The 72,089-nt window shown below is 32.6% G+C and overlaps 3 protein-coding genes across 6 annotated transcripts; 1 reads left to right on the top strand and 2 right to left on the bottom strand.

The window, feature by feature from the left end:
- The first annotated feature begins 12,230 nt into the window (after positions 1 to 12,230).
- LOC132753757 (methylosome subunit pICln-like) lies at positions 12,231 to 18,812 on the top strand. Its single transcript, XM_060744281.1, has 5 exons — positions 12,231 to 12,424; positions 15,973 to 16,109; positions 16,389 to 16,487; positions 18,041 to 18,199; positions 18,674 to 18,812. Exons 1-5 carry the CDS (start codon positions 12,309 to 12,311, stop codon positions 18,724 to 18,726), a joined length of 564 nt encoding a protein of 187 aa, XP_060600264.1. The 5' UTR covers positions 12,231 to 12,308; the 3' UTR covers positions 18,727 to 18,812.
- Positions 18,813 to 23,323: 4,511 nt separating this feature from the next.
- Positions 23,324 to 59,589, bottom strand: LOC132753739 (serine/threonine-protein phosphatase 6 regulatory ankyrin repeat subunit C-like). 4 transcript variants are annotated; one of them, XM_060744250.1, is made up of 7 exons: positions 59,419 to 59,589; positions 30,849 to 31,025; positions 27,948 to 28,148; positions 26,965 to 27,147; positions 26,474 to 26,656; positions 25,807 to 25,930; positions 23,324 to 25,553 (listed from the first exon to the last, which is right to left on the bottom strand). In XM_060744250.1, the coding sequence occupies exons 2-7, from the start codon at positions 31,014 to 31,016 to the stop codon at positions 25,111 to 25,113; spliced, it is 1,302 nt and encodes a 433-aa protein (XP_060600233.1). In that variant the 5' UTR covers positions 31,017 to 31,025; positions 59,419 to 59,589; the 3' UTR covers positions 23,324 to 25,110. The 4 variants fall into 4 exon arrangements, with proteins under 4 accessions (XP_060600233.1, XP_060600232.1, XP_060600230.1 ...); XM_060744249.1 differs by lacking the exon at positions 59,419 to 59,589 and adding an exon at positions 32,853 to 33,084; XM_060744247.1 differs by lacking the exons at positions 23,324 to 25,553; positions 25,807 to 25,930; positions 26,474 to 26,656; ... (1 more) ...; positions 27,948 to 28,148; positions 30,849 to 31,025 and adding exons at positions 50,097 to 51,046; positions 51,287 to 51,410; positions 53,251 to 53,433; ... (1 more) ...; positions 54,865 to 55,065; positions 57,401 to 57,577 and having other exon boundaries at positions 59,419 to 59,576.
- Positions 35,598 to 70,800, bottom strand: LOC132753756 (uncharacterized). The gene is made up of 7 exons (XM_060744280.1): positions 70,617 to 70,800; positions 69,954 to 70,017; positions 69,348 to 69,419; positions 68,275 to 68,391; positions 38,964 to 40,953; positions 38,382 to 38,880; positions 35,598 to 37,976 (listed from the first exon to the last, which is right to left on the bottom strand). The coding sequence occupies exons 2-7, from the start codon at positions 69,988 to 69,990 to the stop codon at positions 37,179 to 37,181; spliced, it is 3,513 nt and encodes a 1,170-aa protein (XP_060600263.1). The 5' UTR covers positions 69,991 to 70,017; positions 70,617 to 70,800; the 3' UTR covers positions 35,598 to 37,178.
- Between the last annotated feature and the right edge of the window lie 1,289 nt (positions 70,801 to 72,089).

Genomic DNA, 72,089 nt, shown 5'->3' with positions numbered 1-72,089 from the left:
CCTGAGCATATTGTAGGCAGCAAACTGAATCGAGCTTCATGCATATCATCAATATATTATCAGTATTATAAGTATTTATTTAGACTACTTCAACTTCCAGTGTTTTCCTACTCTATAATTACATCCAATTTTTCATTATTGATAATATCTTTTTGTATTTCTACGGCTTTAAGTAATTGAACCGAGGTCTAAATAAAGAAGAATGAAGAGCCAAGTTGACTGCGTTAAAGCAGCATGCCTCCAGATTCATACAAATTTTCATGTAAATTTTGAAAATGTATTAAAAGTTAAAAGAATTGTGAAGCAAATAAACAAACAAAGAAATTTACACATTGACAATCCATGTAAATTACCAAAAAGAGATAAAAATATACAAAAACAGCCCTTACTGTGTAAGTATCGCAGTAGAATTATAGCAGTAAAAAACTGCAAAATAAGTCATAAATCGCACATAACATGTAAATTATTACTTGAATTGTGAATCTTTTTACTTTTCTTAATGTTTTTTGTACATTTTTTCTTTTGAAATATGTTGGCTCGTCAAACTCATCGTGAGACATTCAGCTTTATTACGTACATTTGTATCATGCTAAAGGTTCATTCTATAACGATGTCTATAACTTTAAAGATACAAAATATTTCAAACCTTGATACAAATTTAACACCACCACAATTATCTCCTCTTATAAATTATCACAATAATTTAAAATTATCACAATAATTGCGAAGTTAAAATGTGTACCCTAAAAACAACAGAATTTAATTAATATTCGCTCAAAACCCCGGGAAATACATGTAATGCATCAAACACAAAAAGTTGTACAAAAAAGAACCTTGGACTTTGTACAGACTTGATCTACATTTCAGTTTGACATAAGGTTACATAACTATAGATTTTGAGATTGTTTAAACAATGCGACATTTTATTATAGGTATTATCTTAACGTATAAATGTAGATTATGCGGTTATCAATTAACCTACTACAATGTATCACATTAATGAGCATATATCCATCTGATTTATACAGATCAAGTTGTCTCAACCATAGCATAGCCATTATACTTAAAATGATTAATATTACGATATATACATATTATGTAAATATGATATCCGACAAATACGACATAAAATATAAAATTAATACACCTGCATAATCAGGAGGGCGACTCTTTTTCCAATTCCTTTAAACAATTTGCAGAGCTCTAGGAGTGAATTATTAATTACATGTACTGTTTATTTAAACGCATACACTGGAACGCCAAGTATTGACACCAATAATTAACTTTATTATTTATTCATCCCCACCTGAAAAAAAGGCAACTGGGCCTGAGGTTAATTGGTAAATTTCTAGCTTTGCTGGTGGAAGAAGGTCATCAATCCAGCTCAGACAAATATTTCAGTAACTAGCAGGGTAACTGATCAATCCACTGAAGGTCAAATGAAGAGTTGTCTGTAAGAAAGTGTACTGCTTGACTATTCTCAGTGCTTGATAGTAAAACAAGAGCCTGAATAATGTAGAACTTTTTAAGTTCAAAAAGGGCCACAACCCTGTCAAAGTCTGTGTTAGAGTTATGGTCAGTGACTCAAAAAAGTGTGTGAAGTTTCAAACCATTCTCTTCAGTCCTTTCTGAGATACATGTACCAGCCTGCATACCAAAGTATGAGACTGAGACTCCCTATTCTTTGAATAGTTGAGCAAATTAAAGTTCAAACTCCAAAGCAGTTAGGGGCAAGTGACTCTTGGTCAGCAATCTGTATCATTTGGCTAATATGGCTTCAGGTCTTATTCCTTAAAATAATTCTTGGAGATTAGCACAGGTCTTTGAAATTCATGTAATTGAACTTGTTGGATTAATATGAAAAAGTTTGACAGAGCCTGGCTATACAATGTAAACATGCATACTGTCCTTGTACATGTACATTAACTTATCATATTTCTTCTGTACACCTTAATATACATAGCACAGACAGACTTTTCACGTATCACTCAAATTTATGCAGAAAAGTTTTAACGGTGGCAATGAAAAACTGTAACCTGGTACACTTTTTGTATCACATTAATTGAACCTTTGACACGAAAAACATTGATACCTACACACTTTAATACCAGCAAATCCCAAGATGATAGTTTACAACTAAATCACTTGTTCCCTATAGCTTACAGTAAACATGTCAATCTATGTAAATGCAAAATTTTAGATATACCACTGCGGGGACAGATTAAGTCTTCATAAACTAATGGCAGTTTGTGTACATGTACAAGTGTTGGCTCCCTATAGAGATAGATAGATCTCTTAAACATTAATACTATCAGATAAGAAATATCTACCATACTAATTTTACTTCCTGAAATTCAATTTGTAGACAAAAGTCTCTTTCAAATCAAATGAAAATCAATTTAGAAAACGAAGCAAAATCAATTAATGCAACATGTACATTGTATTTATGTGATATGTCAATGTGTATATACAAATACATGTATGTACTTCACTTCCTGAATTGTTTTGTAAAAAGTCAAAATCTAATTCCCTAACATATTTTTAGTAAAGACAAATGAAGAAACATGGTTGTGACCTAAATAGGGCTCGAACGCATGATCCCTAGGTTGAGAGACAAGACACCTTTACTACTAGGCCTTCAAGCATCTCTGGTGCCCATAGCAAATGCCTAGTGGCTTCAGAAAATTGAAGGGCAACTGATTCAAATTTGACCTAATTATGTATTTTTTTCACAAGTTTATTATAGCTTGTACCCTAGTTCTATTTGAAAAGACTTCAACAAAATCTGAAATATTAAAATGAATGCAGTGAGGTCTCACTCTGTCTGCAGGACCTACATTTATAAATCACAAGTCCATTCAAGTATAATTTAACATTAAGGGCTGTAACTCCAGCTATCTAATATTAGCTGACACTTAAACTGTATTGCTACTACAGTTATTGAACCTACAAGACTGTATAAAGATGAAATAAATAATTAATACAAAAATAAAAAATATCTGCATATGAGTCTTTTTATTCCCTCATCTTAAAACATGCCCAGTACAGGCCTGTTCCTAATAGCTAAAAAATTCCATTTTCTCAAGAAATGCAATGTACTGATACTATTTATTCCACCAGTTGTGAAAAATATCTTGAATAGATAAACCTTGATCCATTCCCAAGAGGCAAGAAGGATGGGGAAAATACAATTTTTTTTTATTTTTGATGGTTTACATCTGTCTTTCCTTGAAATGAATAACCTTTGTTCACTTTAAATTCCAGCTTAAAGATCAGTTGACAGTTATGACAGTCTATCAAAATGAACTTTAAATTGTTTAAAAAAAACCAACAGAATTAACAATAGTTAGTTCACTAGCACTACTACAATGTTCTATACATTATACATTTACTCTTAAAAAGGTACAAACATGTTTGTTTCTGGCTCTTCCATCAAAAAGGTCAATAGGTCAATCAATAGCCTGTTTCTTCTCATTTCTTAATGGATAATGGAACCACTTGCCCCTCACCACTGTGGGTTCCAATCCTGACAGGGACTTTGGATTGTTTCGTGTGAGGAAGCTATCCAGCTAGCTTAAGGAACGTCGGTGGTTCTACTCAGGTGCCTATTCGTGCCTGAAATAATGCACAGAAGGGCACCTGAGGTCTTCCTCCACCACTAAAGCTGGAACATCGTCATATGACCTAGATGTAAAATCCAATCAAACAAACAAACAAAACTTGGATAAAACTCAAAATTTGATAACTTTGCATTATCATCTATCAGGACAAGCTTTATTTTCACCATTCCCCTCCCCAAGATAATTAGACAGTGGACTAATCTATATGCCCATTAACAGGTTAAATATGGGACAGTGTATGACAATATGACAAGAAATTTCCCATTTAAATGTACCAGAGGGCCCTTTTTCTCAGTTCCTCTAGGAAAGGGCCCACAATAATGTGGCAAAAACTTTTGGCCCAACCCTTTCGTACATGTATATTGTGTAATTATAAATGTTGATGTAAAAGAATTGATGTATAAATTAGTCATATATAATATGCAAGACGATATTATTAAACTTAAATTCCCTATAAAGTAATTAGGACCCTATCTATTTTTGAAAATTATACTTCTCAATTAACATAAGTCTAGATTTTGTTAACTAAAGGGCAATAAAGCTATTAATCTTTTAATGGTTGGTAGTTTGTTTTGTAAACTATACTATAGAACATTTGTAATGCCAATTAAAACAAAGCTGTTTGTAATTTATACTAAATTTTCATGACGATAAAGGTAAATTTGCTGAATCATCTAAGTTATCATTAAAAAGACCAGCGATGAAATATATTATTTTCTATAAATTTGAAGCATTAAAATCAAATGAAGTATAAGAGACAAAGTCACAAACTCTGTTAAAAAACAACAGTAAGTATAGAAAACAGAGTCCATTGTTAAAGAAAGAAATTTGAAAAAACAGCATTTTCATCCATTGAGAAGAAGGAAGAAACAATACTTATACACTGTTAAAATTTTATAATTGCCATTTCTAGCTTTTAAACACTTTAGCCTTGACCCTCCTAGAATAAAAAATAATCAACCTCTGCTACCAGTATAGAACCAGGCCAGCCTGGCAATCTGTACATCCCTCCAGGCTCTATACTCTTGGTTACTCATATTATGTATTTTGATATTGAAATCGCTTAAAAATTGAATGGACTGTCCCAAATTCTAGCTATACAACCTTTCACCGATATAAAATCCAGATACTTCCCTGCTTAACTTGATTGCATGTAATAAGATTTTATTATTGCACTACATATTGTATCACATTAATTATTAATATTAATATAATTAAAGGCACATTATGCCTCAGACTTCAATAGTTTTTTCTTTACTTCTTTATACCTGTCAAACATAATAATAATGTTTTGATTATAGATAATAAGCGCATGTAAGACGTTTAACAACTGAAGGAAAAAACGCTGCACAAGTAGTAATGAATCATTATAAAAGGTAGCAAACTGTTAACAAAGTAGTATTTTAACTTCTATACAAAATACCAATTTCCAACATACATGTAACAAAATCAGCAAAACTTTTAAAAGACAGATCATGTATATGGCAAACCAGTATTTTTTTGAAACTGTAACAAGATACGAAAAAAAATGTTTTGAAAAACAAAAATGATAACATTTTCTGAGGCATAATGGGGCTTAACTAATTGGCAAGGGCATATTATAACATGCAGAGCTCTATAAATAATTAACAGTGATAAATAAGGTTCTGTCCGATCTTAAATTATTAAATGTCAATGATAGAGTTAGACAGTTAAGACTCAACCACATTCATAAAGTTTATTACAACAAAAGCCCTTCTTATTTAAAGGAATTGTTTAAGGTTTGTAGAATATCCAATTTAAGATCCAGTAATTTTAATTTTGTTTTACCTCAAAATGATTCTTATGTTAAAAATACATTTTTCTACAATGCCATTAAAGACTGGAATTCTTTACCAGACAACATTAGATCAAGTGACAATATCCAAACATTTAAAACGAAAGTAAAACTTTTTTTAAGTAATGAAAATGATAAACAAGTGAATAATATGTTTATTTATTATTAAATTGATGTGTATCTTATGATAAGGTTTTGAAACATGTTTATGTGTACTTGATATGTTTTAGTTTAAAAGAAACTTTTTTCATTTTGTTTGTGTACAATGTACTTGTCTTATTATATTGAAAAATGTGTTTTGATTATTGAAAATTGTCATTAAGTTTAACTTCTTTATAATTCATTTATCATTATGTAAGTTAGTGTAATAATTTTACAGAAAATGGACCCCATCGGAAATAAGCTTTTAGCTTAATGGGCAATCCTAGGGTTACATAGAACATACTTATTGATTAATCGTATAATTATTTTTGTGCATTTATGTGTGTGTTTTTATTTATATTCAAGTTGATATCTGTGATAAAATTGTATGTGTATACATGTATGTCTATTCCCTAAATAAATCGATACGAACAATAATATCAGGCATTTGGAGCCTGAGGGTGTTCACTTTGGACTGGTGTCAGCCAGTACAGGTGTTCATTAAACATTCAATAATTCAAAGATATATTGACTTAACCCATTAACCATCATGAAATATGAATATCAAATTAATGGCCGTTTACAGGCGTCTTCCTCCCAGGAATAATTCATTAACATCATGCAGTATTCCCCTACATTTAAATTTACATCAATTTAATCTCCCTATTTTCTGTGTAATTTTCCCCAAAATATAAAGGGAGTCCCCATTCTCTTACATGTAATGCACATAATATGTGAAAAAATGCCCTGATGTACATAATTATACATGAATTTACATCAATTTTGTCTCCCTATTTTCTGTGTAATTTTCCCTAAAATATAAAGGAAGTCCCCATTCTCTTACATGTAATGTACATAATATGTGAAAAAAATGCCTTGATGTACATATACATGTAGTACAAATGTACATGTATAACAAAATCTCCACACCAATTATGTTAACTATTTTAAGTTCAGTAACCTGTGCCTACAAAATGCTTACTACATGTACAATGTATCTTAAAAATAAATATTGCAACATTTGTGCTTGTTTTCTGTATAATGTGTATACTTAATTTATTTTACAAAATTTGATTTTAATGCATTAAACATATACTTTAGTTAAATCACCTACAATGTACTTTAAATTAATGCTTTTAAGTTAAATGTCATGCATTAGTACATGGAAAAATGTGTTTAACTCCAGTACTCTAAACGCAGAGCTAAGTAATATGGGTCAAAACAAACCCTACAAAGCTCATTACTAGATTAACTACATATAATACAAACGAGCAAAATCATATCTTGATGTAAATTAAATATTCTGATGAAATCTTTCTACTTACAAGCTTAATATGACTACTTCATAGATTAAATACTTTGTCAAGAACAAAATATTTCCAATGTGGTTTGAGAATTATGTGCATTCTAGTGATCAGTTGCTAACAATAAGAACATAGATTTGCAAACTAATTTAAAATTTGTTTTTAAATATTTAATGTATATGCACAGAGAACAATGTAAACTGACCTCCAGCTATAGATTACAAAATACTAGTAATATCCCCTAAACACCTTAATTTTATGTTATTGGGTGAGAAAAATGTCCAGCATATGTCTGAGACTTATACACAGGACCCTCAGGTCAGGCAATTGGTGCCTCAGCAATGTAGGGGAAAGCAAAGGAAAGTAGCAAAGTTTTAATGCCTGTCTATCTGCCAGGTACATGCAGTAGTTATGTACTGGCACCAAAAATATAGTAATTTAAAAATTCTGATAATTGAACAGGTTTTCATCACATTCCCTTCTTATCTGTACAAAGGTGTATTTACACAAGTTGAAAACCGTTTAACAGGCCTCACATGTAAGTATTTTTGAGCATGCATGCATGGCCAGAATCCCCTACAGTTAACAAGGTCATGTTTTGACAACGCACAGGTGAAAATGATTCAAGATGAAAACTTTTTATACATACTGGAGGACTGACACTTAAGATTTTGTCTCGTTTATGCATCTGCTTGATTTGATATCAATTTTTGAAGAATGCAGGTAAAAATCAAGCTTTTAAATGAGTAAATACGGGTAGGGCCTACTAATTCTGTACTGAAACTGTTCGCATGCCAGTATGTCAAGTGGAGTAATTTCAGTACAATATTTTTGTATTCCACCAAAATACCTATGCTATTAAATAGGATTTTGAGAAGTCAGGTTCTTGTAAAGAATAAAATTATGATACAATATTCTTGTATAATTCGCTTGAAATTATCTAGAACAAATTTGTATGCCAAAACCTAAGGCTAAAGGTCAAATTATGTACTGTTAAATGTGCGCACAATAAAATCTCAAATTATTGGTGCTAGATTAAAAGTTACTCACCTTGAAAAAATTCTGATAGTAATTTTTTACAAAGATCAAGCTGATGCTGTTAAGCGTTTAACATGATCATGATATTTTTTTCAGATTCGGCCCTTTTTCGGGATCAATAAATTCGATAACGACACGACAAAAATGCCTCTCGGAATACGTAAGATGAAATGCAACTCTTAGATTAATTCAAAGTTAGCATTTAAATAATGACAATAAAACTTTTCTGATGCAGTTCCTGTGTTTTTTAATACGATATGTCAATTATTAATCCAAAAATTCTTTCTTTGGCGACCAGCCTTACTTCCCGTAACGGAACCGCAATCGGACCATACCGTACAAAAAGAGGCGTGCTAAATTCTGGCATGACGTACGTTACGGAATTGACTTGATCACGCGACCTTGCTCATGGACCGTTCTGTCTATCAAATACCTAAATCTACATCATACTGCTTAACAATCAATATTGATAGTGACTTGCAGGCGCGTTGTCAGAGAGCTGTTAATAAAAGAAATTATTTATATGCAAATTTAAAAAGTTAAAAGAATAAAAGTTCTACAAGACTATTAATTAAAAGACATAGCATGCGATTTAGAGTTTATAGAATGGGTCTAGCCTCTCAGTAAAGATGTTTAAACTGGGGCTAGACTGAACAGTTAAAGGAAGTCTATTCCAAAGACGTATGCTCCTAGGAAAGAAATAATTTTGATGGTATTGTGTCCTCGAGTAGGGTATCAGGTAGTTCAGATTTCTTGTTTGAGTAAGGTGTTGGTGGTCAACAAAAACAATGTTGTATTGGATTTTATACAAGTAGGTTACAGCACTGATGTTTCGACGCTGTTCAAGGGTTTGCCAATTAAGATCATTTATCATTTTTGAGACACTACTTCAGTACTTGTATAGTCATAATCATTAAAAATATATCTAGCAGCTGATATTTGGACTTGCTCTACAGTATCTTATAAATTAAGTAGGCCTATTTCTGCCAAGGATGCCAAACTATGGAGCAATCCTGAGGTCAAACATAGGTCTTATATGCAGTTTCCTTTATCTTTTTATTTGAGGTTTTAACATTTTTTCTAATGAATCTAAGGGAGTATTTGCTTTAGATGTAATATTGTTTATGTATATGTTTGGTCCATTAAAGGTCTTGACTAATAGTGACTCCCAAGAATGTTTCAACAGAGGCTTATATTAAATATAGCTCTCTGGTTCCAAGAACATTGTTTTCAAATGAAACCCATTATAATATCTCCTTATTCGTGTAGCTGGTGTTATTGTTCCACCATATGAGAAAAAATTGATTATAATACCTTAAAAGCCCGTGATTGGAAATTCTATTCCATTCCATTCTATTCTATTCTGTTCTATTCTATTCTTAGAGAAACTATCAAAAACAGGTCGTATTTTCTGAAATCTATATGTAATAATATTTATTCACGTTATTATATGTTTTTTTTAAAGCGTGATATTTTTATAATTGTATTACATCAACAAAAATATCACGCTTTTGTAAATGTTACTATCATAAAAAACTCTCTTGATATAAAAACGATTTTTTGTGTACCAAGTTTCATAATGTCAAAGATGGTCGAGAGGCTTACTATATGGACGATGGGAGAAAAAGATAACTATTTTCTCTAGAGAGTTGTACAGCCACACAGGAAATATGATAAACAAGATCAACAAGGAAAGGCGGCGTTCAATGAACACAACCCCCACATGACCCAGCGGTAAGGAGCCCAGACGTACACCAAACAAAAAACAGGACAGGGCACAAGGCAGAGCACGGACAGGCTATTCATTAAAATGATAAATGATTTGTAACTGAAATTCAAAGAAAACAAATAAATGATTGAATAATAGGAAATAATTGGTAACTGACAAGGAATTCAAAGAAAACAAATAAATGACTGAATAATAGGCCCAAAAAGTCAAAGGGCATAGGGGAAGGGGACAGGAGACCCGGGGAAAGGGGGGGGGGGCTAAATTAAAGAAATAAGAACAGGGGCAAAGGGGAAGATACTTAGAAGACCTCCTAGGTTGGCGTTCCCTTGAACATCGCAGACCAGACTGTAGGGTTATCACAATTTATAAGATATATCATAACCTAATGGCAGTTAATGTCCGGCCATATGTCCAAGACCCACATGAATAGGAAAATCTGACGTATGCACACCTTTTCTCTTCCACAGGTTTCCTCTTGCTGCCATAAGTGCTCATTCTTTCTCACAGCATTGTACTTGGATAGAACCTCTGACGACCTAGGTCAGTGTGATAGGATTGCACATTGCCTTAGAACTACATGATGTTTTATTTTATTATTCTATCTTTTTAGTCTAGATATCAACATTTTAACCATGGCTATGTATAATGTTTTTTCCTAATTCTCAACTTTCCTTACTTATTTATTAGCATAATGGATACAGAACTTCGATGTCAAATGTATCTATGATACTTCCTGAGGCTGTGTAAGTACTCATTTTTTGCGTTATATACATTTCAAACTATTACTTGTGTAACATATTTTGTATGTTTCGGATGATCAGAGTTTTACCAGCTTAATCTATTGTTTCATTGCTATTGAAAATGTGTTTGGCATGTTTAGCCTATACAGTGCTTACTGGGTCTATGGGTTTTATTGCCAAGTTGTCCAATACGAGTTGAGTTTGGAGTTCAATGACAATAAAAGCACTGCAAGAGTTTATTGTGTGTTTATAGTATCCTGCAATGGTTCTACCATGTTGAGAAGATGTTGGCGACATTTTGATCTCTGTATTATATGTTGTATTTGTAAATTTATATAATATGGTGATGCGCTTGTTATACTTAAACCAAATAATAAAACTTCTGTTCTGTTCTGTATCAGGATTAAATCGGTATTTTGGAAATGACAAATTATGATTGGACGGCCTGCAATGCATCTTGAAACTTTCGACATTCCAAGTAACGTTTCATCCAAGAATCTTTAAGTTTGACCATATTTTAAATGTAGTTGTCTTAAACAGTATTCGCGTTGGTTAAATGAAAAATTTCGATAGAGAAATGATATGATTAGAGCTCCGGAGTTTCTTTACTTTTTGAAAAGGATAGGCACGGAAGAGTGTCTCAAAGACAAAATATAGACATGCAGTATGGTAAATTGTAGCGAATTTTACTATGAATGCTTTAAATTACACTTCATATTTAATATTAAGAGATCTTAAGAACACAGAACTGTGTTAGGTACTGTTAATTCCTTTGCATTGGTCACTTGATGAATTTATACCAGTATGATGCTGCATCCTATCCCATATATATGCAATAATTACCTATATAGACTTTGATTTCAGGACAAGACATCATAATGTTCCAAACTTGGTCCGTGAAATGGTTAAACTGAAATATCATAGTCTTATAGTTTGTGTGTATGCATGCAGAGGAGTTGACATTCAAATACTATAGAACTGTGATGTAACATGACTAGATAGGATACTGCTGTTATAGGTAAAGCTTTGCATTTCTTCCCTGAACAGTAATTTAGATATAAGCATAAAACAGAGCTTGATCGTTTATATACCTTAATAAGTCTTCTTCCTGCACAAGTTTATGATGACTAAAGGACGAATTACCTCCTGTGCCGTGCTTCTTTTGATGTAATGTTACAGGTTTAGTTTCCTTACTTTAGATGAAATAGTGATACATTTTTGTCATAGATTTTTTGACGTTTCATTTCCAAGCTTACACTTTAGATGCTTAGCATTTGATGATAGCTATTTCTTCAATTTCAGAAAAAAAATCTGAAGAGATATAAAAGAAATTAGATTTTTCTTTCTTTTAAGAAATGTTTTTGCTATGCGTCATTTGCAATTCTGAAGGATGCCTAAACTTAAGATTATAGGAAAAATTAAGCTGAATGCATTAACATGGAATAAATCCAAATATGGTAACAATAGCTGATGAAACTTAACAAACCGCATAAACTATATGAACATGTGCAGCAGTAAGAAAAATCCCCATGATTGAGTTCAATGATTTGTAAGAACCGTCCAATGATTTGATTTTATATGATAAAATGCACAGGCTACATACCTGTTGGAATTATATATATTAGAAGTTGGAAAAATTATTAAATTATCAACATTTTGAAAAAAGAATAAAATTAATATCAATAAAGAAAAATTCTCGAACATTCACATATCGACAGCTTTTTTATTATTCCAAATGTTGGGGGGGGGGGGGATATAATTAAAAAAATATAATAAAATGCTCAAATCGTACGGAATCGGCACGGACTTTAGAGTCGCAGTCACGAATACTTTCTCTCCATTTTGATTGGTCGATCACAAATCGTAAATAAAACGAAAGAATAAAACGTGCTATAAACATTATCTATATTTTTGTGCATTATGTTACTTACAGATTTTCCCGTACCCAATGTTGGGATTAAGCACAAAGAAGACAATACTACTGTATTCATAGATGGAGCTGACAAAGGCAAAGGAGCCCTGTACATAGCTGAAAGGTGTGATTGTGTATTGGTAAAATGGTGGGTGGGGTGCTAACAATGAATCGAATGGAGGTTTTTACTCATTTATGCTTTATGTGATTACTGGACATATATTATGTATAACTATTGTCAGCGATTCATATCTGTTTATTTAATTATCATTTGGAATAAAATTTATTTAAAGTCAACTTTGGCACTTTTTCCAGCAGATTATCTGTCTTGCCTTTTTAGCTCACCTGAGCATGCTCAGGGTGAGCTTTTAGGATCGATGATTGTCCGTCGTCCGTCGTCCGTCCGTCCGTCGTCCGTTCACATTTAGTTGTTAACACTCTAGCGGTCACATTTTTGCCTCAATCATCATCAAACTTGGTCAGGATGCTTATCTAGTTGATAGCTCGGATGAGTTCGAACATGGGTCATCTCGGATGAGAAACTAGGTCACAAGAGCTAAAAATAGAAAAACCTTGTTAACACTCTAGAGGTCACATTTTTGCCTCAATCATCATCAAACTTGGTCAGGATGTTTGTCTAGGTGATAGCTCGGATGAGTTCGAACATGGGTCATCTCGGATGAAAAAGTAGGTCACCGGAGCTAAAAATAGAAAAACCTTGTTAACACTCTAGCGGTCACATTTTTTGCATCAATCATCATCAAACTTGGTCAGGATGCTTATCTAGTTGATAGCTCGGATGAGTTCGAACTTGGGTCATCTCGGATGAAAAAGTAGGTCACCGGAGCTAAAAATAGAAAAACCTTGTTAACACTCTAGCGGTCACATTTTTTGCATCAATCATCATCAAACTTGGTCAGGATGCTTATCTAGTTGATAGCTCGGATGAGTTCGAACTTGGGTCATCTCGGATGAAAAAGTAGGTCACCGAAGCTAAAAATAGAAAAACCTTGTTAACACTCTAGCGGTCACATTTTTGCATCAATCATCATCAAACTTGGTCAGGATGCTTTTCCAGTTGATAGCTTGGATGAGTTCGAACATGGGTCATCTCGGATGAAAAAGTAGGTCACCGGAGCTAAAAATAGAAAAACCTTGTTAACACTCTAGCGGTCACATTTTTGCATCAATCATCATCAAACTTGGTCAGGATGCTTATCTAGTTGATAGCTCGGATGAGTGTGAACATGGGTCATCTCGGATGAAAAAGTAGGTCACCGGAGCTAAAAATAGAAAAACGTTGTTAACACTCTAGTGGTCACATTTTTGCATCAATCATCATCAAACTTGATCAAGATGCTTGTCTAGGTGATAGCTCGGATGAGTTCGAACATGGGTCATCTCGGATGAAAAACTAGGTCACAGGAGCTAAAAATAGAAAAACCTTGTTAACACTCTAGTGGCTACTGTTGTGATCCAAATATTCTGTTAATTGGTCTGAAAGTTTGTTTTGATGATTTCTAAGTCAAGTTCGAACATTGGTCATCTTGGATGAAAAAAACTAGGTCACACCGCCCAAATATGGAAAAACCTTGTTAACATTCTAGTGGTCACATTTTCAACTCAATTATCATCAAACTTGGTCAGGATGCTTGTATAGGTAATTGCTTGGATGAGTTCAAAATCGCATGTGGAACTAGGTCACCGGAGCTAAAAATAGAAAAATCTTGTTAACACTCTAGTTGCTACTGTTTTGATCCAAGTATCCTTGAAATTGGTCTAAAAGTTTGTTTTGATGATTTCTAGGTCAAGTTTGAATATGTGTCACCTGGGTAAAAAACTAGGTCGCACTGCTCAAATATGGATAATCCTTGTTAACACTGTAGTGGTCACATTTTTGACTCACCTGTCATGAGACTTGGTCAGAATGCTTGTCTAGGTAATTGTTTGGATGAGTTTGATAAATCAGGTGAGCGATCTAGGGCCATCATGGCCCTCTTGTTTTTAAAACCTTTCTGTTAATTATTACTGGGACATGACATGACAGAACAAGCAAATACAGATAAGTGCCGCCTTATCTTTGCATCAATTCAAAATCTGAAATAGATTATATCTTTGCGTCCTTTCAGAATCTGAAATACATGTAGATGCACCTGCTGCCATTTATTTTCCTGATCCTTGTGATTTTAATAATTTGTAAGTTCAAGTGTAAATTGGAGAAATATATACCAACTTAATTGCGTTAGGTTTGTAACACAGGTAAACGTTGCGTGGCCATGACTTACACTATACCCCCGTCCCCCCTCTACAACCCAAAACCCTAAAAAAAATTATGAAAAAAAAAATTTTATGACTAAAATATTATAAAGGTATTGTACTCTACTTTCATTTTGCATAGAAATATCACTAGCATCTCAATTATCAGCGCATATATTCATCAATTTTTCACCAATCTTAACAATCTTGGTCTCAAATCTTAGATAAATAAATACTCTTTAAGAAAACAACACTGGCACCTTCGCTGATTATACGTAGCAAGAAATATCCAAGCCCAAACTGTCAACAAATGAAACTCGGAAGAGATCTGATTGCACCGTTTCGGTAAAACTCTCACGAGTAAAACACACTAAATTCACCGTGAAAGAATATTTCTTTGTATTGCGTATTTAAATATGATAAAATTAAGTTATTATTTGTAATAATTGTTCAATCAAAGCATCATATGAAACTATAACGCACCTTTTTTCCTATATTTCAAATTCTCAATCCAAAATGAAAGTAAATTGGCACAGCAGAGTTGTTTCCCTTTAAGTATTTTCATTGGTCCGAGGTTTTCCTGTGACCAATGAAAATACTCCATTTGAAAACAATCTGCAGGCCCATTTTACTTTCATTTTGGAATGAGAATTTGACATATAGGAAAAAAAAGGTGCGTTATAGTTTCATAAGATGCTTTGATTGAACAATTATTATAAAATAATAACTTAATTTTATCATATTTAAATACGCAATACAAAGAAATATTCTTTCACGGTGAATTTAGTGTGTTTTACTCGTGAGAGTTTTACCGAAACGGTGCAATCAGATCTCTTCCGAGTTTCATTTGTTGATAGTTTGGGCTTGGATATTTCTTGCTACGTATAATCAGCGAAGGTGCCAGTGTTGTTTTCTTAAAGAGTATTTATTTATCTAAGATTTGAGACCAAGATTGTTAAGATTGGTGAAAAATTGATGAATATATGCGCTGATAATTGAGATGCTAGTGATATTTCTATGCAAAATGAAAGTAGAGTAAAATACCTTTATAATATTTTAGTCATAAAAAAAAATTTTTTTTTTCATAATTTTTTTTAGGGTTTTGGGTTGTAGAGGGGGAACAGAGGTATAGTGTAAGTCATGGCCACGCAACGTTTACCTGTGGTTTGTAATGGACCTTAAATATTAAATTGGTCTTTACATGATTTTGTGAAAATTTATTGTTCTCATTTACATAACAATTGGGAAAATAAATGAATTGAAAACTGTTTGTTAATCAGCAGTCAACTGGAGACCATCATAAGACTGCTTATCTAGTGTGTAGTTGCTTGTCCTGTTATATTATGCCCCAGGTTATTATGACATAAATTTGTAAATGATATGGTTTTTAAGTGATATATGTTTCTTTTATGTCAGTCAGGTGACATGGTTAAGCCCAGCTGGTTCAGGATTCTGTCTAGAATACCCAAAGATCTGTCTACATGCCACATCTAGAGATCTGACTTCATTTCCACATGAATGTCTCTACCTACAAGTTGAAGGAAAGTTAATTGGTAAGATTACTAGTATACTTAGTAAAATGGGCCAGCTTCAAAGCTGTCACTGCTTTTACAATATACCTGTACATCATGCTTAATACGTTAAGCTGTTTGTTTAATCAAAACTACCTTTTAAAATCTGGCATTGTTATTTGTAATATTTTATGAATATTATTTGTTCAAGGAACAACTTAGGATTGACTGCCTTGTTAATGAATTAATCAAAATAGAATTATTATTTTTGTGATCATACATGAAATAACTCTTATTAATTGACTGCATTTTTTATTACAGAAGATGACAGGGGGAGTAACTCATCATCAGAAGGTGATGATGATGACATGCCAACTACAGAAGTCAGATTTGTACCTGATGACAAAAGGGCACGTAAGTGTTCATTCATTTAACATTTATTATTTTGTTTTAAGGCAAGCCATCACTGTTGTAGTAATATTTTATGGTGCATGGCCATGTTGGTACATTATTTTAAGCTCAAGTAATCATATTGGTACAACCACAAACCAAATCTGAAGTTGGTGAGTCTGCTGTTCTTAAGGAAGCAAGTGTTTTTAATTTAACAGTATAATTTGTTAGATTAGTGTACAAGTATTTGTTATGTTTTCGTCCAATAATGTTCTACAGTGCAATGGAAACTATATTTAAAATGCTATTTTAATGCCTGGAAAATACAAAATAAACAGTTTAATGTTTATTTTGGTGTTAATTATTACTCTCTATATATACATGTAGATTGTTACAAAAGTAACCACATTTTTAACATTTTAAAATATATACTTATCTTAATTAACACATAGGAACATACTTAATGTTAACTCAACATTTATATGATGTCATGTTGCTATAACAATAATGTCTAAGTGTAGAAACACCCATGTTCTTAGAATTACTTTCTGTATTGAATGGGGATTATAGCTGATAATAAGTTATTTTGGAAAAAGTTTAATACATGTCAAAGGCACATGTATAGGTATTTTTTGCCATGCTTACAAGTTACACTGAGAATGTCTCAGATTGTCCTAAACTTTACCATATTGAGCCCTAACTTTAATATCTAAAATTTATTATTAAAATTTTTAAACTCAAAAAAAAGTTTTGTAAACATGGGATTAATGTTTTTTTAATTTTTATTTTTTCAGAAGAGCAATGTAACAGCCTTTAAACAGTCCAACATTACCCCCGGGATCCAAAAGTTTTCCCTGACTCAGATAACAATATGTGGAAAAGGTTTTATGTTTCTGTTGATCTTTTTTGTTTAAAAATTTATGTTTATACATTTTATTTAAATTTTTGCCTTTTCATGTAGTAAATTTAAAAAAGTTTTGGGAAATAAAATTTCCTGTGGAAATTTAAATGGGTAAAAATTTTTTTATTTTTGTAGAAAATTTTTCCAAAAAATTTAAAATCAAATAATCACTTTTTTTAAAGCTATTTTTACCTAATTTTTTATTGGGGTTGGGTTAAAACTTGCATTTTTATACATTTAAAAATCCCTCTGAGGTGATAAAGAAAATGTTCACCTGAACCTTTGTTGAGGGTGAACATTTCAATTGCATGTGATATTTATTTCATTATACTGAACAGCTCTTAAGTGTTAAAGCAACCTGTCGATTGAGGGCTGTTTGATAATGACAGCGACCGTATATGATGCTACCATGTGACCTTACAGATTGTTACCCTCTAATGTCACATAACTTAAGGCTATAAAGTAAATAAATCATGAAGGTTATGATGTTAAGAAATACACAATGGTCATCTATTTCATTGAAAACAGGTACCTCATTTGATTGAAAGATTTTCTAAAGCATATATCTTTGGTTCTGTTATGATTTAAGAAAAAGCAATCTGAATAGAAATGCTATTTTAGGAAACACAGTGTGATCAGTAGTAAAATCAGTTGTAATGTGTTAAGGAAATGTTAGAATGATTATTGTATTTTTCAGAAGGTTATTATGAAGGTGAAGAAGGTGTTGAGGAGCTCACAGAACAAGGGCAGGCAACTCTACAAAGATTAGAAAATATGTTACGAGGAGGGCAAGGAGATGGGCCTCCTGCGGAGCATACAAATGGTCACCAAGATGAAGAAGGTAATGCAGTATTAGTAAATGTTTTTATTCATATCTTACATGTTAAGGGGTCTCTTTGGTTGAATGGTTATGGTTGCTGACTTCACTTGCACCATACCACTGTGGTCTAAAACCTGCTAGGGACTTCGTATTTGATAATGTTCAGAAGCTATCCAGCTCAGGGCTGGCAAAATCTTAATTTGACTTACTAGTACTTGTCAGTTTTATTTGAGTATTTTATTTCACCTGTCCGTATGACTATGAAACTTAATGTAGAAACTGCTTGAAAAAAATCCACTTTGTCTTCTTCTTCTAGCAGTAACTTGACAAATTATTACATGACCTTTATTTAAAGTGCCATGATTTAATTAACTTAAAGCCTGGGTAATTACTGGTTAGTTATGGATCTACCACCAAGATAATGATTTGAAACGTGTTTAAAAACCCCAACTGTCTAGCATTGTTCTTGAATCAACGCTTTTATTTCCTATTCAGATATGGAGAATGAAAATGCAGGCCAGTTTGAAGATGCAGATATGGAACATTAAACTCAGATTGACTAAAAGAAACATACATTGTGTAATTAAACATTAAACATACATGGGAATGTGTAATTAGGAAGTGAACATGTGTGTAAAATGTAGGACTTACATATAAAAACTGGAGGCAGCAAACTGTCTAAGTTGTAGGTAATATGTGAATATTGACATAGTGCTGGGAAGCGACATGAACAATGTCTAGTGTACAGAATAAATTGAAGTGTACAGAACATTCACAGATGTGTACATAGATCTCTTTTATTTGTACATACATCTTTGAAATGTGTACATTTGCTGTTTGTGAAATGTGTAACAAATGGTAGAAAATATCTGGCACGTATGATTTTACATGCATGAAGATAAAGACTAAAAGAGTAAAAAATGTGCAGACTTAAAATGGAGCATCAGTAAAGTAAAACAATTTGAAATGTTTAACAAGTATTATGGATAACATAGCGTTTACTCTATGCATCTACTTTTATGTTAGATTTAATGTTGCAGTATATTTGTGTTTCTTTTAGAACAACAATTCACTTTGTCACCTATGAAAATATAAAACTTGGTGACAATTTCTGTTGAAGTTTGAAAAAAATAAACTTCTTTTTGACAAGTTTTTGTTAAAAAAAAAAATCCCGGAAAATATGGTTTATATAGCTAGTACAGCAACATTAGAATCAAAGAGTAATAAACTTATGAATTTTCCTCTTTCATTTAACATTTTGTTTAAATGTTGAAGTTTGAGACATGGGAACAAATTCTTGGAATTTCATGTATACATGTGCAAAGTAACATTGTTGTATATTTTTTTGTTTTTATTAATGAAATACAAACAATTTGCAAGATGTAAGAAAGTGTTGATTTTTTTCTTTTTGTTGAAATAATGAAGACACCTGATAGAAAATTGTTTATAAGACTTTGGGAACCAGCCATGAAATCAATGGAATCTTTTCTGAGCCTGTTTGAAAAAGATACAAAACATATCTTCACATGTTAAATAAAATGTACATATACACAATAGGTAAGGAAGAAGAAAATACACCTACCTCAAAATTACCTTTGGGTCGTTGGCTTTCCTTATATGTGTATTGTAAAAAAATTCTTCTCAGAATTGACAGAGGGTAGAGGTTAGATATTTGGCAGAAAACATTGTGTAGTAGACCTCTACCAACATTATTCAAATTATAGTCCTGGGATCAAAATTGGACGCGCCCCGGGAGTCATTTATTTATAATAAAAAAAAACTTCTTGTCTGAGTCAAGGTACATGGTTTGGAGATTTGATATTTGGTATATAATAATAATTATCATGTAAAGGTCCTCTACCAAAGTTATTCAAATATTGTCCTTGGTGTCAAAATTGGCCCTGCCATGGGGGTCATAGGTTTTCCTTATAAAGTAAAAAGTTAAGAAAATCTTTCTCTCTGAATTAACAAAGATTAGGTAAGATATTTTGCAAGAAACATTGTGTAGTGGACTTATACCAAGATTGTCCAAATCACAGTCCCTGGGTCAAAATTTGTCCAGCCCCTGGGGTCACTGATTATGATTATGTATATATACTACTCAAACTTTGCTAAGCACCAAGTTTTCCACATAGCATCGTGCATTCTACATCACATGTTATGTGATATTTACATTGTAAATCGTGTAGTAATGTATCAAGAATATACCCTGTGTACACATAACCTTTGAATGACAGGCCATTTTCACGTGCAAGTACAGCAAACAAGTTCGATAGTCTTCATTAGACACAGCATACACTTACCGAGACGTGTAGGGTGTACATCCTTCATTTTCTATTGAAATATTGAACATTAAAGTTTGAATAATGGCGAATGCAAATATTAGAAGGCATTTATCAGAAGCAGAGTTGTGGCGGTGGAGCAGGGGGCTCGACATCGTGAGGTTGGTTTGGTGTGGACCATACAGTTATCTACCGAGTCTGGGCGAGGTTCCAACAGCATGGTACACCTGTTAGACGACATGGTTGTGGCAGAACAATGATGACTCTTGAGGCCTAGTATCGTTTTCTTGTCATCCAGGCAATCCGTTTTGCAACTGCAACCCAACTTTGTTCTGACATTCAAAATGCTTCAGGGGTATTGTGTGTCAACATAAACCATACGTACAAGTTTGCATGAAAGTGGTCTGCGATAATGATACACACCTTTGTTTGTGTCGCTTGTTAAGTATCTCCCCTTTTGCCTCTAGTTTTATTTCTGATTTTTGTTGCTGGGTCGTATTTTTTGCTTTCATTGAACGCCGCCTTTCCTTGTTGATCTTGTTAACATATTGTAACACATTTCACTGTGTAAGTTCCGTTAACGTTGCTGACCGTTATATCTCTTTTATCCGTGTTAGTCATTCATTGGTGTTTTTATTGTCTGTTTAGCTTTATTTTCTGTTCTGTCTGCTTCGGTAAAGTGTCTTGTAATGTATTGGTTTCTGTTTACTGATTCTGTGATCTGATGTGTTTTTATTGTTCTTTTGCGGTACATGTTATCCGTAGATGGTGTTGCGTATTCCGTAATCGGTCACAGAGTGCGTTTTTGTGTAAGTAGTTCCCGTTTTCTGTGCCTTTGTCTTGTTATCGTCAGGTTTTTATTGGCTGTACTGTTAAATCTTCTCTTGTCTGTATCCGTGATATTACTTGTTCCTTTAAGTCACTTCTGTTCTGTTCCGTGCCTTGACGTCTGTTTCATTCAGTTTCTTGTAGATTTCACCGCTGTTTTTATCTGCCGTCTTTTGCTGACTGTCATGCTATATATTACTTTTTCTCTTTTCCTTTAGGCCTTTTGAACTCTGATCGATTTAGTCTGTATGTTTATCACTGTTTGTCTCTGTGTTCTATGTTCTGGCTTTGTCAGTCTCATAGTCATGTCATTCTTTTAGTGGAGTAGCGGGGGATCGAGCTCACGACCCCATGATTGGTAGGCAGACAGTGTTACCACTGCACCATAGCGCCCGCTCTGAATAATAACTGTTTTTGAAAGTCCTTTATACATAATTACTTCAATGGCTAACAAAAAAACATGTATTGCAATTAAATTTTAACACCTCTACTTAGGTAGCCAACCCACGTGACTTTATACGTCAAAGAGAATATTACTCGATTTCAGTATAACTTTGCTGTTACTTTAAGATACATTTTCTAAGGTAAATCAGATGGTGTGATAGTCTTGAAGAATTTTCCTTAGACCAGACTGAATTCCGAAATTTTCAAGAGCTGCTATAGCAAGTGCATGAACCAATCTCCCGATTTCAGACATTTAAAACAAATAAACGGGCTATTTTGTATAATGAAACGTTTGAGATTCCATGAGAAACTTGTCTCGTGATAAAAGAAAATGATATACGGTAATCGTTGATATACGGTAATCGTTTACACTGCAATATAGATCAAAGCGCTGAAAGCACTGGAAGCGACTAGGCTATTATAACACAAATAAAAGAATGTAACACGTCATTGCGTCATATTTGATTAGTGTCTTGTACATCAATGCAGTAAAGTAATTTAACTGCGACCTGAAGGTGCTATATTTTATGCTGTAAAGTTAGAACAGAATTAACCTTTTCATACACAAATTTGCATTTTAACTGCAAAATCTGTTTAACATGAATGTTACCATTTCCTGTTATTTAAATACTTTGCTCGTTGATATGCTACTAGCCATAAAAAATGGCGCATGCCACTAAACTTTCAGTAAAATTTACCTTATTACAAACTATTTTATACACCGCAGATTTCGTCTGTGACGTAAAAAACTTAATTGCTTATAAATCGGTTCCTGGCAGAACAATTAAAAACTTTGTAGGTGGTTAGGTCTTATTAAAGAGGCATGCCTACCGAAGCAGTTCACCACTTTCACCTTTTTTGCCATATTTGCATGATTAAACTTATTATAATTATTATAGTATTTGCGCGCGATTACTAACATCAGTTTTTTTTGTAGTTTTCTTTGTCACGAAAAGTTATAATTGCCCAAGCATTGCGCCAAAATTAGAAGTGTAATATATTGTATCCCGTCGGAGCTGAGCATTTTTGATATTATTGGATAGACTTTATATATTAATGGACACAAATCAAACAGCTACAGAAATATGTAATGCAAATTAGACATTAGCAAATAACGGGTTATTGTTTTGTTTATTAAATTGTACATGTCCGTCGAACGCTGAACATTACGTCTTCCTTTCATTTACTATTTATAGAGTTTTGTTAGTTGCATCTAAATATTTGCTTGTTTGTGATATATCATAGTGTTATGTTATGTTATAAAGTTTACTTTTATACACACAGATGTCGTAGAAGAATAAATTTTAGTCTTGTAGAGTTCCCCAATAGCTACAGGCTTGGAATACTATTTGATATCCATTTCTTTCTCCCACTTAAAATATATTATTCTGAGCGATTGAATGGATGGTATAAGTTGTTATTTACACAAGCACAATAAATTTCAAACTGAAAAAAGCAGACTGAAAGTGTTCTGTGAATTCACTTAACTTCGTTGGCATGAATTTTCATGGTTTTGTCTGACAAAACTTTTTTTTGTAAGAATTTACATTCTTATAGATAAATAAATAGAAACAACAACAATGAAACAGTGAAATTAAACTAACTGAAAGCCCTTTATTATCAGTATAAAAATGTTTTGAGTATTATTCAAATGGTTAAAAACGATGCATGATGTAATGAAAGCCTGTTCACAATATAGAAATAAAAATGAGCCAATGTTCATCACTTAATTTTCTTAACTTATCATTTAATTTTCTTGAACTAAAATGCTATCATAGATCAAGCTAGTAGTTATAAATTCATTATGTAATATACCTGAGTATCCCAGATAATGTCGTAAAGGGACATAGCACATATGTTAATGAGTATTTAAAATGATTGATATATTTAAATAATATATTGATTAATATTTTTTATTACCGCAAAAATACTTTTATATTTCTCTGATATGTTATAATTTCTGATACTTAAAAAAATCACACTTTGCTTTATGAAATACCATGTTCTTTATCATTCGATGGTGGAACTTAAAATGAACCGTGGTAGTTTATGTCCCAGTTCGTGGGCAGCAGCTCTATTTATTCTACTGTATAAACAAGCAATTATCATAGTATTGCAAGCAATCCATAAGTCCCCTACCGGTAAGAGCCCAAGCAACATTTTGAAGGGCCATTCACTTAGGTTCCTATTTTAAGTAAATTTGTTGAAAAAGTTCTTTAAAAGTGATCACAGGAAACAGTTTTTATGTACAGACAGACGGACTGAAAGACACTCTAAAGTTATTTTTTAAACATCCCTGTTATCAAAATATAACATTTTTAAAATCCTATCATGATTGAAGAAGTTGGAGTAAAAATTACCAATTTCTCAAAAAAAAGTCTAAGTTCAAAAGGGGCATAATTCTAGAAATAGTCTTGCTAGAGTATTGAACACTCACAAAATTTAATGTTGAGTGATAATATGAAACATTTATATGAAGTTTGAAGTAGATACATTCAGAAAAAGAAGTTATTAAAAAAAAAAAGAGTTTTTTTCATGAAAATTTTAAGTTCAAGGGAGGTAATTCTGATAAACTTTGTGCTAGAGTTGTAAACCTTGTCACATATGATGTGGTTGATGACAAGCAACTTATATTTAAAGTTTGAAGAAAATACCTTAAGAAATAAAGAACTTATAGTGAAAAAACTTAAAAACTAGAATCAGAAATCTTGAAATTCAGTCTATTTGTTGCCATAGCAACCAGAATTTTCAACATAGGAAGATAAGAAAAGGATGTGCATAATTTCCATACTGCCATCTACCCATATGTCAAGTTTCATAAACATATTTTCAGTACTTTTTGTGTTATCACTGGATCCAGGTTATGTGTAAAATTTGCCATATTTTCAGTCTATTTGTTGCCATAGCAACCAGAATATTCAACATAGGAAGAAAAGAAAAAGACGTGCATAATCTCCATAATGCCATCTATCCATACAACAAATTCATAAAAATATTTTCAGTACTTTTTGCGTTATCGCGGGATCCAGGTTATGTGTAAAATTTGCCATATTTTCAGTCTATTTGTTGCCATAGCAACCAGAATTTTCAACATAGGACGAAAAGAAAAAGACGTGCATAATCTCCATACTGCCATCTATCCATATATCAAGTTTCATTAAAATATTTTCAGTACTTTTTGCGTTATCGCGGGATCCAGTTTTGTGGACGGACGGACTGACGGACGGACAGACGGACGGACTGACGGACGGACAGACGGACAGACGGACGGAGGGTAAACCTAAAGTCCCCTCCGGTAAACCGGTAGGGGACTAAAAAGACAATTAGCATTAACAAGAAGATAAAAATTGGTATCTCCCAATTTCACAGCACATTCTGCTATGTAAGTTCATCTTCTAGCTGAACTGCTTTTATCAATTGCTTAGGGAGAGGTAATAATGTCGCCTTCTCTGTTGTGTGTCCGCTCAAAGTGTCCCTAATTGCAAAAATTGCCAACCGAAACAAGCTCTGAACCAACATGGCGCCTTGGCGGAAATACTCTAACATAGACTGGTTTCCGACTAACGTATCCGGTGGACAAATAGACCAGTCTGTTAAATAGTCTACTCGTGACAAATCGTATCCGATTTCAACTAACAACATGGCAATTTCAAAAGCGCCAATGTCTATGGCAAGATGGAACACATCCGTTTGATAATCAAGTTCTCCCCGTTTCACACGTCCTTTTCTGTACAAGTCACTTTTCCAGTTTAACAAAACCTTTGCCGTATTCAGATCTTTTTTCCTTGTCGCTATTTGAAGAGGTGTCACACCGCAATAGACTGCAGTAAAAGGATATTGATCAGGTGGTATGTAATTCTAAACACGGCAAAACTATGAAGAGACGAACTTTAATAAAATTTCCTCTAATTCATTAATTATCGGTAATATGTGATAGAAAAAATGTATGTACAAACACAGAGCTATAGTTATAGATGTAATATACATTGTTAGTCTCTGGTATAAATGATATCTTTTGGATTTAAATGGACATGTAGAATTATTTCAAAATTTGTTTTTTTTTACTAAACTTACATTGAACGTTTTGATCAGCACCATTATAGAGTAAATATTGAACGAGGTTCGTGCACTGGTACATTGTGGCCATACATAAAGCATTACTATGCTCACATTTGCTGATATTGAGATCTGCCCCTGCCTGAAAATATGACAAAAACATAACCATACTGTTTGGAATTTAACATCAACTTCTTGCTAACATTGAAATCAAACAGCCCCCTTCAAGCTTGTCTTGGTATCATACTAGGTTACTTCCTTGGAATGGTTCAGCCTTTTTCTGCTTCTCACTTTTAATGATTATGCTTTCCAGTAGTGCACACAGATGTAGTTGGGGATATTAAAAAGGGTGTTATAACATATATATGATAGCAATCGAAATGAAAATATGCAAACGACTTCTTGCAATTACTTTTGTCTCATGCAAATGCATCGGCAACAACCTCACTCAAACTTACGACCACCCGCTCACAAAAAATAAATGAATAATAAAAGAACAACACTCTAGGCCACTGAGGTTACATATATCTGTAGAAAAAGTATCAAACATGTTGGGTGTTTGAAATAAGCATAAAATTGACTTAAATTACTTTAAAACAATTAAACATAAATACATACGTATAATTTTGAAGTTTTCTATTATCTAACCAGCTAATCAGTGAAATGGAAATTTGTTTTTTGTTACCTGTATCAACATTATAATGATAATCATGACGTCGTCAGCAACGTCAACGGAATCACCTGGTCTCCTATGATACAACAATATATTGGTTACAGGACAGCGTCCACAACTATCTAACGTATTAACTTGAGAACCAGCGGCCAGGAGCATCTCGACGACTTCTACATTACCTGTAATCATCGCCCTCTTTGAAAATAAAGATTGGATTAACTAGTATATAAATGTACCTATAACTTTACATGGATAGCTGCACCTTTTTTACTTCTTTACTTCATACGGCAATTATGACACAAGCCGAGTGGACTAGCATGGCTTTTGAATATCTAAATGAGCCAAACAGGAAACAAATGTAGAGGCCTACATGTTTAAATAAGTATGCCATAGGCAAGTAATACGATTTACTGGCCTCTTCGACCAATTCTAAATGTTTTCTAACTTGTTTGATGATAAACAATTAATACATGGGATTATTTGCCAAAGGCAACTGTTTGTACCTGAAGCGCCGTTCTACCTTCCATAAAGTCTCTACAATTGGGATTAGCCCCGGCTTCGATTAGAATCCGTACTATTTCCGTACGATCCTCTGCCGATACTTCTTTATCACCACAAACATAATTTAGTGGTGTGATACCTTTCTCATCTACGTTATCTATATCCGCGCCGTATTTCAACAGTATCTGCAATAAATGAAAATTTGATTTTGATATAGAATCAACAATGTAATGCCATTTGAATTTTTAAAAGGTCCGCTTTGCATGATCAAAACTATAAAGCATAATAAATTCATGAGAAAATTTTAAAAGAAACAAGTTTTCAGATATTGTTAGGGTTAATGTAGAAATGTTGAGTACGATGTATTACTTATTTGTGCCTAAATAATACTATCACCATTAATTATATTATTGCAAAACTACTTCTTCTATTTTCACTGGTTGTGGTTCAGGTTTGTCGCTTACTTATTACAGTACAATTCTGATATTGCGCGAAATAATCATATCTTTTTAAAACGAAACACAAGCTCGTAAAATTCCGGAATATTTCGTCATTTTTCGTGTCGTGAAAGTACGAAAAGTGACGAAGTTAACCGAACTCTTATGCCTCCAGATGAATAAAATCCAAACTTGAGAAAAAATGAACTAAGATGTCAGGAAAAATAAAAAGTTTCAAGATTCAAGTAATATTTGATTAATGGCTGATTTTTCAGTATTTACAACTAAATTCCTACTCCGTTAATAACGCAGTAAAGGCTACATGTATTTATGCACATTTTAACCACTTTTTGGTATTTTATGTGGTTAGTAAATGCCATTAGTAATGTGTAAATTGCTTCCTTTTGGTTACTTCACAATATTACACATTCAAATACATTTTCAAAATTGTCATGAAAATTTGCATGAAATTGGAGGCGTGCTGCTTTAAAGTGATATAATTAAAATATAAGATACAAAAAACAGAATTTTTGTGCGTGTCGGGTTACCTTTACACCTTCCACGGCGGCGTGTTTTACAGCAATATGTAAGGTTGTCCTACCATACATATCCCCGATGTCAATAATGTCTTGATCCTGATCGAGTAATATTTCAGCTATTTCATACCATTGGGTGATCATACAATACATGAGAGGTGTCTGATACCAGGAGTCACGTGCCGCCAGGTTCGCTCCTTTCTGAATGAGTACCTTGTAAAATATAACCCATTACTTCATAAGCATTTTGTGAAAAATGGCTGTTTTCATTGAAAAGTCTCCCGTTACAAGTTCAAATTGCTATAAAACAATAAAAACTGCTTCAATACTAATCAAACTTGGCACAAATGTTAACTGGACCATTGCCCTTGTAACAACATGCTCAGGCTTAAATTTCCTGTTACCATGGCAACGAGGGGACATCTCAAAATTGCCAAAAATCACTATTTTGCATTGATTTTTTCCATCAAAATTTGATTTCAAAGTGCTCCAACTTCTCAATGGATTGAGATGAAGTCAAATGCTTTTCAGCATTGGATACACGTTACCTCATGATCGATCTGGGGTCATTTTTAGCCTCTCACAAGTCCAAAATTTTCTTGGCGATGAGGGGGACTACCACCCCCCCCCTTCAAACACCCCAAACAGAATTCGGAAAATTATGATTTAACTTGACTTATATCATTGAATTCTTAAAAAGTCATTGTTACAAATAAGAAAATTTCATTACTTTCAATCCATAGCAAAAGTTATTGTGAAAATACTGACTTTTTTACTTTTTGATGCAATTGTACTATCGTCATGTAAACAGCATGACGTCACGTAAATAGTTGGTATGTTTGGGAGTATACTATAGCCAAAATTTCAAAGAACCTATGATTTTTCAGGAATTATACAATCATTTTGAATATAGTTCCCATAGTCGAGCATTATCATACCAAACATATCTTGATTCTCGAATCAAATATAATGTTATTAATTGACAAAATGCTTGCTTTGATAACAATATTTAATTTCATCATTTACAAATATCATGAATGTTATCGTCATGTATCATTATGTACCGTTATCGCACATATATAATGTCATTCAAGCCGATTTTTCTGGATCAGTCACTATAGAAACGATCAATGCAATTACTATTTGCGTTAAACAAGAGCCATCGCCGGGCGGAGCAACGCTCGAAACAAATCTAAAAGAAAATTGAAGAAAAAAGTTTTGTCCAAGTATAAATTATTACCATGAGTGAATGACAAAGTTAAGAAAATACAAGCAAATTCAATCATTTGACCTTGATGATCTAGGTCATTTAAACGGCCAATGTCATATATAATTATTCATCATGTCCGTTTGTCATAAGTGTTGTTTTTTCCACGTATAAATCAAATCCGTACATAAATAACAAAATTATGACAACCAAATTTCAATAATTTGACATTGACGGTTAAGGTCAGTTCAACCTTTTTGAAGGTCTTGTACAAAAAGTTGTTTTATCCAAGTATGAAGATAATCCTTTTTATTTATAAACTACCAAGTTACAGTCAATTATAGCAAAAATCAGTGAAACTTCAATAATTTAACCTTCAAGGTCATAAATGAGCCAAGATCAATTTGAGTTTGATATACGTGAAGGCTTATCCTAAACAATGTTGTGTCTTAATATGAAGTCAATCTTTTAATTAATAACAAAGTTATAATCAGTTACAACAACAACAAAAAGAAATTTCAATAATTTGATCTTCAAGGTGAAGGTCACTTATGAGTGAATGTCAAGGTCTGTATGTCAATCCTAAAAGATTGTTGAGATAAAATTTGAATTCAATCAAAAATAACAAAGTTATAGCCACTAATATACATTTGACCTTGAAGGTCAAGGTCATTTATGAATGAAGGTCAAGTTTAGTCTGGTCTACATGAAGGTCTTGTACCAAGGGTTGTTGCACATGTGCTTACTAAAAAAGAAAATATTTTGCTAATTTAAATTTAAAAAAACAACATATACAATTGTCTGTGAGTTTTTTTTACAAATAAAGATTTCTCATAAATTCTTTGCGAAAACTTGAACAACTTTATTTTTATCTGTGTTAAATAAATTCTTAAATTGGGGCTAATAGAATTTTAAGACTTGGGAAACCTTTAAAGCGCTTACTTTCCATTTTTTTAAAATTCTGTAAATTCACCAAGACATTAAGATGTTGGCTAAATTTAAAAAAAAAAATGTTTGGTTTTTGCCTTGTTTTATTACATCCCATTTTTTTGTCGGGAAATTTTGAAAAATGCTTTCCTAACTAAAAACATTTTTTTAAATTTTAAATTTACAAAATACAAAAGACGAAAATTCTTGGTCATGAATTTATACAAAACTGTTCCAACTTTGTTTTATTTATTTCTACATAATCAAATCCTTATAATATAGCACTGTGATATAATTTAAATGATGAAAGGATAGGTAGCACTGATTGACATTTGATACATTGCTCTTTTTGCTGATAAACGGCCCTTCGGATAAGAGATTTAAAATAATAGTAGAGGTATTCCAAAATAATTTATTTCAGTCACTTCCGTCAACATATCGGCGCGGGGTTCCGAAAATATTAGAGCTCTATTCACAATCAGATACTATTTGCCTGTTGGTAAATAAAGGTGAGTTTTTGTTTTTGATGTTTTAGTTAAAAATATTCACCACGTGACATAGGTACATACAATTATAGAAAGAGACTATAAAGGTGATGAATAAAAACGTTGTCATTGATATAGGGTATTTATGAAATAAAACCTTTATGAATAAATAAGATGCTCACGATATTTTAGACTCATCGGTGACAGGCAAATATCGAACCCCGGTCCTGCAATGGCGCATAATACAATGCTTGCTGGTTAACGTATTTAACACTTCAGTACACATGTACTTACTTTTACACAGTCAATTCTCCCTTTCTCACAGCCAATGTGGAGAATTGACTTGGTGGAGATCAAACTTAAATCCTGATATATCGTATTAACGTCACCTCCTGAGTTTATCAACTGTAACAATTCTGTTGGATCGTTCGTCTGCACGGCTTTGTAAATATCGGCATCCATTGTTGTTATCTGGAAAACCAAAAATAAATTTTCAACAAAAACATTTGTACGATTTATTGATTCTCAGTTTTATCTTGGCAGACATCTTGAAATGGAATAACAAGGTTTTTGGCAATGGTATAATTCACAAATAAAAGTTTTCATGCAAGTTGCCCACAGCTCCGAAAGGCCGCGTGTTCGATTGCTTTTGACTTCCAAAATCCTAAATTTAATCAGAAAGGCACCGTGTTCGATATGCTTTTGACTAACACAATCCAAACTTTAATCCGCACCGCAATTCGTTTTCCTTTTTTTCAAATGTTTCATATCTTTATTAAACCAATAAAACTTTAACCCGAGGAAAAAAATTACTTTCGTTTCCCGCTTCCCACAGGCCCCTTTTTGATTTTTTTGTTAAAAAACCAAATTTAAAATCCCAAAGGGCCCAAACGATATTTTTTTAAAAACTTCCCAATAAATTTAAAAAAAAGCCCTTTCAAATTTTTGACTTCCCAAAAAATTTTCCAACCCGGTTCGATAGTTTTGACCAAATCCAACAACCCCGAAAAGGCGCGAGTTCTACATGGCTTTTGACTTTCACAATTTAAACTTTAATCCGAAAGGCCGCAAATTCGATATGCTTTTGACTTCCACTATCCGAACCTTAATCCGAAAGGCCGCTAGTTCGATATGCTTTTGACTTCCAAAATCCGAACTTTAATCCGAAAAGCCGCGAGTTCGTTAAGCTTTTGACTTTCACAATTTAAACTTTAATCCGAAAGGCCGCTAGTTCGATATGCTTTTGACTTCCAAAATCCGAACTTTAATCCAAAAGGCCGCGAGTTCGATAAGCTTTTGACTTCCACAATCCAAACTTTAATCAGAAAGGCCGCTAGTTCGATATGCTTTTGACTTCCACAATCCTAAATTGAATCTGAAAGGCTGCGAGTTTTTCGAAATGATTTTGACTTTCACAATTTAAACTTTAATCCGAAAGGCTACGTTTTCAATATGCTTTTGACATCTAATGTGACTTTGAACGCTCTTTACTTTGAACCTCTATATCCACACAAAAAGGTTGTGACATTGATAGAAAAATAGAATGTCAACAAATGCAAATGAAGAAAGGGCAACATGAATATCACCGACCCTTGAGTTTTAGTGAATTTTAATCTGGAGCACTTTTCCATCCCATATGTTTAAACTTACATGTCTAAAGCTATTTATTTTCTGCTGTTTCAGGTATAGATAGGGAGAGGAAAAAACTGTTACTAGTTTCCTGTGAAGAACTTTTGATTAAGATCACTATAGAATCTAAGATCAAAACTCGCTCAAGGTACGCCTACAATAAGGTTGCAGAAGAGAATGAAAGGAGGCTATCTGACAGACGCATAAAGTAAATTAAAACAATATTTAATGTTTCTTGAAAATAAATGAAATAGATAAGAAAATAATATATAAAAATAATATATAAAATATATAGAAACATCAATGATGCATACCACAGTTATATAATTTAGGTTCATTTGATTCGTCTGCTTGAACTTGCATAAGTTGTATACACTCCATATATTGTATATACTGAATATATCTCAGTACAACATCATCCATAATATATATTTTATATATATATTTTTATATTTTTGTTTGTTTCCGGCGCAGAAAAAAGAAAATTATCGCATGGTATTAATTATAATTCTCTGTATTCCTTCCAGAGTGTTCTAAATTGTAAGTGTTCTAAATTGTAGACTATGTTCATTGTTTATCTGAAGCACCTTTTGAGAATTTAAAACTACTAGCGAATTATTCTTACTAAATAACGTTATATAAACATAAGTTAAATAAATATTATATTACCTTTTATCCGAAAAGTATAATCCTTATCTTTGATTATAAATATTTACATCTGACTCATGCGAATTCATACGCCAGCATCCATGTTTACCTACTTATAAATTATATGCGCGGCGTTCTTTGTTTATCACCGTCTCCTACTATATGTATGTATGTATATATAGCTCACTGTGTTCTGATTGATAAGATGCCAGGATTTATGCTTGTAACATTTCACAGCAGTCTGTTTACATTAAAATATCGTACCCGGAAATAACAGTTTATCTTTTATCATACCTTATCTTTAGGTCAGTTTATCGTATTGTAATTAACATGGTCAGCGATTGATTGGGAAAAAAATAAAAGGGGGAAACCGTAAAAAAAAGGCTTTACACTGTAGGTAACTCAAATTTTGCTATGGAAATCCCTTTAAATTTAAAATCGACTGTTCCAAGGCGGGTCCTCAACAATCGAGGAGGTTAAGGTTACCCGTATGACCGAATTCTCGAATATGTGTCTTTGTGTATAAAGTATGCGGTATAAACGAAACAACAATTAAAAAAATAAACATTTGAAATTTTATTCAATAAAATATGTGCACAAAACTTAAAACACGATTTTATTTAATAAAAAGTGTATACAACAATAGAAACACATGAAAATGTGTTCAATAAAATAAGTGCACTCAAATATAAACAGCATAGCAATTAAATACAATAAAGTTTGTGAACAAAAACACCGGATAATTGTATTCAATAAAATTAGTGCAGAAAAATATAAACATTGGATAATTGTGTTCAATAAAATTAGTGCAGAAAAATATAAACATTGGATAATTGTATTCAATAAAATTAGTGCAGAAAAATATAAACATTGGATAATTGTGTTCAATAAAATTAGTGCAGAAAAATATAAACATTGGATAATTGTATTCAATAAAATTAGTGCAGAAAAATATAAACATTGGATAATTGTGTTCAATAAAATTAGTGCAGAAAAATATAAACATCGGATAATTGTGTTCCAAAAATTAGTGCACAATAATATATACACATGACAATTTCAGAAAGAAAAAAAAAACAAGAATATATAAACACATGGCAGCTACTTCTCAAGAGACATTGCGTACTAGTATTCCAGATATACTATATAAGTATTATATGCTTATATAATACATAAATTGAATAATAATGATAATAATAATGATTTGTGTTAGAAGGTAGCACATAAAGATGTAGCATCATATAAAAATAACAAATTTACTTCTAAATTATACACAAACAACAACAACAACAACAAATGTTACAATAAATCAGTTTTAATTACGTCAAAATATTTTATTGATGTTTCAGTCATCCTTGACAAACACTCCGGTTATCATTTTACTTATATTAAAGGGACTCCACTTGAAGTTTTTTGACATGACGGGATTGGAAATAATTTTATTGAGATTATTACTCCATTTGATGTTGATCTATAATAATAACTTATGTGCAAAATTTCAGATCATTAGCTCGCTCCGTTTTTCCCGAATATTTATTATAATAGTGAAAAGTGACCTTAAATTGAAAAGCGTTTAAACGGTTTTCACTCAAATTGGACTGAGAATAGCACAAACATATGATTTTCAATGTATTTCTTGTGTATTTCTTAGTTATATCTATTTATATTTCTGTTTAAAGTGCTCATGTTTATCTATGTGAAAATTAAATGTTATGTTTTTGGCTTATAAACCTCAGTGGAATTTCTTTAATAAGTTAACAAGTTTACATGCATAATGAATAGTATTACATAACGACATGGTCACGATGTAGTGGATGTACATTTGTAATTTTAAAAGTTTGTTGTTTTTCTCAATCATTATCATTGTTTATCCTGCAACGTATATTTTAATATTTAATTTCAAAAGATGTCTGAGAATATGTGAAGTGGATATCACATGTCATTGAAGCCCACACCTTTGTAACGAAAGGGTTTTGCTTACATTAATTGCGATAAAGTTTCAAAATATGATACAAATTTTATTTGCTCTCATAAATGGCAAAAAACAAAAGAAACAGATCACTCCGTGACATAAGTTTAAACTAGTTATTATAAGAACATAAAGACAGAAATGGGTAAAAATGTATGAAATTTATTTCTGTAACATTTCAATTTTACAGTTTGAAAAATTCCAAAAAAAACAACTAAAAATGTATCAAAAATATATTATCTTAAAGGCACGTCATGTCCGAGAAATCCCTTTTTTAATTGCTAATACATGTAATTGTCAAACATGTGTTTAAATTGATTATATATGATGAATTTAGAGCATGTTTGATATTAAACAACTGAAGAAAATATCACTGAACATGTAGTAATGTGCCACAAAGATAGCAAAATGTAAACTAATTAGTGTTTTGACTTCCATATAAAATACTAATTCAATATAATTATATATACAGTGCTATATAACAGAGCAACAGAGACAAAAGATTAAATAAAAAATTAAAAATTAAAAAAAAGTTAATCTATATATATACAAATCGTAGGCAATGTGGGACTAATCTTTCGAACAAAAATATACATGTATATTAAAAAGAAATAACGAAAATAACACACACAACAAATATTCAACCAAAATAACAATCAATCAATCAATCAATCATGATATAATTTTTTGTATATGAATCCTACTGTACAAATATTGATATATACGCGTTAAATGAAAATATAAAAAGGCAAACTTAGGAGAGCACATTTCTTGATAAAAAAAAAACGTACTACATATCCAAAAAAAAAGCACTCGCAGAATAAAGGTCTTTTGAAGATGGTTAATTTTGAAAATACATGTATGTTACTTTTTATCTGATCATAAACCAAAACATATATTGTTTTATATCCTTCATATATATTCTTCAACTAATTAACATTCAATATTTACAATAGATTCATGTCAAATATGATACTTTAGACAGACAAACATCAATACATATAAATCAGCATAAAAAAGAAGAGAACTTACACAACAAGTGACATTGATTTAACACAAAGTAAATTAAAGACAATATTCATCTATCTCCCTGTTTTCTGCTCTTTCATGGATTTATATGGACACATTATGGATAGATAACTAAACTGCCATTATAAATATGCATACTTATTGTGCCCATCATCACCTAGTATGCAGATTTTATCTATATTTTGAATTAACAACAGTATCGCAAGGAAATGGGTTAAACAAAAATCTATCCGAACATACACATGATACAATGTATATAAAAAAAATGTGTTTTAAAAATTATACAGAGCAAATAACTACAACTGATCTAATATAACCACTCAATCACAAATATAATTAAACCATCATTTTTTGTTGTTAACAGTAACATTTTTTTAAAGACGAGAAGAAAAATAAATGATTTTAGGCCTTTCAAAACGATTTTTGTAAATATTTAAATTCATCTATAATAATTTATTAGTTTTTTCCTGAAGCCTTACGGTATATACCACTTTTAAAATCAACCACAGCAACTGCAAAAACCAAATAATCGAAGTAAAATTAAACACTTCACAGTATCGTATCTTCACTCTTGCAAACATTAAAATGTAGAAACTCATTTTTACGTTTTACTATATGGCATTTGGTCTCGTTTCAATCAAACTTTGTTACACAAATGAATTATAAACATTTCAGGCTGCACGGCATTTATAAGTGGCGGTTTGAGCTTTCTGTAGTTATATCAATAACAACCTTCCAACCAAATGGGGTTATTTCAGATAATGATATGTATAATGAAGGTATAGTATAGTTTGTTATTGAGTTTATTTATACTCGCCATTGGTAACCCATATGGGAAGAGTATTAGTCATTTTATAATTTGGATGATAATGGAAGATGCAGACACAGAAAGATGCCCCAATTTCAGAAGCTTAACGTGCCAATCTCATGCGAAAGACTGCAATGAGTAATTTTATTTGGCCAACCCTGGAATCGAACCCACAATGTCGAGATTACAAGTCTCGCGCATTAAAAGGTATAACTTATCATTATGTTTATGTTATATACAGTGTGTTCTAGGAGGTGCCCTACTGCGTTTATATTTAACGTTGTAAGGGTTTTAAGGACAACTGTGATTTCCTACTAGCCAGAATAGTTTCCTTTGCTTAAAATCAAAGGTGTTTTACTTACAGCAGCAAATTTAAGGGAAGGAATACCCCAGTACACACAATCGGACAGGAGTAGAGGAACCGTTGTTTTTTTTTGCTGTTTTTTTTTCAAACTGTGTTGATTTCATATAATGACACTTCATATGACAATTTCATGGCTTCCTGGTTATTCTTTAATACCTTTATCTTCACTTAAACGTCCTAATTATCTGTCGTTTGCAGACATTTCGGACATTTAACCCTTTTGTCGCAACTCCTTCTTTCCACAATGTTTCCGCATGTATTTTGTTTACACTTGACATGACCCACCGGTTTTACCATAAAAGCCTCGTAGCCTTGTGCTATATTGAAACCAATGACAAATTCTACTCGATGGCTCTTGAATGCCGTTCCTTTCAGTTTCCAAATCTTTGGGACAAAATGTATCTTTATGGGTTCTCTATTTTCTGGTCCTAGGTCAAGATCGATATGACCATAACTAGGTCTATTATTAGGAGGGCATATTGTACCTAACCTTATCTCAAGGCCTTTTTGTTCTTCCTTTCCCAAAAATGAATGATCCTGATCGCCGTGAAATCTCCTACCAGGAATCAGGCGGTCGATCGTTGACAAAGGCGGACCAAGCCACTCCAGTTGGTTAGATGGATTTTGCAAATAATTAGCAATGTCGTTTAACTCTTTTCGCAAAATTTGTGACTTGCGCAGAAGTTCAGTATTGCCAAGCTGGCCATGTGTCCCAAAGCCGATTAAACTTGTCAAAACGAAGTAATAAAACTTTGCGTAGATTCTTCGCCTTGGATTTTTATCTTGTTGAGCATTCTCGTGCCAATTTTCTACATTTCTAAGAACCTTTTCAACAGAATACCGTTCTGAAAACAAAGGGTGTCGTATTGCCATTAACCATTCGCGATAATCTGAATTTATATCTTTGTCACGAAAGTAATCCGTTTTGAAGTTCTTTTCGTAGCAGCTTACTACAAATTGTACCTCTGGTTCTTTCTACAATTTCTCTATAGTTCCATGAGAAGTTTTTGAACCATAAATTCTCTTGAGCTTGCCAATTTCACAGCGACGTGCTCTTGATGTGTTCAAATCCTTTTTAAACGAAAAATGTCCAGGACTTTTTGATTCCATTATATCCATGTATATTTCTTGCAGTGGTTGGCCATTAACTTCCATGCTGTTTCTATCAGACACATCACATACTTCACAAATTTCGTCAAAAAGAGTTCCCAGATTTGCAAAGCAATCGTTGACAAATTCCGCCAAATTACTGTTGGAGTTATTTGCAAATTTTTCTAAATCGGAGACACCGCCTTTCTCTTTTATAAATCGACAGAACATAAGCCGTATCTGATTTTCACCTACAAATCCTAGACAGTCTTAATTCCCAGGGGACATTACCTCTCTGTTTTTTGAAAACAGTAAACAAGCCATTTGAATGTCAGGGAGAAGTTCTTCGGCAATAGCCTGGAACTGGTCGTCCTCAATCCGTATAGCAGGTCTGTCAGTGCTACATTTACCTGTATATTTGAATACCTTTTTAGACAGCATATTCCCATATATATGGCAAATATTTCGTATGTCAAGTCTCCTGGAGTACGGAATTTCATCAATGATTTTTATTTCATCAAGTATCGCTGAGCTCATTTCATAGGCTTTTCGAAGGTTTTCTTCTGCTTTCTTTTCATTCTCTGGTTGACATATCATGTAGAGTCGGCCTAAATGTGCCCGAAATTGCGCTTCTGAAGGGAACGATGTAACAAGCTGCTTTAAAATGTCGAATCTCTCCGAGAATGGAGCGCTGGAACTCGCGTCTTCCAAAATGTGTGAAAACAACGGCTTATTTCGACCTTTAAAACGTTTCTTTTGGGTTTCGTCCTCAAGACAATCTCTATGTTCCCTAGTGATGAACGTGTTGATCAACAATTTAGATAAAATTTCAGATGAATTTCCGTTGCTTATTTTTCCAACAGTATCTATAAATTCAGGACAGATGGTACTGCTTCAGAGCACAAATAAGGTGATGTAGGTCTCTCAATACTGGTTTCCCTTGTCGAAATCTGGTCGAGAATTTCCTTTGCTATGTAATAATGGCTTATTCGTACCGTATTTGTTCTTGATTCGTTTACTCCATTTACAATAAATTCTTGCATTTCTTGCGGGAAGTCTTCCTTTCCAATAATATTTTTCTTTTCCGTCGTTGTCTGAACAATATCGGTTAAAAAGTGGCAAGGGATTGATGAATGACCGTAATAATAAATAAGGGACAAATGTTCAAGAGACCTTTGCCATGGTAGCAGTTGTTGGTCCTCATTTTTGAAAAGCTTTAAATAGCCATTGACGTATGATTGAATTCCTTGGTATTCGTAACTGTGAGCAGCAATTCCGAATTCAAATATCGTCCTCGTCTTATCATTTTCAACATCTTCAACAAGCTTGTCCACGATTTTACGACGCTTATCATTCTCTATATGCTTACATTTCAATCTCAATAGTTTTGCTTCTCGTTTTGAAAGCTTATCACCTAACTTAAATGTGATGATTCTACCTTTATACAGAAAATCATCAATTTCACCAATAAAGCGCCGCACCCAAAACATTATTACGCATATTTTCATGCGTTCCGAAAGTTTCTTGAGAGAATTAATTCTGTATTCGTCTTCTCCATCTAGTAAAATAACCACGGGCATATTTGTAATGTCACTTAAACAAGTGATCTTTTCGACGAGATCCGTCACAGCCGAGCCAGAATTGTGTTTTATTTGTGCGCATGGCACAGTATCTTTAAGTGCCCAAAGAATACTTTGGGAAAGTGTTGTGCCTCCGGAGCCTGGTGAATGCAGCAATGTAATGGTCTCAGATTTACGATTCTTTATACATTCCTTGATGCTTCTTAATATCGCATGCATTATATCTCTCTGGATTTCAGCGTGACCAGTGCCAACAATGTACCACCAAAACCATGGCAATGTTCCTCCCTTGTTAAAATTATCTATTTCTTTCACCATCTGATCTACAGTGAGATCTTGTTTGCCAGTTTTATTATCAGTGTAAAGAATTTCAAAGTCCTCCTTCAACCATTGTGCTTTTTCTTCTGAAATTCGTGGATCATTGGTTTTGTTTTTAGTTGGCAGGAAATAACCAGCTGACTCTATTACATCTCTCCTGACATTTGTTATAGCTCGATATAATTCTTTAAACCCCAGTTCTACTACGTTTACATTATTCTCCTCTTTAAGAATGTCTAAGTTTAGCAATGAACTTTGGGACTTCTGTTTACCCGTATCTATGATAACTACAGAAGAGCTCATACGAGTACAAAACTTACTAATAACAAATTGTGCACATTTTGCTGTATAAGAATCAGAAGGCCAAAGGACTACAAATGTAAAATTGGTTACACCTGTTTCAAATTGTTTTAAAAGCAAAATTGTATTATCTATTTCCTCCTCAATAGCCTTTTTCCAAATATTAGCTTCATTAGCAGTCATTGTATCTGGTCTGTCTACACAACCCATCATAAATATCCAGTTAGTTATTTGCTCTGAGAATGAAAAGGTATCTTGAATACTACCTATATGTAATAATCGACGTTTGTTGAGCGTAGACTCTACGCTTGACAAAAGTCCCTTGGTTCTACTTTCTGGATCAAAATCTAATACAGCAGTCCATTTTACTAATGTTAGTGAATCTGTGTACTCAAGTTCGGTCTGCTTACCAGTTACCAAAATAAAATTACCTCTGTCAAACCTGTCAACAGCTTTGAGGAAAGAAGCAACTTGCTGTCTTTGAAACTTTGAAGTTGCTCCTGAGAGCGACTCTTTTTCAGTATCCGGTGTGTCTGTTCTTGTATTTATATTGATGGTCACATTTCCTGCATTTATCTGTTGGTTGATACATTTTACTTCACCCGTGAGAGCTTCTGCATAGGTTTTATGATGTGCTTCTGAGGTTGAACTAGAGGCACATGCTCCTGTTTGAAAATAATTGCAATGATGTTAGTCAATTACATTTTACATGCAAATATCAAAATGTTACGTTTATAAATCTCTTTGACTCACGTGAAACAAAACTACATTATATTTCAGATTTAATGTAATCTATCAAAATTTTGAAATAGGAGAATCACCGGAGCGCGAGGAAAAACAAATAAAGAGGTGGAAATTGTGCAAAGTTTGATGAAAGTTTCAAACAGCTCATGAAATATGTACAACACCTCTCACGCCCCTTTTCACCGCAGGCAATATTTGGTTTCAACTTTAAACGTATTGAATCAATTTAAAAGGACCACAAAATCAAAACACTGAGATGAAATAATGAGATGCGATATAGCACCCACTTTATGTACTTAATACGTATCATTCATATAATTATGTCAACTTCTTCGTGGCTTATTAAATATTGAGTTTTTGATACTGTGTTATACTCATTAATTGCTCTGAAACGAAGTGTTTTCAGTAAGTCCAAATATATTAACGTTAGAAATTTACCTTTAGTTGTATATTCTGTATCACTTGAAATATTTCTTTCGTCTTTTATAACATTTTTATCACCAATCTGAATATTCGTGTCTGATATATACTGCGTTACAGATGTTTCACTATGTCCTAAAATGTAATCACATCCAATAAAGCTATCTTTTACTGATTTATATTGTTAGTGTGTTGTGAATTTTTTGATAGAAAAATAGATATGTATAGAATCTATTTAAAGGGCATATTTCGAGTAACGTTCTTTTCTCTTATCACAAAACTGATCAACAAAATCTTAATTTATACTGGGTAATTTCGCGCAAAAAAAAATAAAAAAAATTGTGATATCTTTTAAAATATAGCCAATGACGCATATCAATTGATAGAAGATAGTAATATTTTTCAATATTAATTCTATAGAAATATTATAGAACATATTTTCATAAAAGTTTCGAGATGATTACTATAAAAAGTAATTTGGGGACCTATGTTTTCATAGCAGATATATATTCGTGTTATATGTGTTTGTCAATCTTTGATTTAGTAATAAATTATATATAAAAAAAATGTTGAATTTGTTGTTCTAACAAGTAATTTGTCCAACTGTAACTGATAGCGTAAACTTTTCAGATGATCAACATTTTTCATATTGTTAAAGCGGCATACATGTATATATTTCTACCAACCACCATTTTCTCTAGATTTTTTTAAACATATTTTATCCTTTTAATATATTCAGTTGATTATATAGGTAGTTTGAAAAAGTACTTTGATATTTTCATTTAAAGTACAGAATTTCTATGTCCCTTCAGGTACATTAACAGATAAAAAAATGCATGTTAATTGCTAAGATTGCCAAAGACAATATGTAGACTAGTATTAACGTAAATAACATATCGGTATGTCTTTTTTCAATCTTTGATTTAGTAAATATTTCGCTTTTGATCAAATGTTTCTTTTTCTTTTCTCTTTGTTAAACGTACGTTGTCGCATTTTTAACGTTTGATTTACACTTACAGTGTATGTTTATCAGCGTTATAACGATATTTGATTATCCTTCTAGTGTATGATTTGTTAAACCAAATTATCTGGTATGAATGTAAGAATATTACCTTGTACTTCCGCTTCATATCCTGTTCCTTCTGCCCTCCTGATTCCTGTATTACAATCACTTTCAGACAAAGCTATATAAAGAAAAATTAAGTCAATGGAAATTATCAAAGCTTTGTTTGTTTGGGTTTTAGGGGTAGGAGGGCTCTACTTATGAAATATACATCGTGTTTGTAATCACTGTAGTTTATTCAATATAATCAATTTTCTTATAACGAAATACAAAACAAATCTAAATTTTCCACTTGTATGAAACTACATTGTTTTGATATTTAATTTAAGTACATTTATATACATAAAAATGAAGCTTGTAGAAATAAAACATGATGAATGCCAGTTATTATTTCATTTTATACAGTTATGAAGCAGCGAGGCAAAAAGCAAATGTGTTAAAATCGGCGTAAAATCAAGAAAAAACAAAACAACAACAACAAAAAAAAAACAAAAAAAAAAACACACACACAAATAAACAAATCATTGAAAAAATGTAATGGTGTAAATGTAGATATTGTTTACTTAAATTTGTTTTGAATGTGTCAAGTTACATTAAATAAGTTTTGCAGTATTAATTGTTACCTACCTCTCCCTTGTTTTCTTTTCGATTTCTTTGATGGCATATTCTTCGTTGAAGTATCGTGATGTTCATTTCTGTATATGAATGATAAATTAGTGAAGGAAGCTCAGCATTTTTTGTCTTTATCTTAACAACTAAGTTTATAAAAGACACTTGTGAATATTTTGTAAATGATTTATTGTATTTTTGTTAAAATGGTCTAATTTGAAATTTCAAAAATTAATTCGAGCTACATTAATTGACCTAAATTTGTATGAAAACTTTGCAAAATTTACCATTTTATTTCTTTTCTTGTCCAGCTTCAGTTTTGATCCTTTTTCTCACAAAACTATCACTCGAAAAAAATCATCGGAATTGTGATAGATAAAAAATTGACTTATGTAAACTCTGATTAATTTCATACTTGTTTGTCAGTCCATTACAAAAATGGCCGTGCTAGTTTCGTTTTTACCATTTTTGGAAAATACAGAAGTCTATTTTCGTTCTTAGGTGTATCGATTTTATGGCAAATTATGTAATGCTATTTACGCTTTAAAATATAAGTAATTTTGCTTTATATTGCTTCTTTTAGACTATGTTGACAAGTCATACAAACAATTAAATAAATAGTGTTCGACATACATGTATATAATACTTAATATCTTTTTTATTTAAAATTTTACATGTGTAAATAATGTACATTGTGCTTATGTTTTAATATGGTGTAGTGTACTTAAATTTAAATTTTTGTGTTTCTATGTATCTTACTTTTTTTACAACTGCACTTCCTTTTTATGTAGATGTAATGACATATGTATATCTGATTTTATTGTTTAAGGTATTTTCATTCCTAGTGTACTTTAATGTTTAAAAGAGTCTCGTTATTTCTTTTTTATTTCTTATTGATTGATTGATTAATTGATTGATTGAATGCACGAATGATTTTGATGTCTACTTTGACGTGTTATCTCTCGTTTTTATCTATAATGTCCTCAAGACAAATAAGGTCAATGTATCAATAAGGGAGATAAGTCTACAAGGCATATATATACTACGGTATCATTTATCTCCCCTTTATGCCGTACTTTACATGTATATGGTTCACCAAAATGTGCATCGGTTAAAAAAATTTGCTGCTTTCCGGTTAAACATGTTACTTTAAGATTCCCATATTATAAGGACCATATTGAACGGTGATTAAGATTACAATAATTTAAGTTATTTTTTTGTAAAATATGAACTATCATTGAAAAACTGAAAATGCTTTTCAAACCTTATCGTATAGTTCCTTTATAGAGACCTATTCATGCATTGTCATGTGATGCAGTTTTTTTTGTTTTTGAGAACTTGTCGTGGGAAACATTCTATGTGAGGATGAAGAAATTGACTTAAGATAAGCACAAAACACTTTACAATGAAACAAGCTTGATTTGTGATGATGAAAAACATAGACACAATCCCTTGTTCGTTCAATTCTTTAGAAAATCACCAACGGATAGAGGCAATAATGGTCAAAATGCACATTGTGATCCATATGTGGATAAGTGTTCAATATTCATTGAAATAGGTGGACTACTAGCAATCGAAATAAGGGCACGCGGCTACGATGTGTACAAGGGAGGGGTCTCCCATCAGGAAAGTGAGAAACATTTCTGGCATAACCATTGAGTTAAATGTATATCTGAGACTTAAACAAACGTTCATTAATAATAATAATAATAATAATAATAAACTCTTTATTTAACGAAGGTAACTTATTAAGACAATACATCAAAGCATTAGATACAACACATATAATGCAAAATCTTATTTTCAACAAGGCCTTCAATAAAACATAAACATAACAACGGACATATTCAAGCAATTGTAAAGATTACATTGACCACCTATAGTGTGTAGAATTTTAAACATAACACATCTACTTTGTGTAACGTCAAAACTTTCATAATTGATATTTTTTGTTTCACTGAATAGTTACAGAGACATAGATAACAGAGATAGGCAACTTCCTAGCTAGCCAGTTAAAATATCACGCGTGCCTGCTTAACTAAAACTTGTAGCAAGTAAAACTTATTAACCAGATATCAAAATCAGTAAAATAATACATTTTCTGAAAGCTTATACATTTGTCTATGACTGCAGGTAAAAATATTTACAGTTTCCATTTAAATAAATGTTACATCATTTTTTTTAAAGAGAACTACTTAATATTTTTTTTGTTACAAAACTATTCATATGACAAAAAAACTGGCTCAGTGGGTATGTTCTGCCGTGTTTTTCTAAGTGAAAGGCACGGAAAGTTACCAATATTTTAACATGCAGCAATAGATAAACGATTTACCTTTCAAATGGTATATAATATTAAAGGATCAAATGTTTATTTGCTACAAAATAACTAAATTTTCACTTTTTGATAGGCATGAGTGATATTTCAATGGAGTATATAGGAGCTGCTTATCACTGTTATCTATGTCTCTGATAATTATTCCAAAAATGTTTTGTGCATACAAATTTCTTTCATTGCCTTCGGTTCCCTCATATCATGTTTTTAGAGCCCTGTTTTTAGGAGTGAATATATTGGTTTCAATGAGGACATATGATAAATTATTAGAAGATTACTTGTTTAATTATGGGTTTTTTTTAATGCTGAGAGGTTTAAAGGAAAGACAAGTTTCTAAAATTTTGTTTTTTAACAACATGAGAAAATTCTATTTATTATAGACTAAAACAGATAATAGAATAATAAAAACTGAAAATTTATTTAATATATTTATTATTTTTTGTAAGTCTAAAACTATGAAAAAAATGTGTATAAAATCAATTATTCTTTTAAATTATTTCTTTATCAATTTATTAAACAGTAGCCTTTAAACAAACTTATGTAATTGTGGTGTTAACAGTAATCTTGTCACCTAATTTGTTGTATAAACCCTGAGATCATCAACTAACAGTTACTATTTATCACAAAGTCTTCATATTTCACATGTTGATTGGTTATAATTAGTCAAGATCACAGGGGCCTTGAATGGTAATATGTTTACGCTTATTATTTTGGTTACTATTTACTGCAAAGTCTTCATATTTCACATATTGATTGGTCATAACAAGTAGATGACCCTATTGATTTAGGGTCACTAGGTCAAAGGTCAAGATCTCATGGGCCTTAAATGTCTGAATGGTTTCCGCTGATTATCTTGAAAAGTATTCATTACAAAGTCTTCATATTTCACGTATATAGTAGATTGATTTTGCGGTCTTTTGGTCAAAGGTCAAGGGCCTTGAATGGTAATATGATTTCCGCTTATTATCTTGGTTACTATTGATCACAAAGTCTTCATATTTCAGATATTGATTGGTCATAATTAGTAGATGAACCCTATCGATTTTGGGGTCACCACGTCAAAAGTCAAGGTCACAGGATCTTTGAATGGTAGTATGATTTAAGCTCATTATATTGAAAAATAATTATCACAAAGTCTTCATATTTCACAGTGATAGGTCATAGTCAACAGATGATCCGTTTTGCTTTTGGGGTCACTTGATCAAAGGTTAAGCTTACAGGCGCCTTAAATGTCAGAATGGTTTCCCCTGATTATCTTGAAAACTATTTATCACAAAGTCTTCATATTTCATATACTGATTGGTCATAACTAGTAAGTGACCCCTATTGATTTTTGAGTCACTTGGTCAAAGGTCAAGGTCACAGGGTTCTTGAATGTAAGTATGGTTTCCGCTCATTATCTTGAAAGCTATTTATCACAAAGTCTTCATATTTCTAATATTGATTGGTCATAACCATTAGATGACCCCTATTGGTTTTGGGTCACTAGTTCAAGGGTCTAAGTCATAGCCTTAAATGTCTCATTATTTTGAAAACTATTTATCACAAAGTCTTCATTATTTTTTTTCCCATGATTGAACACTTCCATGTACCCATTTTTTATGGCAAGTATCTCTAACAAAATTACCAATAATGTGAGTCAAGGGCTAGAAAGGGGGGGGGGCATATGTGTTGTTCGACATTTCTTGTAATATTATATGTCACGTTGTCTGCTTGTGGCATGTTCTCTGATTTTTAAGTGTCTTGGTGACTACTCTCCAGTAATACTTATGCTGATGACCGTTCCAAGGCGGCGTCCCTCTGTGTTCCTTAAGCTGCCGTCTCACTTATTCCCGGCAGAGCCCAGGACCATCCCGGTAAGTTACCGGGATGATCCGGGGTGAAATTATTGTTGCGGTCACACTTACCCCGGCAGCACTACGGTAGTTCCCAACTAACCACACATGATGCGCTCCGGATCATCCAGGCAGAGCCCAGGTGAAGCTACGGTTCATGCCGGTGCTTCCCCGGTCGTTCCCGGATGACGCCGGAAGAGCCCCGGTTGACCCAGGCAGAGCCCCGGTCGGTCCAGACAGAGCCCCGGCAGAGCCCAGGACGATCCAGACAGAGCCCTGGTAGAACCCCGGTGGATTGAAAACGCCCGAAAATGATAACATTGATACATAATTTTTATTTAATATAATATCTATTGTTCCAGAATAGTAATTCATGATGATTTTCTGAAAAATTCTTATGCCATACTGGATAGAAGGGAAATGGGAAGGGTTTTAATACAAACAAGTGAAATCATCGCAAATTTGTCGTTTTTTTTTTTAAATGATCTGGGCCTTGTCGGGGCTCTACCGGGATCAACCGTAGCTCTACCTTTATCCCTGTAGTTACCGGGGCTCTGCCGGCATATACCGGGGCGCTACCTTAGCTCTACCGTAGCTCTACCGGCTATATCATACCCGGATCATCCCCGGTTTTTGCCGGCAGAGCTACGGTGCGTCCCCGGCAGAGCTAAGGATGAAGCCGGCAAAGCTATACCTTCCCGGATCATCCTGGACCACCCCGGTGATATTAAATATTTTATTCCATCCGGGGTCGAATGCCGGATGTTTCCGGATAATCCCGGACGTTTCCGGCAGAGTTACGGATGTACTCCGGTTGTTCCCGGTCGTACCCCGGTCGTTCCCGGATCACCCCGGACGTCTACCGGGGCTCTGCCGGGATGTAAGTGAGACTGTAGCTTTAGATGTATGTCTTGTTTCATTGGTGAGACTTTTGTTTGTGTCCCTTGTTGTTTTCTGTCTACGGTAAGTATCTTCCCTTTTGTCCCTAGTTTTCTTTCTTTATTTCTGGTTTTTGTTGCTGGGTCGTGTAGGGGTTGCTTTCATTGAATGCCGCCTTTCCTTGTTGATCTTGTTTATCATTTTGTAACAGATTTCGCTTTGTATGTTCCGTTGCTGGTCGCTATACTTTATCCGTGTTAGTAGTCATTATTCTAGTTCCTTTCCGTCGTGTATTTGTCTTTTGCACTGTTCAGCTATATTCTGTCTGCTTCGGTAAATTGTCTTGTCATTTATTTGTATTCTGTTTAAGGATTTTGTGTTCCGATATATGTTTATATGTTCATTGAACGCCGCCTTTCCTTGTTGATCTTGTTTTTCATATTTTATTGTTGTATAATATTATTATGTTCTTTTGCTGTATATCCTATCGTAGATGTTATTGCGTATCCCGTTAGGTTTGCCGTTATCGGTACCTGTATCCGTTTTTCTGTAATCAGTACGCGTTTTGTGTTCTTTTGTCTTGCTGTGTGCATGTTTTTATTGGCTGTACTGTTAAGTTTTCTCTTGTCTGTATCATTGATATTAATTTACTTTTGTCTTTTCTGTTTCGTGCGTTGACGTCTGTTTCATTCAGTTTCTTGAAGATTGTATCTGCTGTCTTTTGCTGACTGTCATGCTATGTCTCTTTTGCTCTTTTCCTTTAGGTCTTGTGAACTGAATTCTGATCGATTTAGTCTGTATGTACGTTACGTTTTAGTCTGTATCTCTGTGTGTATTTTCAATTTGTTTAGTCGCTAGAGTTCTTTGTTCTGGTTTTGTCAGTCTCGTAGTCCATACACAACTTTGCATTTAACTTTAAATTCTGTTTAACATGAATGTTTGCAATGTACAACTTTATGATCTAGCACTTTCCATTTCCCGCTATTTAAATACTTTGCTCTTTGATATGCTGCTAGCTATAAAAATGTTGCATGCCACTAAACTTTCAGTAAAATTTACCTGATTACAAACTATTTTAAATACATCGCAGATTTTGTCTGTGACATAAAAACCTTAATTGCTTATCGGTTCCTGGCAGAACAATTTAAAACTTCGTTGGTGGTCAGGTCTTATTAAAGAGGCATGCATACTGAAGCAGTTCACCGCTTTCATCTTTCTTGCATTATTTGCATGATTATACTTATTATATTATAGTATATGTGCGCGATTTCTAACATCAGTTTTTTGTTGTTTTCTTTGTCACGAAAAATTTTAATTGCCCAAACACTGCGGCAAAATAAGAAGGGTGATATATGTATATTGTATCCCGTCGGAGCTGAGCATTTTTGATATTATTGAATAGACTTTATATATCAATAGGCACAATTAAGACAACTACAGAAATATGTTAGCAAATAACGGGTTTTTGTTTTGTTTTTTTAATTATACATGTCCGTCGAACGGTGAACATTACGTCTTCCTTTCATTTGTTAGTTGCATTTAAATATATACTTGTTTGTGATATATCATAGTGTTATGTTATGTTATAAAGTTTACTTTTATACACACAGAGGTCGTAGAAGAATAAATTTTTTGTCATGTAGAGTTCCCCTATATCTACAGGCTTGGAATACTATTTGATATCCATTTCTTTCTCCCACTCAAAATATATTAGTCTCAGCGATTGAATGGATGGTTAAAGTTGTTATTTACACAAGCAAAATAAATTTCAAACTGAAAAAGCAAGCTGAAAGTGTACCGTGAATTTACTTAACTTCGTTGGCAAGAATGTTCATGGTTTTGTCTGACAGAACTTTTTTTGTAAGAATTTGCATTCTTATAGATACATAATTAGAAACAACAACAACGAAACAGTGAAATTAAACTAACTGAAAGCCCTTTTATTATCAGTATAAAAATGTTTTTAATATTATTCAAATGGTTAAAAACGATGCATGATGTAATGAAAGCGTGTTCACAATAAAGAGATAAAAATGAGCCAATGTCCATCATTCAATTTTCTTGAACTAAAATGTTAACATTGATCCAGTAGTTATAAATTCATTATGTAATATTTCGGAGTATCCCAGATAATGTCGTAAAGGGACATAGCACATATGTTAATGAGCATTTAAAATGATTGATATATTTAAAATATAATATATTAATATTTTTATTACTGCAAAAATACTATTATATTTCTCAGATATATTATAATTTCTGATATTTAAAAAAATAAAAATATCACACTTTGCTTGATGAAATACCATTTTCTTTATCAACATAAAATGAACCGTGTTTGAAGGTAGCTCTATCTATTCTACTGTATAAAAAAGACAATTAGCATTAACAAGAAGATAAAAATGGTATTTCCCAATTTCATATCACATTTTGTTATGTAAGTTCATCTTCTAGCTGAACAGCTTTTATCAGCTGCTTAGGGAGAGGTAATAAGGTCGCCTTCTCGGTTGTGTGCCCGGTCAAAGTGTCCCTTATTGCAAAAATTGCCAACCGAAACAAGCTCTGAACCAACATGGCGCCTTGGCGGAAGTACTGTAACATAGACTGGTTTACGACTAACGTATCCGGTGGACAAATAGACCAGTTTGTTAAATAGTCTACTCGTGACAAATCGTATCCGATTTCAACTAACAACATGGCAATTTCAAAAGCGCCAATGTCTATGGCAAGATGGAACACATCCGTTTGATAATCAAGTTCTCCCCGTTTCACACGTCCTTTTCTGTACAAGTCACTTTTCCAGTTTAACAAAACCTTTGCCGTATTCAGATCTTTTTTCCTTGTCGCTATTTGAAGAGGTGTCACACCGCAATAGACTGCAGTAAAAGGATATTGATTAGGTGGTATGTAATTCTAAACACGGCAAAACTATGAAGAGATGAACTTTAATAAAATTTCCTCTAATTCATTAATTATCGGTAGTATGTGATAGAAAAAAATGTATGTACAAACACAGAGCTATAGTTATAGATGTAATATACATTGTAAGTCTCTGGTATAAATGATATCTTTTGTATTTTAAAGGACATGAACAATTATTTCAAAACTAAACTTACATTGAACATTTTGATCGGCACCATTATAGAGTAAATATTGAACGAGGTTCGTGCACTGGTACATTGTGGCCATACATAAAGCATTACTATGCTCACATTTGCTGATATTGAGATCTGCCCCTGCCTGAAAATATGACAAAAACATAACCATACTGTTTGGAATTTAACATCAACTTCTTGCTAACATTGAAATCAAACAGCCCCCTTCAAGCTCGTCTTGGTATCATACTAGGTTACTTCCTTGGAATGGTTCAGCATTTTTCTGCTTCTCACTTTTAATGATTATGCTTTCCAGTAGTGCACACAAATGTAGTTGGGGATATTAAAAATGGTGTAATAACATATATATGATAGCAATCGAAATGAAAATATTCAAACGACTTCTTGCAATTACTTTTGTCTCATGCAAATGCATCGGCAACAATCTCACTCAAACTTACGACCACGTACCCGCTCACAAAAAATAAATGAATAATAAAACAGGCCTCGACACTAACTTTTTTAGCAGGTGGTATGCCGGACCACTAGATTTGAAAGTTAGGTGGTCCTTCCAGAAGTCAGGTGGTCAGTTATCATTATTATATCATTTTACTGCAAATGTACAAAAAAAATGTTTAAACTTTATGACAAAGATGTATTATTAACCTTTAAAGAGAGCAGATATTTTTAGATATATAATTTACATCTAATCAGAAAAGGGAGAGCAAGTCAGTAGGTATTTTATCGTAGAGTTATTTGTTTATTTGTTTTTATCTGAGTCAAAAATACACAGCAGAGCTCTTATTTATGTTATCTTTTATATTAATGTGATTTCTCCCTCAACTCAAGTTAGGGAATATATAGTGAAGCCATTTGTGTCTGTTATTTTCTTACTGTTATTCAAATATCCATTGCTGATACGTGGTATGTCTTATAATCATGATTATAAATAACATAGCATCTTTTATAGATTAACATTTTTAATGGAACTAATAAATTATCTTATTCTTGTCTTTGAAAACAAGGAAATATATAAATTATTAAAATAATGACAACGTTATTATTTACTATAACTTATCTTATTTTTCTCACATATTTATATTTTCTCACATATTTATAATACATAATTTTACCTCCCTGTTGCTTGTTATTTGATATTCATTTTTGACATTAGGTATTTTTAACCTTTTAAAATAATTTTAACTCTAGAAGAAACAGATCTCTTATCGTTAAACAGTTAAAATAAAGATAAATAGCATAGAATTACTAGATGTATTTTTTCCAGTTCCTTTCGTTTGCTGCCGTTATTCAAATATCTGAAATTTAAGTTTATCCAATATCATATAATTACCATCATCGGATACTCCCGGTTGATTAATATGTAACATAACATAAAATGTTAATGGTTCCGCCGTGGTAATCAGACAATGCATAATTACTAGCACCATTTGAATGAATTTTGTACCTAAATTTATATCACAAATTCTTAACTCTTTTAACTTGCATAAACAAAATTTTAGCGACTTAAAATGAAAGTTATTGATGACTTAAGAACTTCTGTAACTAATCAGAGATTAATGAACCATATACATGTACATCGGACATAGATTAATGATTTTAAACAAAAGTATATAACATGTTTTTGACCAAATCGCCATTCTCCCAAATAAGCCTTGTATCAACCAGAAAATTCTAGTGGTCCGACGGACCAGTGGGTTTTAAAATTAGGTGGTCCTTGCCAAAACCAAGTGGTCTCGGACCAACGGACCACCGCTAATGTCGAGGCCTGTAAAAGAACAACAATCTAGGCCACTGAGGTTACATATATCTGTAGAAAAAGTATCAAACATGTTGGGTGTTTGAAATAAGCATAAAATTGACTTATATTGCTTTAAAACAATTAAACATAAATACATACGTATAATTTTGAAGTTTTCTATTATCTAACCAGCTAATCAGTGAAATGGAAATTTGTTTTTTGTTACCTGTATCAACATTATAATGATAATCATGACGTCGTCAGCAACGTCAACGGAATCACCTGGTCTCCTATGATACCACAATATGTTGGTTACAGGACAGCGTCCACAACTGTCTAACGTATTAACTTGAGAACCAGCGGCCAGGAGCATCTCGACGACTTCTACATTACCTGTAATCATCGCCCTCTTTGAAAATAAAGATTGGATAAACTAGTATATAAATGTACCTATAACTTTACATGGATAGTTGCACCTTTTTTACTTCTTTACTTCATACGGCAATTATGACACAAGCCGAGTGGACTAGCATGGCTTTTGAATATCTAAATGAGCCAAACAGGAAACAAATGTAGAGGCCTACATGTTTAAATAAGTATGCCATAGCTCAAGATGCTGGGCAAGTAATACGATTTACTGGCCTCTCCGACCAATTCTAAATGTTTTCTAAATTGTTTGATGATAAACAATTAATACAGGGGATTATTTGCCAAAGACAACTGTTTGTACCTGAAGCGCCGTTCTACCTTCCATAAAGTCTCTACAATTGGGATTAGCCCCGGCTTCGATTAGAATCCGTACTATTTCCGTACGATCCTCTGCCGATACTTCTTTATCACCACAAACATAATTTAGTGGTGTGATACCTTTCTCATCTACGTTATCTATATCCGCGCCGTATTTCAACAGTATCTGCAATAAATGAAAATTTGATTTTGATATAGAATCAACAATGTAATGCCATTTGAATTTTTAAGGTCCGCTTTGCATGATCAAAACTATAAAGCATACTAAAATCATGAATTTTTTTTAAAAGAAACAAGTTTTCAGATATTGTTAGGATTAATGTAGAAATGTTGAATACGATGTATTACTTATTTGTGCCTAAATAATACTATCACTATTTATTATATTATTGCAAAACCACTTCTCCTATTTTCACTGGTTGACACAGTCTATATCATTCTGATAAATGCTGGCCAATGGCATACGCCCGCTTTCCTCCGTAAGTATGCTTACCAACAAACTGGTTCAGGTTTGTCGCTTTCTTATTACAGTACAATTCTGATATTGCGCGAAATAAGTTCATATCTTTTTAAAATGAAACACAAGCTCGTAAAATTCCGGAATATTTCGTCATTTTTCGTGTCGTGAAAGTACGAAAAGTGACGAAGTTAACCGAACTCTTATACCACGGCTACATGCCTCCAGATGAATAAAATCCAAACTAATGAAAAATTAACTAAGATGTCGGGAAAAATAAAAAGTTTCAAGATTCAAGTAATATTTAACATATTATGTGCGATTAATGACAGATTTTTCAGTATTTACAACTATATTTCTACTCCGTTACTAACGCAGTAAAGGCTACATGTACGAGTATTTATGCACATTTTAACCACTTTTGATAATTTATGTGGTTTGTAAATCCCATTGATAAAGTGTAAATTGCTTCCTTTAGGTTACTTCACAATATTACACATTCAAATACATTTTCAAAATTTTCATGAAAATTTGCATGAAATTTGAGGCGTGCTGCTTTAAAGTGATACATAATATGATGTGATGTATAATTTATATATGATACAAATAACAGAATTTTTGTGTGTGACGGGTTACCTTTACACCTTCCACGGCGGCGTGTTTTACAGCAATATGTAAGGCTGTCCTACCATACATATCCCCGATGTCAATAATGTCTTGATCCTGATCGAGTAATATTTCAGCTATTTCATACCATTGGGTGATCATACAATACATGAGAGGAGTCTGATACCAGGAGTCACGTGCCGCCAGGTTCGCTCCTTTCTGAATGAGTACCTTGTAATATATAAAGAATGTCAATTAATTATAAACTATTCATATCAAGGGGCAGGACGTGAAGTGATTGCACACTTGGTTCAAGCGAGAAAATTGGCTGTTAACTTGACAAAATGGCTACTGCATATGGACATTGAAAAAGATGTCTTCTCTTTTTCATGTGATGCAGTTACGGGAATCGGATGTTCAGTCGCCCTAACATTTTTGATATATATGAGTTGTGCCATGGATATTCCAGTTCTATGTCTCTTAAACTTGATTTACTTGAGGTATGACATTGAATTCTTAAAAAAGTCATTGTTACAAATAAGAAAATTTCATTTCTTTTTAATCCATAGCAAAAGTTTTTTAGAATACAATGACTTTTCTACTTTTTGATGCAATTGTACTATCGTCGTGTAAACAGCATGACGTCATGTAAATAGTTGGTATGTTTGGGGGAGTTATACTATAGCCATATTTCAAAGAACCTATGATTTTTCAGGATTATACAATCATTTTGAATATAGTTCCCATAGCAACAGTCGAACATTATCATACCAAACATACCTTGATTCTCGAATCCAATATGATATGTTATTAATTGACAAAAATGCTTGCTTGATAAAAATATTTAATTTCATCATTTACAAATATCATGAATGTTTATCGTCATGTATCGCTATGTACCGTTATCGCACATATATAATGTCTTTCAAGCCGATTTTTCTGGAGCAGTCACTATAGAAACGATCAATGCAATTACTATTTGCGTTAAACAAGAGCCATCGCCGGGTTTTGTCCACGAATGAATCAAATACGTACATAAATAATAAAATTATGACAACTTAACCAAAATTCAACAATTTGACATTGACTGTCAAGGTCAGTTCATCCTTTCAGAATGTATTGTCCAAAAGGTTGTTTTGTCCAAGCATGAGATAATCCTTTTTGTTAATTACCAAGTTACAGTCATTTAAGACAAAACTCTGTAAAAAAAATCAATAATTTAACCTTTGAAGGTCAAGGTCCTTAATGAGCCGAGGTCAATTTGAGTTTGATATACATGAACAACAAAAACAAAGAAGTGTTAATAATTTGATCTTTAAGGTAAAGGTAAATTATGAGTGAATGTCAAGGTCTGACCGATCAACTAGAATGCATATCCTAAAAGATTGGTGTCACCAAGTTTGAATACAATAAAAAATAACAAAGTTATAGCCACTATTTACAAAAATGAGCAAAATAAAACAAAATTTAGACATTTGACCTTGAAGGTCAAGGTCATTTAAGAATGAAGGTCAATTTAAGTCTTGTCTACTTGAAGGTCTTGTTCACATGTGCTTACTTAAAAAGAAAATATTTTGCTACTGCTTTTCAACAATTTTGATCTTTGTGTTCGATACAATTGTCTGTGAGTTTTGATACACGGAAATAAAGATCTTCTCATAAATCATCGCGCAACCTTGAACAACATTGATACTTTGATCTGTGTTAAATTAGGACTTGTCTTAAATTAGGGCTAAGTAGAAAATTTAGAACTTGGCAACCTTATAAGCGCTTACATTTCCAGGTTTTAAAAATTTCTGTAAATTCAGCCAAGACATTAAGATGTTGGCTAAATTTCAGTGTTGGTTTTTGCCTTGCTTTATTTACATCCGCATCTTTTGTGTCTGGAATTTGTAAAATGCTTTCCTAGACTAGAACACATACTTTTGTAATTTAATTACAAAATACGAAAAGACGAAAATTCTTGTTCATGAATTTATACAAAATTGTTCCAACTTTGTTTTATTTATTTCTACATAATCAGATCCTTATAATATAGCACTGTGATATAATTTAAATGATGAAAAGATACGAAAGATTTCAGTTGGCACAGATTGACACTTTTTTGCTGATAAACGGCCCTTCGGTTAAGAGATCAAAAATAATAGTACTAAGAGGTATTCCAAATTAATTTATTTCAGTAACTTCCGTCAACATATCGGCGCGCTGTTCAGCCTCTGTCATATCGGCGCGGGGTTCCGAAAATATTAGAACTCTATTCACAATCAGATACTATTTGCCTGTTGGTAAATAAAGGTGAGTTTTTGTTTTTGATGTTTTAGTTAAAAATATTCACCACGTGACATAGGTACATACAATTATAGAAAGAGGCTATATAGGTGATGAATAAAAACGTTGTCATTGATACAGGGTCTTTATGAAATAAAACCTTTATGAATAAATAAGACCGGTTTTCGATATTGCTCACGATATTTTAGACTCATCGGTGACGGGCAAATATCGAAACCAGGTCCTGCAATGGCGCATCATGCAACACTTGCTGGTAATTCAGTACGCGTGTACTTACTTTTACACAGTCAATTCTCCCTTTCTCACATCCAATGTGGAGAATCGACTTGGTGGAGATCAAACTTAAATCCTGATATATCGTATTAACATCACCCCCTGAGTTTATCAACTGTAACAATTCGGTTGGATCGTTCGTCTGCACGGCTTTGTAAATATCAGCATCCATTGTTGTTATCTGGTAAACCAAAAATAAATTTTCAACAAGAACATTTGTACGATTTATTGATTCTCGGTTTTATCTAAGCAGACATCTTAAAATTGAATAACAAGGTTTTTGGCAATGGTATGTTAGAAATATATTAGTAACAAGAGCACCGCAAAGGCGGAGCAATCATAATTATAATTATAATTGCCCGAATGCAATTTTGATTAGGGATGAATTTTGTCTGAAACATGCATTGTCCAAATTATCTTTATGATAAGGAATATTCACAAATTAAAGTGTTCATGCAAGTTGTCAAACTTCTTATTGTCTCTGAATTTTTACAATAAATATATGTATAATCCTATATACATATACATATTTATTTCTAATAAAACCATATAAGGCAAGAAGAAAGGAAGGAAAATACTGGCTTCGTGTCGGCTTTCAACAGATGCCCTCATGTGAAAGTTGGTCATTTGTAACAAAATGCACCATTTAGGTAATTTATTCTAAAATAGATTCCATACAAGAATACTTTATCAAACAGTAATTACAAAATACATTCCCTTAGATATAAATTAATAAGGATAAGCGTTACTTTGACCCTCGTCTGATGGAGCCAAATTTTGCATCAATTTAACATTACTGCAAAGTTGTTTCAATCGGTTCAAAAGATACAGAGTGGACACGAAATTGCAAACGGACGGACAAACGAACAGACCTGGTGGATAACATGATACATGCCTTGATTATTTCAGGTTAACAAACCAATTCATTTGAGGACGATGTGTGTTGTTTGCTCACAGCATTAGCATTCTACTCCGAACGGCCGCGGGTTCGATATGCTTTTAACTTCCACAATCCAAACTTTTATCAGAAAAGCCGCGAGTTCTATATGCTTTTGACTTACACAATCCAAACTTTAATCCGAAAGGCCGGGAGTTTTTTGATATGCTTTTGACATCCACAATCCACACTTTAATCCGAAAGGCCGCGAGTTCTACATGCTTTTTGACTTTCACAATTCAAACTTTAATCCGAAAGGCCGCGAGTTCGATATGCTTTTGACTTCCACAATCCAAACTTTAATCCGAAAGGCCGCGAGTTCGATATGCTTTTGACTTCCACAATCCGAACTTTAATCCGAAAGGCCGCGAGTTCTACATGCTTTTGACTTTCACAATTTAAACTTTAATCCGAAAGGCCGCAAATTCGATATGCTTTTGACTTCCATAATCCGAACTTTAATCCGAAAGACCGCGAGTTCGATATGCTTTTGACTTCCACAATCCGAACTTTAATCCGGAAGGCCGCGAGTTCGACATGCTTTTGACTTCCATAAATAATCCACACTTTTATCCGAAAGGCTGCGTTTTCAATATGCTTTTGCAAAAGAGAACGAAAGGATATCTGACAGACGCATAAAGTACATTGTAAATAAAAACAATAGCTTATGTTTTGAAAAAAGTAGAAATATACATAAAAAAATATAATAAAGATATAAGAAACACACTGATGCATATCAATAGTTATAGTAATTTAGCTGACTTTTGATTCGTCTGCTTGAACTTGCATAATTATGTTGTATACACTCCATCCAGTACAAAATATTTACATTATGTTTGTAAAAACATCATTCTTATTACATATTATATATATTTTTTATATTTTTGTGTGTTTGCTGCGCAGAAAAAAGAAATTATCGCATGGTATTAATTATAATTCTCTGTACTCCTTCCAGAGTGTTCTAAATTGTAGACTTTATATATACATTGTTTATCTGAAGCACCTTTTGAGTACTTAAAACTACTAGCGAATTATTCTTACTAAATAACGTTATATAAACATAAGTTAAATAAATATTTTATTACCTTTTATCCGAAAAGTATAATCCTTATCTTTGATAATAAATATTTACATCTGACTCACGCGAATACGCTAGCATCCATGTTTACCTACATATAAATTATATGCGCGGCGTTCTTTGTTTATCACCGTCTCCTACTATATGTATGTATGTAAATATAGCTCACTGTGTTCTGATTGATAAGTTGCCAGCAGAATTTATGCTTGTAACATTTCCTGGCAGTCTGTTTACATTAAAATATCGTACCCGGAAATAACAGTTTATCTTTTATCATACCTTATCTTTAGGTCAGGTTATCGTATTGTAATTAACATGGTCAGCGATTGATTGGGAAAAAAAATAAAAGGGGGAAACCGTTAAAAAAAGGCTTTACACTGTAGGTAACTCAATTTTTGCTATGGAAATCCCTTTAAATTTAAAATCCACTGTTCCAAGGCGGGTCCTCAATAATCGAGGAGGTTAAGGTTACCCGTATGACCGAATTCTTGAATATGTGTCTTTGTGTATATCAACTATGCGGTATAAACGAAACAACAATTTAAAGAATAAAAATCAATAAAATAAGTGCACTAGACTTAAAACACGATTTTATTCAATAAAATATGTACTGTATACAACAATAGAAACGCATGAAAATGTGTTCAATAAAATAAGTGCAAATATAAGCAGCATGGCAATTTAATTCAATAAAGTTTGCGAACAAAAATGTAAACACCGGGTAATTGTGTTCAATAAAATCAGTGCGCAAAAATATAAACACCGGATAATTGTGTCCAATAAAATTAGTGCAGAAAAATATAAAGAGCGGATAATTGTGTTCCAAAAATTAGTGCACAATAATATATACACATGGCAATTTCAGAAAGAAAAAAAAAACAAGAATATATAAACACATGACAGCTACTTCTCAAGAGACATTGCGTACTAGTATTCCAGATATACTCGATAACTTACTTCATATAAGTATTATATGCTTATATAATACATAAATTGAATAATAATGATAATAATAATGATTTGTGTTAGAAGGTAGCACATAAAGATGTAGCATCATATAAAATAACAAATTTACTTCTAAATTATAACACAAACAACAACAAATGTTACAATAAATCAATTTTAATTACGTCAAAATATTTTAATGATGTTGACAAACACTCCGGTTATCATTTTACTTATATTAAAGGGACTCCACTGAAGTTTTTTGACATGACGGGATTGGAAATAATTTTTTGGGACTATTACTCCATTTGATGTGGATCTAAACTAATAACTTATGTGCAAAATTTCAGATCATTAGCTCGCTCCGTTTTTCCAGAATATTTATTATAATAGTGAAAAGTGACCTTAAATTGAAAAGCGTTTAAACGGTTTTCACTCAAATTGGACTGAGAATAGCACAAACATATGATTTTCAATGTATTTCTTGTGTATTTCTTAGTTATATCTATTTATATTTCTGTTTAAAGTGCTCATGTTTATCTATGTGAAAATTAAATGTTATGTTTTTGGCTTATAAACCTCAGTGGAATTTCTTTAATAAGTTAACAAGTTTACATGCATAATGTATAGTATTACATAACGACATGGTCACGATGTAGTGGATGTACATTTGTAATTTTAAAAAGTTTGTTGTTTTTCTCAATCATTATCATTGTTTATCCTGCAACGTATATTTTAATATTTAATTTCAAAAGATGTCTGAGAATAAGTGGAGTGGATATCACATGTCATTGAAGCCCACACCTTTGTAACGAAAGGGTTTTGCTTACATTAATTGCGATAAAGTTTCAAAATATGATACAAATTTTATTTGCTCTCATAAATAGCAAAAAAACAAAAGAAACAGATCACTCCGTGACATAAGTTTAAACTAGTTATTATAAGAACATAAAGACAGAAATGGGTAAAAATGTATGAAATTTATTTCTGTAACATTTCAATTTTACAGTTTGAAAAATTCCAAAAAAACAACTAAAAATGTATCAAAAATATATTATCTTAAAGGCACGTCATGTCCGAGAAATCCCTTTTTTAATTGCTAATACATGTAATTGTCAAACATGTGTTTAAATTGATTATATATAATGAATTTAGAGCATGTTTGATTTCAAACAACTGAAGAAAATAGCCCTGAACATGCAGTAATGTGTCACAAAGATAGCAAAATGTAAACAAATTAGTGTTTTGACTACCATATAAAATACTTATTCACTATAAATATATATACATTGTTATAACAGAGCAACAGAGACAAAAGACAGTTCATCTATATTTTTGGCAATTGAGTAATTTTTTGTCAACTGTAACAATATACCAAAACTAAAATCGTGTTAAAGAAATTAAAATGATAACATATGTGAGGCATAACGAGCCTTTACGAAACATGTTTCTATATACATTTATATACCGAAATAAAAAAATGTGTACTACAATACGGAGGCAATGTGGGAATAATCATTCGAACAAAAATAAACATGTATATTAAAAAGAATATATACGAAACGAAAATAGCACACAAAACAAATATTCAACAAAAAATAACAACCAATCAATCAATTAATCAATCAATCAATCAATCATGATATACATGTATATATTTTTTTTGTTTATGAATCCTACTGCACATATTGATATATACGCGTTAAATGAAAATGTAAAAGATGTAAAGACAAGAACAGCACATTTCTTGATAAAGAAAATATGCTACATGTAGTAATAAATGTGTTTAGGTTTTATGTCTGTTTAAGGCCAATGAGAATGTATGCGCATGCAATGTACGATGTATTTTAAGAAAAATAAAAGATGATGATGATTCTTATTATTATATGAAACATATACATATCCAAAAATGCACACGCAGAATAAACGACTTTTGAAGATGGTTAATTTTGAAAATACGTCACTTTTTATCTGATCATAAACAAAACACATATTGTTTTATATCCGAAAAATTCATCAACTACATGTAATTTACATTTAATATTTACAATAGATTCCAGTTAAATATGATACTTTAGATAGACAAATATCATAACATATAAATCGGCATAGAAAAAGAAGAGAATTTATAACAAATGACATTGATTTAATACAAAGTAAATTATAGACAATATTCATCGTATCTCTCCTGTTCTCTGCTCTTTTATGGATTTATATAGACATATTATGGATAGATAATTAAACTGCCATTATAAATGCAACCTTATTGTGCACATTATCACCTAGTATGCAGATTTTATCTATATTTTGAATTAACAACAGTAACGCAAGGAAAATGTGTTAAACAAAATTCTAGTCCGGACTATGTAATACACGATCGATACAATGTATTAGAATGTCTTATAAAAATTTGACAGAGCAATCACTACAATGATCTAATATAACCACGTCTGTCTGCATACAAAATGTAATTAAACAGTCATTTTTTTGTTGTTAAAGTGGAAATTTTATTTTAAAGAGAGAAGAAACATAATAATTTTAGCTTTCAAACATATTTTTTGTAAATATGTTAAATTCCATCTATAATAGAGTTTATAGTTTTTTTCTGAAGCCTTACGGTATATACCACTTTTAAAATCAACCACAGCAACAGCAAAAACCAAATAATCGAAGTAAAATTAAACACTTAACAGTATCGTATCTTCACTCTTGCAAACATTAAAATGTAGAAACTCATTTTTACGTTTTACTATATGGCCTTTGGTCTCGTTTCAATAAAACTTTGTTACACAAATGAATTATAAACATTTCAGGCTGCACGGCATTTATAAGTGGCGGTTTGAGCTTTCTGTAGTTATATCAATAACAACAGTCCAACCAAATAGGGGTATTTCAGATAATGATATGTATAATGAAGGTATAGTATATTTAGTTTGTTATTGAGTTTATTTATACTCGCCATTGGTAACCCATATGGGAAGAGTATTAGTCATTTTATAATTTGGATGATAATGGAAGATGCAGACACAGAAAGATGCCCCAATTTTCAGAAGCTTAACGTGCCAATCTCATGCGAAAGACTGATGAGTAATTTTATTTGGCCAACCCTGGAATCGAACCCACAATGTCGAGATTACAAGTCTCGCGCATTAAAAGGTATAACTTATCATTATGTTTATGTTATATACAGTGTGTTCTAGGAGGTGCCCTACTGCGTTTATATTTAACGTTGTAAGGGTTTTTAAGGACAACTGTGATTTCCTACTAGCCAGAATAGTTTTCCTTTGCTTAAAATCAAAGGTGTTTTACTTACAGCAGCAAATTTAAGGGAAGGAATACCCCAGTACACACCAATCGGACAGGAGTAGAGGAACCGTTGTTTTTTTTTGCTGTTTTTTTTTTTCAAACTTTGTTGATTTCATATAATGACACTTTGTATGACAATTTCATGGCTTCCTGGTTATTCTTTAATACTTTAATCTTCACTTAAACGTCCTAAATATCTGTCGTTTGCAGACATTTCGGACATTTAACCCTTTTGTCGCAACTCCTTCTTTCCACAATGTTTCCGCATGTATTTTGTTTACACTTGACATGACCCACCGGTTTTACCATAAAAGCCTCGTAGCCTTGTGCTATATTGAACCCAATGACAAATTCTACTCGATGGCGTCTTGAATGCCGTTATCTTTCAGTTTCAAACTCTTTGGGACATAAATGTATCTTTAATGGTTCTCTATTTTCTGGGTCGGCTGCAGGTCAAGATCGATATGACCATTACTTAGGTCTATATTATTAGGGGAGGGCAATATTGGTACCTAACCCTTTATCTCAAGAGCGGAGTTTTGTTTGTCTCCTTTCGCAATAAATGGAAGAGATTCTGCATCCGCCGTGAAATCTCGCTACCAGGGAGATCAAGGGCGGGTCGAATCGTGCGGGCAAAGGCGGACCTAGCCACTCCAGGTTTGGTTTAGATGGATTTTTGCCAATAATTTCAGCAATGTCGTTTAAACTCTTTGCAAAATTTTTGTGCACTTGCGCTGGGGACTTGCAGTGGGTTGCCGCAAAACTGGCGTTTGGCCATAGGGGTGTTCCAAAGCCAATTAAACTTGTCAAAACGAAAATAATAAAACTTCGCGTAGATTCTTCGCCTTGGATTTTTTATCTTGTTGAGCATTCTCGTGCCAATTTTCTACATTTTCTAAGAACCTTTTCAACAGAATACCGTTCTGAAAACAAAGGGTGTCGTATTGCCATTAACCATTCGCGATAATCTGAATTTATATCTTTGTCACGAAAGTAATCCGTTTTGAAGTTCTTTTCGTAGCAGCTTACTACAAATTGTACCTCTGGTTCTGTCTTCAATTTCTCTATAGTTCCATGGGAAGTTTTTGAACCATAAATTCTTTTGAGCTTGCCAATTTTCACAGCGGACGTGCTCTTGATGTGTTCAAATCCTTTTTAAACGAAAAATGTCCAGGACTTTTTGATTCCATTATATCCCATGTATATTTCTTGCAGTGGTTGGCCATTAACTTCCATGCTGTTTCTATCAGACACATCACATACTTCACAAATTTCGTCGAAAAGAGTTCCCAGATTTGCAAAGCAATCGTTGACAAATTCCGCCAAATCACAGTTGTCGTCATTTGCGTCATTTGCAAATTTTTCTAAATCGAAGAAGCCGCCTTTCTCTTTTATAAAACGACAAAACATAAGCCGTATCTGAATTTCACCTACAAATCCTAGACAGTCTTCATTCCCAGGGGACATTACTTCTCTGTTTTTTGAAAACAGTAAACAAGCCAGTTGAACGTCGGGGAGAAGTTTTTCGACAATAGCACGGAACTGGTCGTCCTCAATCGGTATAGCAGGTCTGTCAGTGCTACATTTACCCGTGTATTTGAATACCTTTTTAGACAGCATATTCCCATACATATGGCAAATATTTCGTATGTCAAGTGTCCCTGGAGTACGGAATTCATACAATGGATTTTTATTTCATCAAAAGTATCGCTGAGTTCAATGTCATAGGTTTTTCGGGGAAGGTTTTCTTCTGGCTTTCCTTTCAAGTCTCTGGTTGACAATATGATGTAAGAGGGTCGCCTCATGTGCCGAAATTGCGCTCTGAAAGGGAACGGTATGTAAAGCTGCTTTAAATGTCGAAGTCTCTCTCCGAGAAATGGAGCGCTGGACTTCTCCGCGTTTTCCAAAATGCTGGTTGAAAACAAGGCTTACTTTTGGGACCTTTGAAAAGTGTTCTTTTTGGGTTACGTCCTCAGTACATCTCTATGTTTCCGGTAGTGCATGAACGTGTTGATCAACAATTTTTAGATTCAAATTTCAGTATGAAATTTTCCGTTGCTTATTTTTCCAACAGTACTCTATAAATTCAGGACAGATGGTACCAAGTAATTTCTTTGCTTCAGAGCACAAATAAGGTGATGTAGGTCTCTCAATACTGGTTTCCCTTGTCAAAATCTGGTCGAGAATTTCCTTTGCTATGTAATAATGGCTTATTCGTACCGTATTTGTTCTTGATTCGTTTACTCCACTAACAATAAGTTCTTGCATTTCTTGCGGGAAGTCTTCCTTTCCAATGATATTTTTCTTATCTGTCTTTGTCTGAACAATATCGGTAAAGAAGTGACAAGGAATTGAAGAATGGCCATAAAAATAAACAAGGGACAAGTATTCAAGAGACTTTTGCCATGGTAGCAGTTGATCGTCCCCAGTTTTTAAAAGCCCTAAATATCCATTGACGTATGCTTGTATTCCTTGATATTCGTAACTGTGAGCAGCAAGTCCAAATTCGAATATCGTCCTCGTCTTGTCATTTTCAACATCTTCAACAAGCTTTTCCACGTTTTTACGTCGCTTTTCATTCTCTATATTCTCACATTTCACAATCTAATATGTTTGCTTCTTTTTCGTTTCTTGATAGCCTTTATCACATAACTCTAATGTGGTGCTTCTTCTATATATTCAACAATCATTCCATTCACCAATGTACGGTGTTGGCTTTCCCAAAACATGATAATGGCATATTTTCATACGGGGTTCTGAAAAGTTTTCTTTAGAGAATGATATTCTCTAATGTTCGTCTTGTCTTCTGACATCCGTAAATGACACCAGGAGATTTTGTAATGTCACTTCTCAAATAAGTGATCTTTTCGACGAGATCCGTCACAGACGAACCAGAATTGTGTTTAACTTGTGCACATGGCACAGTATCTTTTAGGGCCCAAAGAATGCTTTGGGAAAGCGTTGTGCCTCCGGCGCCGGGTGAATGCTGTAACGTAATAGTTTCAGATTTGCGGTTCTTTATACATCCCTTGATGGTTTTTAGTATCGTGTTCATTACATCTCTCTGGATTTCAGCATGTCCAGGGCCAACTGTGTACCACCAAAACCATGGTAATGTTCCTCCCTTGTGAAAGTTGTCTACTTCGTCCTTCATCTCATCTAACGTGAGTTCTACTCCAGTTTTATTATCAGTATAAAGGATTTCAAAGTCTTCCTTCAACCACTGTGCTTTTACCTCTGATATTCGTGGATCATTCGTTTTGTCTTTAGTTGGCAGGAAATAACCTGGTGACTCTGTAAATTTATCCCTTCTCACACTTGTTATAGCATGACACATTTCTTTAAACCCAAGTTCTATTACCTTAACTTCATCTTCTTGTCTAAGAACATCTAAGTTTAGCAGTGAACTATCGCATTTCTCTGTACAAGTATCTACGATAACTACAGAAGAGCCCATACTAGTACAAACGTTACTCATAACAAATTGTGCACATTTTGCTATATTTGGATCAGAGGGCCAAAGGACAACAAATGTAAAATTGGTTACACCTATTCCAAAATGTTGTAAAAGCATAATTTTATTATCAATTTCTTCCTTCATGATTTTTTTCCAAACATTAGCTTCATTAGCGGTTATTGTATCTGGTCTGTCTACACAGCCCATCATAAATATCCAGTTAGTTTTTTGCTCTGAGAATGTAAAGGTTTCTTGAATACTACCTATATGTAATAATCGACGTTTGTTGAGCGTAGACTCTACGCTTGACAAAAGTCCCCTGGTTCTACTTTCTTGATCAAAATCTAATACAGCAGTCCATTTTACTAATGTTAGTGAATCTGCGTACTCAAGTTCGGTCTGCTTACCAGTTACTAAAATAAAATCACCTCTGTCAAACCTGTCAACAGCTTCGAGGAAAGAAGCAGCTTGCTCTCTTTGAAACTTTGAAGTTGTTACTGACTGCGCCTCTTTTTCAGTATCCGGTGTGTCTGTTCTTGTATTTATATTGATGGTCACATTTTCTGCATTTATCTGTTGGTTGATACATTTTACTTCACCCGTGAGGGCTTCTGCATAGGTCTTATGGTGTGCTTCTGAGGTTGAACTAGAGGCACCGGGACATGCTCCTGTTTGAAAATAATTACAGTGATATTAGTGAATTACATTTTACATGTACATGCAAATATTATGTTACGTTTATAAATCTCTTTAAATCATGTGAAACAAAACTACATTATATTTCAGTTTTTATGTATTTTTTTACAATTTTGAAATAGTAGAGTCACTGGAGTGCAAGGAAAAGCAAACAGATGCAAAGTTTGATGAAACAGCTCGTGAAATATGTACAACACCTCTAATGCCACTTTTGGCTGCTTAGGCAATATTTCGTTTTCAACTTTAAACGTTTTTGAATCAATGATATAAAAGGACCACAAAAACAAAACACTGAGACGAAGTCATGAGATGCGAAATAGCACCTACTTTATGTATAATTGATACATAACATTAATATATGCCAACGTCTTGATAGATTATTAAATAAGTTAAATTTCCATTTAGTTTTTCATACTGAGTTTTTCAGTTAGTCCAAATATAATAACGTTACAAACTTACCTTCAGTTGCATATTCTACATCACTTGAAATTCTCCTTTCGTCTTTTATAACATTTTTATCACCAATCTGAATATTCGTGCCTGATATAAACTGCGTTACAGACGTTTCACTTTGTCCTACAATGTAATCATAACCAATAAATTTATCTATTACTAATTTATATTGTTATTGTCATGGTGAACTTTTTTAATAGAAAATTAGATATGTACATAGTAACACTATTTTAAAAGGCATGTTTCGAGTAACGGTCTTTTCTCTTATCACAAAACTGATCAATAAAATCTTACTTTATACTCAAGCAAAAAAAATATAATTGTGATATCCTTTAAAACATAGCCAATGATGCATATCATTTGCTAGAAGATATTAATATTTTTCTATATTAATTATGTAGGAATATTACAGAACATATTTTCAGATGATTACTAGTGTGTAAAAAGTAATTTGGCGACCTATGTCTTCATAGCAGATATATATTCGTGTGTATTTATGTGTTTTTCAATCTTTGATTTAGTAATTTATATAAAAAAAATTTGAATTTGTTGTTCAAACAACTAATTTGTCCAACTGTAACTAATAGCGTAAACTTTTCCTATCAACATTTTTTATATTGTTAAAGCGGCATAAATATTTCTACCAACCACCATATTCTCTGGGTTTTTTTCGACATATTTTATACTATCATATTCAGTTGATTATATAGGTAGTCTGAAAAAGTGCTTTGATATATTTTAAAGTACAGAATTTCGATATCCTTTCAGGTACATCAACAGATCAAAAATGCATGTTTATTGCCAAGATTGCCAAAAACAATATGTATACTACATGTAGTATTTACGTAAATTATATATCAGTATGTCTGTTTTTCAATCTTTGATTTAGTAAATGTTTCGCTTTTTATAAAAGTTTCTTTTCCCCTTTTCTTTTTGTTAAAGTATCTTGGGCCCCCTTTTAACGTTTTTTATTTACATACAAAAGTTTGTTTTATATCAGCTTATAAAGATTTTGATTATCCCTTTCAATGTTGATTTTTTTTAAACCAAATTATCTGGTATGAATGTAAGAATGTTACCTTGTACTTCTGCTTCATCTGCTGCTCCTTCTGCCCTTCTGATTCCTGGATTACCATCACTTTCAGACAAAGCTATATATAAAAAATTAAGTCAATGGAAATTATCAAAGCTTTGTTTGTTTGGGTTTTAGGGGTAGGAGGGCTCTACTTATGAAATATACATTGTGTTTGTAATGTAATCACTGTAGTTTATTCAATATAATTGTCTAATATTTATATAAACATCAATTTTCTAATAACAAAATACAAAACAAATCTAGCTTTTCCACTTGTATGAAACTACATTGTTTTGATATTTTATTTAAGCACAGTTATATACATCAAAAAATGAAGCTTTAAGAAATAAAATATGATGAATGCCAGTTATTATTTCATTTTATAAAGTTATGATGCAGCGAAGCCAAAAGCAAATGTGTTAAAATCGGCGTAAAAACCAAGACAAACAAAACAAAACAAAAAAAAAAAAAAAAAAAAAAACAACAAAAAACAGAAAAAAAACACACAAAATAAACAAATCAATGAAAAAATGTAATGGTGTAAATGTAGATATTGTTTACTTAAATTTGTTGTGGACGTCAAGTTACATTAAATAAGTTTTGCACCTACCTCTTCCTTGTTTTCTTTTCGATTTCTTTGATGGCATATTCTTGTATTATCGTGATGTACATTTCTGTATATAAATGATAAAATTAGTGAAAGAAGCTCAGAATTTTTATTTTCGTCTTTATCTTGATAAAAGTTATTCTGATAATATATATAACAATTAAGTTTATAAAAGACTCTTGTGAAAACTGTGTAAATGATTTATTGTATCATAGATTGGGGACCTTTCTGTTGTTAAATCGTATACACATACATGCACAGTGCGTTAACTGGAGTGCAGGTATTAGTTACCCGCACCCCAGAGCATGCACATTGATTGGTTCATTGTTGCTGGGGTTAACATATTGTGGCGGCAGAGAAAGTGAAAGCGACAGAAATATCATATTCAGATGCTCGTTCATTGGTTACCTTTTTCTGGGGTTTCATATTGTGACAACAGGGAACGTGTTTTTATGTTTGACTATGATACAAAAAAGAAAGAACATCAAAACACTCGGCAATCTGATTTATACTCGGGGGCTACGCCCCCTCGTACAAATCAGATAGTCTCGTGTTTCGATGCTCTTTCTATTACTTGTATTTTCGTTAAAATGGTCTAATTTTAAATTTCAAAAATACTTACCAGTTAATTGACCTATATTTGTATGAAAACTTTGAAAAATTTACCATTTTATTTCTTTTCTTGTCCAGCCTCAGTTTTGATCCTCCGATCCTTTCACAAAATAATATCACTCGAAAGAAATCATCGGAATTGTTATAGATAGGAAATTTACGTATTAACTTTAATTAAAATTCGTACTTGTCTCTCAGTCCATTACAAAAATGGCTGTGCTAGTTTCGTTTTAATCATTTTTGGAAAATACAGAAGTCTATTTTCGTTCTTACAGATAGTGTATCGATTTTATGGCAAATTATGTAATGCTATTTACGCTTTAAAATATAAGTAATTTTGCTTTATATTGCCTCTTTTAGAGTATGTTGACAAGATACACAAACAATTAAATAGTTAGTGTTCGACATACGTGTATATAATACTTAATATTTTCATTTAATATTTTACATGTGTAAATAATGCACATTCTGCTAATGTTTTAATATGGTGTAGTGTACTTAAAACTTAAATGTTTGTGTTTTTATTATCACACTTTAAAGACAATCTTATGGTTAAGTCTAACAACTGCACTTCCTTTTTATTTAGATGTAATACATGTGTTTCTGAATTTATTGTATTAGGTATTTTCATCCCTAGTGTACTTTAATATTCAAAAGAAGCTTGTTATTTCATTTTTATTTCTTATTGATTGATTGATTGATTGATTGAATAATTGATTGATTGATTGATTGATTGATTGAATGAATGATTTTGATGTCTACTTTGACGTGTGATCTCTTTATTGGCGACGCCGGTGAGCGGCGTCGTCTATTATGGAATGCTTTTTATTTTTGCCTATGGAAGGAGCTGTTATTATTAGCAGTTAATTTCATGTTGTGTTAATTAGTTTTATTTTGATTCGTTAAAAATCAAGTAAACAAATGTGTTGTTATATTTGTATTTAATAACTTTATGTAAAAAGCATGTGCATTGTGCTATTATTTTCACGAAATTGCAGGTTAAGTTTAACAGCTTGTTTGTTATCTATAATAGCTTCAAGACAGAAATACGATGCATCAATAAGGGAGATAAGTCTACAAGGCATATATATATACTACGGTATCATTTATCTCCCCTTTATGCCGTACTTCATATGGTTCACAAAATGTGCATCGGTAAAAAAAGATTTGCTGCTTTCCGGTTTAACATATGTTGTTTTAAGAATTCCAAATAAGGACCATATAGAACGGTAATTAAGTTTACAATAATTTAAGTTATTTTTTTTTTATAAAATATGAACTATCATTGAAAAACTCAAAATGTTTTTCGAACCTTATCGTATAGTTCCTTTATAGAGACCTATTCATGCATTGTCATGTGATGCAGTTTTTGTTTTTGTTTTTGAGAACTTGTCGTGGTTTTAGGTGTGTTAAACATTTTATGTGAGGATGAAGAAAATGACTTAAAATAAGCACAAAACACTATACAATGAAACAAGCTTGATTTGTGATGATGAAAAACATAGACACAATCCCTTGTTCGTTCAT

Source organism: Ruditapes philippinarum, unplaced genomic scaffold (assembly GCF_026571515.1).
Source record: "Ruditapes philippinarum isolate M1 unplaced genomic scaffold, ASM2657151v2 ctg208_1_1_1_1, whole genome shotgun sequence".
NCBI lineage: Eukaryota > Metazoa > Mollusca > Bivalvia > Venerida > Veneridae > Ruditapes > Ruditapes philippinarum.
This window is presented reverse-complemented; position numbering and strand designations above follow the sequence as displayed.

Excerpts from the sequence above, each read along its gene's own strand:
- LOC132753739 (XM_060744250.1), bottom strand. The coding sequence starts at position 31,016 with ATGGATGCCGATATTTACAAAGCCGTGCAGACGAACGATCCAACAGAA. Across the intron at positions 28,149-30,848 it reads GGAGAATTGACTGTGTAAAA|GTACTCATTCAGAAAGGAGC; the intron begins GTAAGTACATGT and ends ATATTTTACAAG. Across the intron at positions 25,554-25,806 it reads TGCTGATCAAAACGTTCAAT|TCTATTGCGGTGTGACACCT; the intron begins GTAAGTTTAGTA and ends CTTTTACTGCAG.
- LOC132753757 (XM_060744281.1), top strand. The coding sequence starts at position 12,309 with ATGTTACTTACAGATTTTCCCGTACCCAATGTTGGGATTAAGCACAAA. Across the intron at positions 12,425-15,972 it reads GCCCTGTACATAGCTGAAAG|TCAGGTGACATGGTTAAGCC; the intron begins GTGTGATTGTGT and ends CTTTTATGTCAG. Across the intron at positions 16,110-16,388 it reads AGTTGAAGGAAAGTTAATTG|AAGATGACAGGGGGAGTAAC; the intron begins GTAAGATTACTA and ends TTTTTATTACAG.
- LOC132753756 (XM_060744280.1), bottom strand. The coding sequence starts at position 69,990 with ATGCCATCAAAGAAATCGAAAAGAAAACAAGGAAGAG. Across the intron at positions 69,420-69,953 it reads GAAAAGAAAACAAGGAAGAG|CTTTGTCTGAAAGTGATGGT; the intron begins GTAGGTGCAAAA and ends TTTTATATATAG. Across the intron at positions 40,954-68,274 it reads TGTAGAATATGCAACTGAAG|GAGCATGTGCCTCTAGTTCA; the intron begins GTAAGTTTGTAA and ends ATTTTCAAACAG.